We start from the raw sequence: 69,877 nt of genomic DNA, 5'->3' as shown, positions 1-69,877 counted from the left end.
TATCAGCTCTGCCTTTTGGGCTGAAGTCCCTGCAGGCAAGGGGTTCGACTCAATTACCCTTTCTGTAGTAGTGACTGCATAGCCAGCCATTCTTACTCCTCGCTTCACGAAGCTGCTGCCATCTGAGAACCAGTTGTCCGCATTTTCGAGCGGCTCTTCTTTGAGATCTGGGCGACTGGAGTAGACGGCTTCAATTGTTTCCAGGCAGTCGTGTTCGATGGGTTCTGCTGGGGCTTTCCCTTCTAGCGAGTATACTGGTAGATCCATGGCCGACACCAACCTGTCATCCCCAGAAAGGCGCGCAGATCTCTCACCGTCTCTGGTTTAGACATCTGGCAGATGGCCTCTTTCCTAGCTACTCCCAGGGATCGCTGTCCTCTGGAGACTTCGTATCCCAGGTACACCACTTCTTTTTGCACCAGCTGTGCTTTCTGTTGAGAGACTCGATATCCACTTAAACCCAGGAAATTTAACAAGGAAATAGTCCATTCAATGCATTCTTCCTCTGTCACTGTTGCTATTAGGAGGTCGTCTACGTACTGCAGAAGGGTGCCATCTCCCAGCGGCCTTTCCCACTGTTCTAAGGCAAAAATCTTTTGACTCTCAGGAGCTAAGGGAAGGCAGAAGAATGCGTCTTTCAAATCTAATACGGTGAACCAGGCCAAGTTGTCCTTCAGTCTAGTTAAAAGCGTGTATGGATTAGCAACTACCGGATGTAATGTCTTGGTTATTTCGTTTACTGCTCTCAGATCCTGAACTAGTCTATAAGCTCCATTAGGTTTCTTTACTGGCAGGATTGGTGTATTAAAATCCGATTTGCATTCTATCAATAACCCCAGTTCCAAAAACCTTTTGATTATGGGCTCAATCCCCTTCCTTTCTTCTATCCTCAGAGGGTATTGTTTTCTTACCACCGGTCTTGCCCCAATTTTAAGTTCAACAACAATCGGTGCTGCTTGTTTTGATTTCAGGGGGAATTGTGGAAGGGGCTAGCAGCGGGCCTGTTAGCTAAAGGAGCGAGAAGAAGAAGAAGCTGATAAGGAGCTTTCTCCAAGGCCTTGGCAGCTTTCCCAGAAGCTCTGGTCGCATGCCAGGTAACTCCCATGGCATCCGAACTTTCTTCACCAAGTTCCCCATCAGAGCCCCCTTCTACCTCAGCCCCCCCCCCCGTCAGGTATCAGCCCCGACTCTTCGTCCGCATCTTGCTCTGTTTCTCTCTCTATTCTCCATTCCTTTAAAGCCTCAAAGAGCGAGTTCCAGGTTACTGCTAAATCAACAGCTGTTTTATCTCCCGCTCGAGCAGTAGCCCAGACTAATGGGTGAGTCTCGCTCAGGATTCGCTCGAAATTGTGATTCTCAGGTTAAGGTTCCACACAACTGATTGTTAGGCTTAGAGCTGTAATCAGTTGTTCCTCATTTACTTGAAATTCCAATTTGTCCTTGTTGAACTTTATTATGGCTCCCAAGTTCTCCAATAGGTCTCTTCCCAATAAGGGGAATTTAGTAAATACAAGAACTGATGAATTCCCATTTGTTTCCCAATTTTGTATTTAATGGGTTTCAAAAAGTAAGCCTTTTCTGGTTGGCCTGTTGTTCCCACAACTTGTACAGATTCATCTCTTTTAGATACCAATTCCTGATTTAAAACCAAAGAAGTTGCTCCCGTATCAATCAAAAAGTACTGTTTGAACTGCAGTCCAAGCCGCTGGAAATGCTTTAACCCACTGAGTTAATTGATCTATTATAATTAACAAATATTTCTACCGACCTACTTTAAACAAATCTACAAAATCAACCTGGATCTTTTGAAATAGCCACTAGGCTATTTTGCATCTTCCAGAGGGAGGGCTTTTAAACACCTTCTTATTTACCTTTTAACAGGTGAGACACCCCTGGGAAATTTGCTTTCTAATTTCAAATATCCTCATACACCAAAAAAAAATTTTAAGAAGTGATCACAAAAGGGTCTTGTTTCCCAGTATGTCCATCTATACGAGTTATCTAAGATCTAATGTGCCAATGGTTTTGGCATCATAATTCTATCATCAGGAAAAACTCACTTTTCCTCCTTAAATGTTGCTCCTAATTTCCTTATAGCTGCCAATTCTACTAGCGGAAGGGAAAGAGTCTCCTGCTGAATTTCTATTTTTTTTTTTTTTTGTAAGGTCATGATTTCAGTATCTCCCTTTCTTAAGGTCACTCTTTTTGCTTCTTTACCAGCCAAATTATTTCTCTGACTCTAATATCCCTCCCCCTCTGGTGTTCCTTTATATGAACTATTGCTATTTTTTTTTCTTTTTTTTTCTTTTTTTTTTCTTTTTTTTTTTTTTAATTATCAATCCCCCATATATTAACCCCTTCCTTTGAGTGTTTATAAGTCCCCTTTCCTTCCAAATTTCTCTAAAAGTATGTACTACACTAAAAACATATTTGGAGTCTGTATAAATAGTCCCTTCTTGCCTTTTTAAAATTCACAGGCTTGCGCTGACCAGGAGGGACTAAAGGCACCAGACTCCTTCACCCTAAACTTTTTCCCACTTCACCTGAATGCCAACCCGTGTCATTATTTTCTAGATTATCTTCTTCAGGTAAAGAATGAATTTCAAGTTTTCCTTCACAGGGTTTTATCTGTAAATTTAGGGCTATTATTAGATCTCTGCCTAACAGATTCTCCTTGGCCTCTGGTATTAACAATAAATCATTTACTCCAAATTTGTCATTTGTTTCAATTTTCACTCCTTTTATTGCAGGAACAGGGAAAGCTTCTCCTGTAATTCCCATTACTGAAACTCGCTCACAACTTATCTCACATCCCTGGGGTAATTTTGTCACTGTTGACCGAGAAACTCCTGTATTTACTAAAAATACAAATTCTTCACTCTGAGGACCTACTCTTAGCTTCATTATCAAGGGCTCTTCTGGGTGTAATTCGGTCCTCTTCGTTAAACAAAACTCTTGCCCTCTCTGATTCTCCTGAAAAGTCTTCTCATCTTGCGGTTTCTTTTTGCAATTTTTCTGCGGGTGCCCCTTTTTATGACAATAAAAACAGGTAGGTCCCGCACCCTTCTTTTTCTCATTTCTACTACATGCATCACAGCAACGTTCCTTAGGCTTTGGACCCTTCTTATCCCTCTTCAGGGCTAGTACTAGGGGATCCTGAGGGGCTACATTAATTTCGCATTCTTTTTGCCACTCAGGTTTATTCCTTAGGGTGAAAAACATGTCTGCGTACATTATCTCATCCCATTTATTGAGCCGGCGGAGGAAGAGCATTAGTTGTAAAATAGTATTATAATTAGTTGTTCCCTCCGGCAGCCATCTCTCATTGTCATCTAACTTGTACAATGGCCACCACTGTGTACAATATTTAAGGAGTGTCTTTTTACTTATGCTTCCCCCTGAAATCCCTCCCAAGTCCTTCCAGTGCTTTAAGATACATCCTAAGGGGGTTTTCATATTTGCGTCCTTACTCTGTTGACCTCCCATGGCTATTCCCTATGTCTGTTTAACCAGATCAGTCTCTTTCTCGCAAGTACTGTATGCCAATTTATTTTAACACTTCATACACACAATTTTCAAGCGTTTTGTCTTTTTCCGACCTGGTTTCTCGCAAAGAACAGGAAATGCGGAGTGGGACTCCCTCTCGCTTCGTAGCGATGCTGCGTCTCATTCACTCTCACCCATACCCACACACCTTTATGAAATAGTTCCTACCTTATGGTCTATATCAGAACAGACTGTTTTACCAGGTTTGGTCACGAGAGGTCACCTACAGACCGTGAGATACCGGTTTGCCAGATTCATGCAATCGCAACCGTAGACAGTATAACAATTGCAGGGGGTGACAAATTTCTTCCCGGGCGTCTATCAACTTATTCTCTTCTAAAAGATTACAGAGAGAGCGGCAAGATGTTTCCTGTAAGATTTTGCAACAGACACATAGAACAGACACAAGAAGATCACCGGCTAACAGACCTTTCAGAGAGCAATCTTAGTTCTTGACCCTTAATTCACAGTATTATAACATTAAACACAATGTTAAAACAGTTTCCCACACAGTAAAAACGAACCAAAGATACCAAGATAAACAAATACCCCTTCCAGCAGGACTTTAACCTGCGTTTTCTCTTTTTTTTTTTTTTTTTTTGCGTTCACAAAACCAATGCTGGGACTTTAACCCTAGCAAAACCAATGCTGGGAATTTAACCCTAGCAAAACCAATGCTGGGACTTTAACCCTAGCAAAACCAATGCTGGGACTCTAACCCAGCTAGGATTCTTTACCGGGGCGTCCCCCAGCTTTCCCTTCAGGCGGTCACGTCTGACCCCTGTTTCCCAACAAAGCGCTTTATCCCAAAACCAATAAACAATTAAAATACCTCTTAACTGGAGCAGGAGATGCAGGGAACCCTTCGTCCACCGAAAAGCGCTGGTCCAGGGGGGAGTCTCTTCTGACAAAAATTCGTCAGGGGCGCCCAGAGGGTCCCGACCCCGGACTCGGCTCGGGAGGACCCCTCAAGGCCTGGATCTCCTGTCTGGTCCCATCTGGGGTGCCAGAAAATGATGATGCCGAATTTTGCCCCAAAAGGCGAGAATAACTGCTTAAGAGACTCAGCCTAAGTCAGATAAGCAGGAGGTATTTTATTGCGACGCGTCAGAGAAATCACAAAATGGATTTCTGAGTTTCCCGTAACAAAAGCAAGCTTTTTATACAGTTTTGATTACATCAGATCATATACATAATCATATCTTTGCATGAATATTCATATGGGGCGTGGTGTAGGCGGAGCGTGGGCGGGGACACCTCTTTTGAGGATCATCTTGGTGGTCATTCCGGTTGCCTTCATCATGGGCTGGGGTCTCCTGATGAGTCTTCCTCTTTACACTTTTGAACTTCTTTCCTAATTTGGTCAATTCCCGGTGTACTTGGCTTGGTCTCTATGGCTTGGCAAAGTTCTTAGGGTCAGTTTGACATTGTTGGCTCTGAACATGCTTAGCCCATCAGTTCCCCTATTCCTATCTCTCTTTTCTGTCATTGTGTTCCATGCTTTAGCTGATTTATTGCTTTATGTGTTTCCTAATGCTATACTTTCTTCAAATGCCTCACATTCTATGTTTTAACTCATTATTTCTTAAAGGCTATCTGTTTTGGGGCTTCAGTGATAAATACTTCACTCTGTATCTAAGTCTAAACTCAGAGCAGCTAGTTAAGCATTTGTCACAGTATTTAGAATTCTTGGTGAGATTCATGGAATCTGTCTTGGACCAACACATATTTACATCCCCAGCCATTTCTTCTTTCTTACACAGTTGCATTTGTAATTTTTAGCATTTGACCCAGAGACTTTTGGGAGTTAAAATCATAGGCTTTCCCTTGGCACTTATATACCGGTCACATGATATGGAAGTGGTGCTGCATTAGCTGTGGTTACAGCAATAATCATAACTACCACAACTCTCTAAGCCACACCTCCTTGATTATCTATTTCAACGACAAGTCGTTCTGTTCTTTGGGGGATTATTACACTGTGCTTATCATTTTACTCACACTCTATTTATTTTCTCGAGAAAGTTTTAATTTCAGTTTGTTATTACCCATTGTAAGTTTCTAAAGTCCCTCAGGAGCCTTCTTCACTCGGGAATGATGGATCTAGGTGCTTTGTTCCTTAATCTTGATTGCAGTAAAGGTGGTGAGGAGCACTTGGGCGGTCACCAGATGTCGCTGTAGGAGACGAAAGAACACAAGCACACCACTGTTCTCAAGGTGAAGGAAAAAAGGGAAGTTTATTTTCTGACTCCAATATTTATAGTTTTACAAAAGTGACAGTGGATTGGAGGGTGACAGTGACACCTCTCCAATGACACTGGTTAAACCAACAGTCCATCAACTCTCTCCTCCTCCATCAAGGAATGCAAAACAATTAGTTATTTACAGAAAGTGTGTGAGAAAGTTCACTACAAGAATGTCAACATCAGAAGGCATAGAAAATCCTAAAAAACCAGGGTGACACACCCCTTGTAGTTGTATGTCTGTTTTGATTAGTATTATTGTATTATGGCTTACCTTCGAGGAAAATCTGTCCATAATTACCTCACTCTTTGCTGCTTTCTTTGCCTCTCCATCCACCAGCTCATTTCTTTCCTCCAATTTTAAGCTCACTCTCTGGTGTGCCTTAATATGCTTTTTCAGGTAGCTGAACTGCTTCCAGCAGCCGGTTTGTCTCTTCTTCCCTTGTGGGGTCAGCAGTCCCCTCTCCTTCCAGATGGCTCCATGCGCATGCACGACTCTGAATGCCTTTTGCTGTTTCTAAGGTCCATGCATTTATCTCAGCCTTCTTTGCAGAGGTACCTGTTGGTAAGGGTCCAGACTCTATTACCTCTCTGCAGGTAGTCACTGTGTACTTTGCATGTCGCTTTCCGCTGGCAGTGTAGCTGCTCCTGTAAGTGAACCAGGTCTCTGCATCGTCCAAAGGAGTGTCCTTTAAGTCTGGGCAGTGTTGCCTTCTGGATCAAGGCAGGCGACCTGGTTCTGAGGATCAGCACGGCGACCCAAACTCTCCAGGGTCGCTTGGGCCAATGACACACGCAGACACCAATATGGTGGACGGTCTAAAGGCATTTATTACTTCTTCTCGTGCTGCTTTATAGTCTAAGGGGTTCTCTACGTCAAAAGGGGGTTTGTCCTTCTTATCTATGGTTAGTAAGGAATGGAAAAGTACTGGGTAAGGAATGGAAAGTTACTAGCACTACTGTTAGTGGGGCCACACCCCTAGGGTAATCTCTTATCTTAGAGGAACAGGGGGTCCTGCCTTTCCGTGACATCGCGAGATCTTCCGGAGCGCCTTTTTCCTATCTACCACATCTCCCCCCCCTTTTTCACAAATGAATGAGGTAGTCATATACATAGGTACTAAAATGAGGTATAAGGTTGTAACTTGACAAGGGAAAGGGGTTTTGGAAAACCTGAGTAAGCTTTTGCCAGACAAGTTCGGAAAATCTTGTGACTGGCAGTGTTCCCTGGTTGAATTCACAGCAATTGTCGTCGGCCTAAGAACAGGATGTTGGTCCGTTCCAGGCGGCTCTGAACGAACGAGACCAGCTTGTTCAGCAGGCATGTTCCGAAGGTGACTGTTAGAAACAGCATCGCCAATGGACCTATCAGGGCAGAAATCAGAGTGGTTAGCCAAGGTGATTGATTGAACCAGGACTCGTACCAGCCCTGTTGGACTTCCCTGTCTTTCTGTCTCTGAGCCAGTCGGTTCCGGAGTTCTGCCATGGAGTCTCTCACTACTCCTGTGTGATCTGCATAGAAACAACACTCCTCTTTCAAGGCGGCACATAGGCCCCCTTGCTGCATGAACAGGAGGTCCAGGCCTCGCCTGTTCTGCAGGACCACTTCTGAGAGTGAGGAGACCGACTTCTCTAGAAAGGAGATGGATTTCTCCATCCTTTGCAGGTCCTCATCAATGGTCTGTTGCAGCTGGGACAGTCCTTGGTGCTGGGTCGCTAGGGCTGAGACACCCGTGGCCGTTCCGGCTGCTCCCAGGCCGAGCAGCATTGCGATAGTTATACCTGTCATTATTTCTCTTTTGTGGATCCGGCTGGGTGTCGCTCAAGAAGATGGTACGCTTCTTCGTCTGAGTGGTACAGGACCCTAGGAACAATCAGAACTTGGACACAGAAGTCGTTAGAGTAATTGAATTTGGGAAGGAACACACAAGGACTCACTCCGGATCGCTGGCAAACCCACATCCCAGATGCGGATGGGACTGCCCACTTATTGTTTTTCCTGTTAGGCTTGACAATTTTGGTGCAGACGTTGCCTTTCCGCCTAGCTAGGGTTGCGTTGCCAAAGCATCTGCCTCGGCCTGTGACTTGACTCAGGGTGATTCCTTTGCGAGGGGTATCCCATCTGCACTGTTTAGGGGCATCGGCTGTGGAGTAACTGAAGGGAGTGTTTAAGGCGACTCCTTTGTAAAAAGGGGGTTTCACATCGTAACAAAGCCAGCAGGATTCGGTTAGGTTAGGTTGGATTCATTCAGGGATACAAAGGTAGCTTCTAACATACGAAGGATTGGGTCTGCGTCTGACTCGGTTAAGCGGCTCATCTGAAAGGTTTCCGCTTGACCGGTTGGGACATTGCTGACCCCTGTGGGTAAGGTTTTGGGGTAGGTTACATTTCTCCCTTTTGGCAGACTTTTAATCGCTTTGTTGGGTCCGACCGCTCGGGGTGCCGACGGTTGGAGCCTGATAATTCGCACGTTCACCCTCTCTTTTGACCCTTGAAGGACCACTGTCCACATTCTGCCTGTGGCCCAGCTAGGGTGATCTGGCTGCAAGACAGTCATGTTGTAATCAGTGCATGCCCGAAATCTAGGGATTTTATGTTGGTTTCGATGGAAGTATCCGTGGGAGAAGAAGGGTGTTTTGCAGCCGCTGGGTGCCCAGGTGAACTGTAAGAATTTGTCTGGCTCTTGTGGATCCCACCCAGGCCCCGACGGTCTGGCATCTGTAACTATGGTTTCGCAGCCCCAGTGCCCACAATATCCCCACCCTGGGTGATTGCAGTAGCTTTTCCCAGGGTTTGAAGCTGGGCACCAGTAGGATAGGTACGAGTGCGTGACGTGTGGGGAATAAGGGTTTACCCTTGGCTGTCCTGGAAACAGGTCGGTGATGCGGAGCACGAAGGATGGGGTGTTTGGTGTGGTGATTTCTCTGAGTACTTTGCCACTACTAAGGTGCCGCATGACCCACCTGTAGGGCCGATGGGGGTAGTGGTCTGGGCTGGCTTGCCCTCTGGCGACAAGCCCCAACAGCAAAATCACACAGAAACACCCTTGGTGCTTGGGTCTCACCCGTGCGGGTCTCTCGGGTGCTGCCTGACGGCTTGGTGGTCTGTCGTTTTCGTCTGGAACCGGGATGTACGCATCACAAGGACGTCCCACAAGCATGTCCTGTAAACAGAAACTCGCAATTCTTGTCAGTCTCATTCTACTCGCTATGAAGGTTGGGCTTAATCGACTTAAGTGGACACCACCTGATTTTGCCGTCCTTTTTGACAGCTGCGTACCCTCGCCCCGTGAGCATCAGCCTCCAGCCCCATTCCCATTTGCCTAGCTCGTTTCTAATTACAACCTGCGGGCCCTCCTCTGGCGTTCGGGTGGCCCAGTGTTTTTGGATGGGACTGTTTGTTTCATCCCCCCTAGGGAATTGATTCAGTGCCAGCAAAGCGGTTGCCTGCATACGTGCCTGATCTCCTGGGGGAATGGCATTGGCAAAGCCCTCTGCTTTTGCCAACACTTCTAGCTTGGTTTTCAGGGTCTGGTTTGCTCTCTCAACTATGGCCTGCCCGGTACTGTTATATGGGATGCCTTGCACTAACGTGATGCCCCATTTTGAGGCGAATTCCTGTACTTGTTTGGAGGTGAAATTGGAGCCATTGTCCGTTTTGATCTGCTTGGGGATACCAAGCCAAGCCATGGCTGTCAACCAGTGCTGAACTGTGGGTTTGGATTTAGCTTTGGGGTGCTGTGTGGCTAGGATCATTCCGCTATAAGTGTCCACTGTCACTGCAAGCCATGCTCGGGGTTTCAGCAGTTCGCACCAGGTGAGGTCCGACTGCCAGATTTCTGAGGGCTTGAGACCTCTCGGGTTGACCCCGTAGGTCCAAAGGGGTGACTTATGGCAATGAGGGCAGGTGGCCACCACATGTTTTGCGTCCGCCGTCGAGATTTTGCATCTCTTTGCCAGTGCTTTGGCTCCGATGTGGAGCGACTCGTGTAGTTGACGAGCTCTTTGCAATGTCCAAATGCCTTTTGCTGCGGGGTCTGCTTTGTCATTGCCCATCTGGAAGTAACCTTTGACTGGGTCATGGCTGTTGATGTGGATGACTGACACGGTGCCCTGTCACGAGGAGAGTGCTTCTTCCAGCATTAGGGCTGCTGCTGATGTTGACACTCCTGGTCCTGCCATGGCTAGGCAAAGCCTTGCCACGAATATAGAGTCCGTTACGATGTTGAGGTGTTCGTCTTGGAAGAGTCCGCACGCCAAATCCACTGCTGCTGCCTCCAGTTGTTGCACTGACAGTGTGGGGTCACACGCTTTAACGCAATGCCATTGCTCTCCTGCCTGCCACACTGCTGCTGCGGTTGAAGTCGTGGAGGAAGCGTCTGTGAAGACCGTTGGTCCTGGCTGCGGTCTGTCCTTGACCTTCGGTGGCATGTCCATGTCGACTACAGTCAGCAGCTGAGTCCAGGGTGGTCTGGAAGAGTAGGAGATTTCTCCTCCGAAGCCGGAGAGAGCAAGGGCCAGGTATTCCGATATTGTGGCTGACTCCGAGGTCGGCTGCTTGTGAAACAGAAGATGGATGCTTGTTGGCTCGGTCCCTAGGTGTTTCAAGGCGAGTCTCCTGCCTTTCATGATGAGGCTGGCGATGCATTCGATTCCTGGGGAAAATGCACGAGCGGGTTTTCCGAGGACCACCCATTGGATCGGCCGGGCCTTTTCAGCAGGTCCTTGGGCCAGTGCTCCCACTCCCCCCTTCGGTGTAAAGTGGACGTACAGGTCCAGTGGCATGGCTGGGTTCCACCTGGCAAGTATGCCAGTGGACATCTGGCTTTCGATGAAGTCGAGGGAGCTCATTGCTTGCGGCGTCAGTTCCTTGGGTTCCCAGGGGTGCTTTCCTTTCAGGAGGTCGTACAGAGGGTCCATGACCTCGGGAGGAATCAGGACAATGTTGCGAAGCCACTGCAGCGATCCCACCAGGCGTTGCACGTCGTGGAGCGTCTTGACGTCTCGGTACGCCTTCATCTCAGGGGGTGTCACGTAGGAGCTTGTAATTCCTACTCCCAGGAAGGTCACGCAGGGTCCTCTCTTGATCTTTGCGCTCGTGATCTCGAAGCCGTTGGCCTGAAGGGTCTCCGTGATTGTGGACACCAGGTGATCTACTTGGCTTGTCGATGATGCTGCGACCAGGATGTCGTCCATGTACTGGATGATGGTTGCGGTGGGATAGGAGTGTCGGACTGGCATCAGTGCTTTGTCCACGGTGATTTGGCATATGACAGGGCTGTCAACAAGACCTTGTGGAAGTACTCTCCATTGGAAGCAAAGGTTGGGCCGCTCGCCGTTTCGAAATGCCACAGAAAAGGCGAATCGTTCTCTGTCCTCAGGGTGCAGGGGTATTGAAAAGAAACAGTCCTTGATATCCAGTACTGGGCATGGCTGCCCTGCGGGGATGGCTGAGTTCATGGGTAGCAGTGTCTGGACTGGACCCATGGGTCGGATTGTCCTGTTCACTTCTCTCAGGTCGTGGACGAGGCGATAGCCTTGTCCGGACCTTTTGGGGATCACAAATACAGGGGTGTTCCATGGGCTGGTGGAGGGTTCTACGTGACCCTTTTGCTGTTCGCGGTCAACCAGTTCCAGCAAAGCTGCCACTCGAGGCTCTGTCAGGGGCCGCTGCTCAACCCATACAGGGTCTGATGATTTCCAAGTCAATTTGATTGGCAGCGGAGGGTGTACGGCAGTGGCCCTCAGGATAAATTTGTAATCCGAAATCCGAGCATGGAAAGGACGTCCCGTTTCCCCGAGGCCGGGATGCTTGGAGTGAGGGTGCTGCCAGGGAAAGCTGTGCTGGCTGGGGACAGCTCGCTGAGTTGCTGCCCTTCCCCAGAAGCCTGGGCTAACGCGGTCGTCTTGCCATTCCTGCTTAAATACAATCCACCCCGCCCCATGAAAACGCATGCGGCTTATTTGCGTAATATCAAAAGTGAGCAGATCGTTATTGCTAGAAAGGTCGTCCTCAAGAGTGTGTACTACGGCTGAGTTGACCCCTTTTTCTGAAATCGCTTTGGCTTCTTTTGGGTTAACTGGGGTATATGCCCTTTGTTGGTTCCCCCGCGCTCCGGCAACCCCCACCAGGAAAGCATGCATGGAGGCTGCCGGTGCCCGGTCCCCACAAGCTGCTTTTATTTTTCCCCAATTGGTGAGTTTGTGTTGCGATTGTTTCCCGATATTGTTTAAAGCTTTATTCGGTTTTGCTTGAAACCGCATTAATTCTGCTGTCTCGGTTTCCGAGTCCCAGCCGGACTCTGTCGGCTCTTCCGAGCTGTCTGAGCAGCTGTTACTTGACTCTGAGCCGGAGCTGACTGCCGGTACACTTCCGGCGCTCCGTGCCGTTTTGTGTGGCTTCGACCCCACTCCTCCCTTTGGGGGTGGTGCTGCTCCCTCCCCCTGGGCTCCCCCTGCCTCCTGCCGGGGGAGGTCCTTGCCCTATAAGGACCTAATTTGGATAGAGCGCTCTGGTTGGTTTTGCACTCTACCGCGGGGGCTGCCCCCCCTCCCCGCTTGCCCACGCATGCGATGTTAAGCAGGCTGACTGCATTTCCGCCCTTTTCCCCCTCTTCTCTTCCGCCCTCGCCATGCGGTTCGGCGCCATTAAACACACATGGCGGGGGCGAGTTTTTACCGATCCTGGCAGGGTCCGAATATCCGGTCGCGTTCCGCGCCTTCTCCACGAGTCCCTGCCAGAAGCATAGCGCGCGCTGCTCTGCCCCCTGCGCCGGATCGGCGACCGGCGGGGAAGGGACAGATAGAGAAACCGCAATTTTTTCAGAGGGTTCCGCGGGGGGGCCGGGACCCAGCGGGCTCTGTGGAAAGGTCTGGGGGTCCCCTGGGTCTTCCAGGGGGTCCCCTGGGGGCTCTGGGGGGTCTGGGCTCGGGCTCGGGAAGGGGTGGAACGCGCCCGGCCCCCGCAAGTTCCCGCCTTCAATCTGATCGCTCTCAGAGGCGGTTTATGTCGCGGCCCCGACCCCCAGCTTTGGTGTAGCTAATAAACGTGTACGCGCGGCTTTCCGCGTCTCCTGTTCTTCTAACGTCTTGCGTAGGGCCTCTTCTACTTTCCCCCACGCTTTGAGGTTTTTACCACTGCCTGCAGACTTAGAGTCCTCTGCTGAGGCGGCAGTGCACTTCTCCCGCGCTTCCGAATATAATATATTTACCGGACATCCGATTGTCCCGAGCTCTAGGAGCCTAGCAATAGCAAGATCAGAATTCCTGAGCTCACCTTTAATTCCCCATTGCTCATGAGCCTGACTTATGACCTTTGCTATAGCTTCCATGATTCGAGGGCGTCCCCTCTGCTGCCCTAGACCAGCTCTGCAGCCGCCGTCCTCTGTCCAGGTGAATCCCCGTTCCCCGGGCGCTAATCGGCTTCCCGGGTTTCCAGCACCAGTTGTTGCCTTCTGATGCAAGGCAAGGCGACCTGGTTCCGAGGAAACGGCACGGCGACCCAAACTCTCCAGGGTCACTCTGGCCAAAGACGCACTCAGGCACCAGTATGGTGGACAGTCTAAAGGCCTTTATTGTCCCGTCTCGTCGGGTTTTATACTCGGGAAAGTTTTTTCTCTACGTCAGGGGGTCTTACCTTACTGTAATTGGTTAATAAGGAGTAGAAAGTTACTAATGTTAGGGGGGACTACATTCTTGGGTGATCCCTTATCACTAGGCGTTAGGGGGAGAGGAATCCTGCTACTTTCCGTGGCATCGCGAGATTTTCCGAGCACCTGACCCTATCTACCACACCTAACAAATCCAGACTTCTGCTTGGATACTTTGAAATGGCCAACCAGCTAAGTCATGACCTCCTAATGTTGTTTTTCTCATCACCTTTTTATTTATCCTTTGGCAAGTTACGGATACATCCTAAATCCAAGAATCCCAATGCACCCACAGTTCCTTAAAAAATGATCACACAAAGCTTGAGTACCCCAGTGGGTTTTCTAATGCATGTCTTCTAATATTTTCCTAGAAGTACATTTTATTAGGTAATTGTCTTCCATCATGAAGTTTCCATTTCCCTGATTTATCTTGTTTATTTCCTGTCTTGTTTAATTCTTTTTTCTCAGCTTCCCTAAACTTTGTAATTTCGAGTTTTTCCTTGTTTGGAGTTAATATTAACAAAACTCTTTCATCTCCATTTTCTGCTGCATCCTTAGCTTTGTGATCTGCCAAATTATTTCCTCCTCTTTCCGGGGTCTTTCCCTTTTGGAGTTCCCTAATATGTACTATAGCTATCTCTTTTAGGTGATTGTAATGCCTCTAAAACCTCTAAAATAAGTTCCTCATGTACTAGTCCTTTTCTTCTTGAAATAAGTAATCTTTTCCCTTTCCAAAATTTTTACAGGTATGTACTACTCTAAAGGCATACCTTGAATCAGTATATATAGTTCATTTATTTTGTGTTAAATATTCTAGTGCTCTTTTTAAAGTATATAATTCACAAGTTTGAGCTTACTAGTTTAAGGTTAATTTCTCTTTTTCCATAGTTTGCATGTTGTTCCCATCGACTACTACATAGCCTGTATTTTCTCCTTTTACAAGGAGATTTATCTCTGTTGGCTAACATAACTCCCAAAGGACTATTTTTTTTCCTTTTTTTCCCTGTATCCAACTTACTGGTTTTCTGTCTCATTTTTCAAGATTTTATCTATTCATCTTCTGCCTCTGTTTTTCACTTTCACTAACAACCTAAATACCACTTTTCTTTCAACTACACGCACAAAAATAAAAAACTTTTTTCTCACACTACTTTCAGTACAATACACCTCCATCCAAGGAAATATAGTGAAGGTTAAAATAGAGAATATACATTACCTATACTTTCATTCATCTACATTCACTCACTTTTATTTCTCACTCACTTCCACACATTCTGTCCCACCCTCAGGCCACAGAGTGGATCCCTGTTGACAGAGAATCGCGGGTCCCTGTGGCCCCCCCTCACCTTGGGGTGGCCTCTGGGTCTCAGTATCTCCGGGCCTCCTAGGAGGGCCCTGACTCTGCTGCCTCGGGTGTGGTTCACCTGTGAGGCTGATTTGTGTGTCACTCACACTCTTTAGCCATGGCCCCCTCACACGCCCTGGGGACAATGGCCCGTTTGCAGGTCACCTGTACCTTATGCCACAGCCCCCACACACCCAGGAGAACAATGGCTTATTTGTGGGTCACACACTCCTCTTTCCACAGACCCCCCCTTCCCACCCCCCGAGAAGCTGAGGCTGACTTTGTGTGTGACTCACTCTCACACACAACAAGACAACAATAAGGTACCTTTTGTTATATATGATCAAATCGAGAGCCAAACTTATAAGAAAATTTAGCAAAGATTTATTAATTTGTCTGTGTGACTGAAGTTCGGTCGTCAAAACCACCACAGCCAAGGGTCAGCGTCGAGCCCGGGTTCGGTGCTGGGTGAACAAGGATCTGAGCTCCGAATGTCAGAGTCTCCCCCTGTTCACAAATGCTGCCTGACGCACGAGTTCTTTTACAGTTTATTCTGCTCGAGGCAGAGATGACCGAATGTTCTTTGTGTCTCTTCCCATGCATAACCGTGTCTTTACCTGTACAGAGGTGGACAAAGACTCAGTCCAGGTGTCTGATGTTGTCAGTAGACCCTGGGGAAATCAGCATTCACATGCATCAGGGTGGGGCTGTGGATCATCTTGGTAGCTGTAATCGAGGAGGCAATAATCACTCTTGGGTGGACCTGGTGACCCGGGGAAGCAAGCGATTATTGCCCTGTGTCCTGGTTTAGGACAAATTAGGGGAAATCTCCAAAAGGGAGCCCCCCAAAACAAAACAAACCTCCAACCACCCCTCCCCCAATACCAGGTTCGGGAAGGAATTTCTCGGAGGAGCAAAGTGGAAAACAAAACCTATTTATTTACAAGTAACAAAAGAACACTCCCCAACACAAGAAAAGAAAGAAAACAGACTGTGTTGTGAGGGCGTCAAGCTTCTGTTGCAAGCTCCAGGTGTCCTGGACGTCTCAGGTCAGGTCCGGAGCCGGTCCAGTATCTTCAGGGGAGGGTAAGAAAGAGGGAGCAAGAGAAAAGAAAAAAAACAGCGCAAAAAGCAGAAAGCAAGCAAGCAAAGCGGCTAGCCAAGCCAAGCAGCAAAAGCCAAAAGCAAAAAGGCCTGGTCAAACACTCCCCCCTCTCTTCCCCGCCCCGCCGCAGCAAGACGGCCGGGGGGGGGCGGGGGAAGAGAGAAAAGGCACAGCTGCCAGACACAACACACGATATTGGGATAAAGGCTGTCAACCCACGACACTCCACCCCTTATCCCATATCGTGAATATACAATAAAAACTTTCATTTCACTTACTCACACCTTTGACACTTACGCATTCCTCTCATCTTACTTGCTCAGACCTTTGACACTTACAGTTTCCTTCTGTCTCACATTCAACAAACAATGACATTCATATATGAGTCTCATCCCACAATCAGGTCTCCCTGAGGCACACACCGTGTTGTTCCATCTTTCTGCATTATCCACCATGTATAACCTGGTCCTTGAGCAAAGACAATCCCACGGATGGGTTTGTCTGTACTCGAGGCAGGGTTGATCCATACTGTCTTTCCCAACAAACCTCTGACGTGGGCCACTGGGGCTTTATCCCCATCTACTATATTAAGGAGCTCACACTGAGCAGGACCCGCTCGGTTGGTGGAACCTCGAGTGTTAACTAACCAGGTAGCCTTTGCCAAATGCTGCTCCCAGTTTTTAAAAGACCCCCCACCCAATGCTTTTAAGGTGGTTTTTAACAATCCATTATACCTTTCCACTTTCCCTGCAGCTGGTGCATGATAGGGGATATGGTATATCCACTCGATGCCATGTTCCCTAGCCCAAGTATTAATAAGATTGTTTTTAAAATGAGTTCCATTATCCGACTCAATTCTCTCGGGAGTACCGTGCCTCCAAAGGACCTGCTTTTCAAGGCCCAAGATAGTGTTATGGGCTGTAGCATGAGACACAGGGTAGGTTTCCAACCATCCCGTGGTGGCTTCTACCATGGTTAGTACATAGCGCTTGCCCTGGCGGGTTTGAGGCAGTGTGATGTAATCGATCTGCCAGGCCTCCCCGTATTTGTACTTAGACCACCGCCCCCCATACCAGAGGGGCTTCACCCGCTTGGCCTGCTTGATGGCAGCGCACGTCTCACAGTCACGAATAACCTGAGAGATACTGTCCATGGTTAGATCCACCCCTCGGTCTCGTGCCCACTTATAGGTGGCATCTCTACCCTGGTGGCCTGAGGCATCATGGGCCCATCGTGCTAAGAATAACTCTCCCTTATGCTCCCAGTCGAGATCTATCTTCAACTCCCCTATCTTTGCAGCCTGATGTACTTGCTGGTTGTTTTGCTGCTCTTCATTAGCTCTACTTCTGGGGACATGGGCATCTACATGGCGAATCTTCACAGGTAACTTCTCTACCCGAGTAGCGATATCTTTCCACTCTTCCGCAGCCCAAATTGGTTTTCCTCTTCACTGCCAGTTCGCCTCTTTCCATCTCTTCAGCCATCCCCATAGAGCATTGGCTACCATCCAGGAATCGGTATACAAATAGAGCCTTGGCCACCTCTCTCTCTCTGCAATACCTAGGGCCAGTTGAATAGCTTTGATTTCAGCAAATTGACTGGATTCACCCTCTCCTTCAGTAGCCTCTGCAACCCGTCGAGTGGGACTCCACACAGCTGCTTTCCACCTCCGTTTCATCCCTATGACGCGACAAGAACCATCGGTGAATAGAGCATAACGTGTTTCTTCTGCTGGCAACTGATTGTGTGGCGGAGCTTCCTCAACCCAGGTCACTGGCTCTTGTTCCTCATCCGTGACACTAAAGCTTTCACCTTCAGGCCAATTTGTAATTATCTCCAGGATCCCAGGGCGATTTAACTTCCCAATTCGAGCGCGCTGCGTAATGAGGGCAATCCACTTACTCCAAGTAGCATTGGTGGCATGGTGGGTAGAGGGAACCTTTCCTTTGAACATCCATCCCAACACCGGTAGTCGGGGTGCCAGAAAGAGTTGTGCCTCTGTACCAATCACCTCCGAGGCGGCTTGGACTCCTTCATAGGCGGCCAAGATTTCCTTTTCTGTTGGAGTATAGTTATCTTCAGACCCCCTGTAGCTCCGACTCCAAAATCCCAATGGTCGGCCTCGGGTCTCGCCAGGTACCTTCTGCCAAAGGCTCCAGGACAGACCATGGCTCCCGGCTGCAGAGTAGAGCACGTTCTTCACATCTGGTCCCGTCCTGACTGGACCAAGGGCTACAGCATGAGCGATCTCCTGCTTGATTTGGACAAAAGCTTGCTGCTGCTCAGGGCCCCAATGGAAGTCGTTCTTCTTGCGGGTAACCAGATAAAGGGGTCTCACAATCTGACTATACTCAGGGATGTGCATCCTCCAGAAACCTATAGCGCCTAAGAAAGCTTGTGTTTCCTTTTTATCAGTTGGTGGGGACATGGCAGTGATTTTATTAATAACATCCACAGGAATCTGACGCTGTCCATCTTGCCACTTCACCCCCAAGAACTGAATTTCTCGGGCAGGTCCCTTGACTTTGCTCTTCTTAATGGCAAATCCAGCTTCCAAGAGAATATGAATTATCTTCTCTCCTCTCTCGAACACTTCTATTGCCGTGCTCCCCCAAACAATGATATCATCAATATATTGCAGATGTTCTGGAGCCTCACCCTCTTCTAGTGCAGCCTGGATCAGTCCATGACAGATGGTAGGACTGTGTTTCCACCCCTGGGGCAGTCGGTTCCAGGTATACTGCACTCCCCTCCATGTAAAAGCAAACTGAGGCCTGCATTCTGCTGCCAGAGGGATGGAGAAAAACGCGTTAGCAATATCGATGGTCGCATACCACTTTGCTGCCTTAGACTCCAGCTCGTACTGCAGTTCCAGTATGTCCGGTACAGCCGCACTCAGTGGTGGAGTCACTTCATTCAAGGCACGATAGTCCACAGTCAGTCTCCATTCTCCGTCAGATTTTCGCACAGGCCAGATAGGGCTGTTAAAGGGTGAGTGGGTTTTACTGACCACCCTTGGCTCTCCAGCTCTCGGATCATTTTGTGGATGGGGATCACGGCATCTCGATTCGTCCGGTACTGCCTGCGGTGCACTGTTGAGGTGGCAATTGGCACTCGCTGCTCCTCTACCTTCAAGAGTCCTACTGCAGATGGGTTCTCTGATAGTCCAGACAAGGTGTTCAATTGTTTAATACCCTCTATCTCCACTGCAGCTATTCCAAAAGCCCACCTGAATCCCTTAGGATCTTTGTAATAGCCATTCCGGAGGAAGTCTATGCCCAAAATACACGGAGCCTCTGGACCAGTCACAATCGGGTGTTCCTGCCATTCCTTCCCAGTCAAGCTCACCTCAGCTTCCAACAAAGTCAACTGTTGTGATCCCCCCGTCACTCCAGCAATGGAAACAGGTTCTGTCCCCACGTGTTCCGATGGCATTAAGGTACACTGTGATCCAGTGTCAACCAATGCTTCATAGTCTTGTGGCTCTGATGTGCCAGGCCATCTGATCCACACCTTCCAAAAAACCCGGTTCTCCCGTGCCTCTTCCTGGCTGGAGGCAGGGCCCCTCTAAGCCAGATTGTCCTTCTTTCCTTGGGCATATGCCTTAGAAGTTCCTTCAAGGGGATCGGACATGTCATCGTCATCATTATACTTAACATCTCGGCTACGAGCGACCGGAGCTGCTATCCTTTTGGTGATACTTTCTCTTTTCTTCAAATCACGCACCCGTTGTGCCAAAGCAGCGGTGGGTTTTCCATCCCATCTCCTCATGTCTTCTCCAGACTCACGCAGAAAAGCCCATAACTCAGTCCGTGGGGTGTACCTTCTCTCCCCATCAAAGGAGCGCCAGCGTTGGACACCAGGACCTCTAATTTGTACAGCTGAGATTTGAAAAAGGTCCTCCTTAATCTCTTCCCGGAGTTTCTTATGATTCTCCTCAATTTTATCCTCTAGTTTCTGCAGTCGGGTTTCCACTGCTGCAATTCTGGCATGAGTTGGGCCATGCACAGCATCTGCATACGCTCAAAGCTTCTTTGCCATATCGAGCACAGTCTCATATGTATCATCCCGCTTCATTATTGCTAGGGCAGAAGCGTATTCAGGTGGCCCAAGTCGCATAAGTTTCCTCCACATTACAGGTGTGCATGGTACCAGGTCCGGATTTCTAGTTGTTGTATCATCTGAGAAAATGAGCTCTGCCACCGCCATCTCTCTCAGGCGTTGGATCCCCTATTCTATGGTCTTCCACCGTGTCTGCTGCATATAGAGATCATCCGTACATAGGTATCGTTCTGCTACGCTTCTTAGGACCCATTCCCAGAGGCTGTGAGGGTTAGCCCCCCTCATCATACCTTGATCGATGACAGGATCATGTGACAGGGATCCCAAATGCCTCGCTTCAGTACCATCCAAAATCGTAAGCTCCCCTGCAGCATCCCAAAGGCGGACTAACCAACTAATTATAGATTCGTCAGGTTGTCGTCTGTAATCCTTTCTTAGGCCTCTGAGGTCCTTCAGAGAAAAGGAGTCAATATTAGCTCCAGATTCTGTGCCCCTTGATGTGGCCTCTGATTTTGGTGAGGGTCCTTCTCCTGCATCATCATCCTCATCATCCTCCACCTTTCGATAGGTCTTGCCTTTACACTTTCCACCTCTTGTATTAGCTGCAACAGCCATGGTTTGGGGCCTACTGTCTGATGCAGCTGCTAGCCTGGAGCCTGGGATGTTAGCTGCAGCCTGGGTCACTGGGGTAGTAACTAACTTATCTCCCTGTTCCCTTTCTGCTATCTGCTGCTCCACAGTATCTAGCAGAGTACGGTAAACAAATGCCAAGGCCCAGCTCACTGCAGTAATCCTTTCTTCCTTAGTATTACCATGGCACTTCTCCCTCAAATACTTTGCCACCTCGACTGGATTCTGAATTTGATCAGATGGAAAGTCCCAGTCTATAGGATCAGAAAATCCCTTTAAAGTCTGGCCCATATCCTCCCATTTCCCACTCCAGTCAAGATTTTTCCTGCTTTGTTTTACTCCTGAGTCAGGAGTGTCTCTAACCCCTCTAGAAATTTCAGCTTTCATTTTATACACACTCCAGACAGTATAGAAAAGGCTTAATAAATTAAATGCCAGAAAGATGGTTTCTTTCAAACTCAGGGGAAATTCAGTATTTTCTAATAGAGATGTCAACAGTTTGGAGGAGAAGAAGGAAGACACAGGCTGAAAAACCCCTTCCCCTTCTTCTCCCCAAACAAACTGAGTACACAGCCATAACAACAGTCCATACATTCCTGACCGACACATCATCCCACATAAGACCAGCACAATGACTATTCTGGTTAGTGCCCCCCGCTTACAAAAGCTACTTATTAGGGACAACACCAGAGCTATTTTTGAGTAAGGAAATAACCCCAGGGACCATAAGGGTAGCAAAATTTCAAAAACCCCTAGAGACCAGAAATACCGGCAAACTTCCCCTCAAATGACATTATGAATCACCAATATGCCCACAAAATAACCAAAACAAAAATATTATTGTTATAGGGTTTTTTTTCCACTGTTTTTTTTTTTTTTGGCCTCGTTTCCCGGCCAACGCACCAAAAATATACTGTCCTGGTTTAGGACAAATTAGGGGAAATCTCCAAAAGGGAGCCCCCCAGAACAAAACAAACCTCCAACCACCCCTCCCCCAATACCGGGTTCGGGAAGGAATTTCTCGGAGGAGCAAAGTGGAAAACAAAACCTATTTATTTACAAGTAACAAAAGAACACTCCCCAACACAAGAAAAGAAAGAAAACAGACTGTGTTGTGAGGGCGTCAAGCTTCTGTTGCAAGCTCCAGGTGTCCTGGACGTCTCAGGTCAGGTCCGGAGCCAGTCCACTATCTTCAGGGGAGGGTAAGAAAGAGGGAGCAAGAGAAAAGAAAAAAAACAGTGCAAAAAGCAGAAAGCAAGCAAGCAAAGCGGCTAGCCAAGCCAAGCAGCAAAAGCCAAAAGCAAAAAGGCCTGGTCAAACACTCCCTCCTCTCTTCCCCGCCCCGCTGCAGCAAGACGGCCGGGGGGGGGGGTGGGGGGAAGAGAGAAAAGGCACAGCTGCCAGACACAACACACGATATTGGGATAAAGGCTGTCAACCCATGACACCCTGGAAGCTTCTATTCTTTCATTAAAAACCCCAATGTTTATCTCAACCAAGTCCAGGAACTAGATGTATATGAATAAGACACTGCTCCCTGCCAGGATGGTCAAGAGACTTAGTGTGGAGTTTACAATATTTTATACATTAATAGCATTAATTATCTCTACCATACACTTTCACTTCACTATTACAAGTTTAGGTGTTTCTGGCCAGTCCTGGTGCTCTTGGATATCCCTCAACCCAGCTGTGCTGTCCAACCCCAGATGCTCTTGAGCATATCCTCAATCCGGTAGAATTTTGCACAACATTGAATGCTCTTGGAATGTTAATTCCTCAACCCAGCAGGTTTTAATTCTGGATGCTCTTGGGCACTCTGATATTACTGCGCCTGAGTGGGTCGCTGCTGGTGAGAGAGAGACGGTGAATCTTGTTTCTTGAATCAGAAGGCTGAATTTATTGAGATATCATATATAATACATTAAGACTATGCTAAATAGAATATAGAGAGAGGTTTGCAGAGCAGCTAGGCTAGGCTAAGAATAGGTAGAATGAATGTACAACAAAGTTTAGCCCAAGGACTCAGTCCCCTATCTTGCACTGGTAATTGGCCCTTAATTATAAACATAGAAAATGAGCCAATCAAGAAACCCCTGTTACATTTCACAGCATCTGATAATAATTGTTTACCTTTTCTTCTGAGGCCTCTGGCCTCCAGAAGACACAGAAATCCGAAAGAAAGGATTTCTGTGAAGAAATGTCTGCGACACTCTTATCCCTCAACCCAGCAGGTTTTTAGGGGCCCATTTTGTCCCGTTTCCTAGTGGATTGGGCTCGGAAACTCCTCTGCTCCCTTCCTCCGAGGGGTTTAGCCCCTCTCTGAGACCCAGCCCCAGTTACCCCGGGGGATTCTCTCACTCCTGTTAACGTTCTCTTCATCTCTTTCCTGGCCACTTAGCGCAGAAAGTCGGAAACGCAGAGTGGGAGATTCCAGCACTCACTTGGCAGGTCTGGCACAACCAGCCCTCCTCTCATTCACACACATTAATCCCTCTGTACCTGCCCCCTGAGAAATACTTACCAATCCCTTTTCCCAGGGGTCTTCATGCACATTACTACTCTTAGGGGGCCAATTACCGCGGTTGTAGGGAGCCTTTTCCCTTCTCTTTGTTTTATTGTCTCCTTTTGTCCACCATAACCTGCGTCTGTCGGTCACCCCAGGGGAGACAGAGCAAGGCTGCCAATGGGGCAGGGCGCGCCTTCCCCACTCTGACTCTCCTAAAGTACTGGCAGCGAGGCGTCAGTAACCATCCTCTGCTACCAAATTGTGAAAAACGCCAATCACTTGCTTTTAAAATTTTAAAACCATAATAGTAATAAAATGGTTATGAAAAATAGTAATACAATTAGAGTAATCACAGTTTGGAGAAATCGAATTAGGACAATATGAGACAATAAATACAAAGAGTTACGGATGTCCGGGTACCTTTTTCTGGGCAGCACAAGCCTGAAAAACGACACCGGTTAACACAGGATTAACCATTAAGAACAATAGCCTGTTGCATATTCATACATTTCATACATGATGCATAAATCCAAACACAGGATTCTGTCTGGTCAGTGCCAGCTTCTGCCTCTGAATCCTAACAGCAGCTTCGAGGTGGGAAGAAGTTCATTTCTTCTGATAAGAGAGCAATAAATTCTTTTTCTCTGAAAGATTTAGGTATCCTGTGGCTGCTGTCTCGCTGCAAGTCCTTTCTTTAAAAAAAGTCTCTTACCAAGCATAGTTTATATGTTAACATTTTTTAATAACCTAAAACCATATTCAACTCAATACTTAAGAGAATTAATACAGCAGTACTTTCTAACACAAGACATATAATATTCATTTTAATATTTGGGATAACCCAATCACAAAATATGCATTTTTTACAAGTATAATCCCACCTACTTCCAGTCTCTCTCAGTATGGTCCCAGCTGCCACCAGCATGGTTCCAGTTGCTTCCTCAATCAACTCAGTGAGTCCCAGTATGATGCCATTTGCTCCCAGTTGCTCCCAGTCAGGCCCAGTATGGGGGATGATGTGCAGGGAGTGCTCACTGTGACACTCAGTTCCTCCCAGTATTAGTCCAGTCACTCCCAGTATGGCCCAAATATGAGCCCAGTGTGCTCCCAGTCTCTGCCAGAATAAACCAGTTTTGCTCTACATGGTTCCAGTTCCTCTCTTTCACCCTCACTTTCCTTCCAGTCACTCCCAGTATCTCCCAGGGTAGCCCAGTTCCCTCCACCATCTTTCTAGTTCCTTCCAGTATGATCCCATTTGCTCACAAGCACTCCCAGTCAGCGTCAGAGTAGTGGCACTCACTGCCAGTATGATCCCAGTCACCACCAGTATGATCCCAGTTCATCCCAGTACAAGCCCAGCGGTTTCCAATCGCCACCAGCATGCACCCAGTCACTCCCTGTTCTTCCCAGTTGCTCCCACCATGATCCCAGTTACTCACAGCTGCTCCCAGTCATCCTCAGCATAATCCCAGTCACTCCCAGTATATCCCATTTGCCCCTAACATGGTCTCAGTTACCTCCTGCAGGCCCCTGCTCACTCCCAGTATGATCCCAGTGTCCATCAGTGCGATCGCAGTCTGCCCTGGCATGGCAATATGATCCCAGTATGATGTCAGTACAAGCCCAGTACAGTCCCAGTCACTCCCAGTATGATCCCAGTATGATATCTGTACAAGCCCAGTACAGTCCCAGTCACTCCCAGTACGATCCCAGTCCAGCCCAGTCCCTGGCAGTGCTGCCACTGCTGGGATCCCCCAGCCCTGTGTGCGTTCCCCCCTGGCGGATGTGCCAAGAGGAGCCCCAAGGGCTGGCAGTGCCCAGGCAGGGTCCCCAGCAAGGCCCAGTTTGGATGTGCAGCCCCCAGTTTGCCCAGTTTGCCTCTCCTCTGGCCCGGGCCGGGTTCCCCCCGCCCGCAGTGTCTGGAGCAGCCGAGAGCCCCGCGCTGCCCATCCCGACCTGTCCCGGCTCCATCCCCGCTCCTGCCGCGGCTGCGAGGGCTGCGGGAACGGGGCACCGAGGGTGTGGCTGCTGCTGGGGGAGGAGGAGGAGGGAGGGAAGGGCAGGGATGAAGGGTGTTATAAATTGGAGTGGACAATCTGCTGAGTGAGTATAATCAGATTAAGAATTTTTATTGATTACAGCAAGCAAGGCAAAAAGCAAATCAGCGCTGGGCGACAGGGGAGTCTCTGCTCCGCCAACTGCCGCCCGCTTCTGGTATTTCGTGGGGTTTATATACAGTCCTGCTTCCGGGTTGGCGTGTCTGTCAGGGTAGTACTCTGTGCATTCTCCTCCTGTTGCTAGGCGGTCGTAGTCTGCCTCCCGGTGGACCGAGGATGAAGGCTGGTATTCTTTCACTTCTTGCCCCACGGTCAACCTTTCCTTAGTTGGTATGGTTGCGCTGGTTCCTGGAACTTTAAGCTTACTGAGCAGATAAGCAAATATTGTGCTATCAATCATAGCAGGCCCGCTACCCATGTCAAGGGCCTTGCCCCTTACTCCTCGGAAAGCAATAGGCACATAGCTACCTATAGTTACACATCGCTTATTTAGCCTTTCAACATATTAGCTTCTAACATTTTGCAGTTTAAGTCTTATGACATTTATTTTGCAGTATATTAGCCAGTTATATTCATCTTGCAACATACTAGCTTGTTACATCTTTCTTTGTGGTTTTTCTATTTTTGGCTTTTCCCCTTTTCATAGTCTTTAGCAACTTGATGAACAAACTAAGACATTAACTCATTACAAAGGGGGAGGAGGAGGTGGGGTTAGGGAGGAGGAGCAGGGGGAGGGATGGAAGAGGAGGGATGAAGGCAGAGAGCAGCAATGGAAGAAGGGGAAGGAGGTGGGGTTAGGGAGGAGGAGGAGATGGGATGGAAGGGGAGGGATGGAAGAGGAGAAGGAGGTGGGGATAAGACAGAGGGGGAGGAGGATGGGGGATGGAAGGGGAGGAGTGGGGAGGAAGGGACAAAGGCAGATGGAGGCTGAGCTGAGGGAACCATGCTGTTGATCCCTGCCTGAATTCGCAGCGCCCACCTGTGGGATCATCGCCCCCCCATCGTGCCGGTGAGCGGGGAGGGGGAGCTGGGCCTGGATATCACGGGTGGTCCCTGGGTTGGGGCTTTTTGGGGATGTTTGGAGACTGAAGAAGTCCAAGGCTGAGCAGAAAAGGCCCCCTGGGGGGACATCGGGGGTGGCGGTGGCGGCTACCGGCAGAGGCAGCCTGGAGGAGCAGAGCCCTGTGTCCCCCAGGAGCCCAAAGGGGGGAGCCCAGAGAGGGGGGAGCAGCGCCATTGGCAGGAGCCTCAAGAGCCTGGAGAGGGGCAGGGGGGACTCCTTGGAGCCGCTGCAGCCCAGAGCAGAGAATGAGGGGAGAAGGGAGCCCGGGAGCCCAAACAGCCCCGGCATCCCGAAATGGGGAGAGCGAAGCGGGGGGAGCTTTTGGCATTGCTGGGACTGCCAGCAGCCTGGGCAGGGCGGGCACCAGGCACAAGGGGGACCCTCAATCCAAGCGTGACCCCAGCAGCTGGGACGGGGGAATCCCTGAACAGCAAAGGGGAAGGACCAGGGATGGGGAACTCCTGGGAGGCTTTTTCAGGGCTGAATCTGGGTGTTTGGGAGGTTTTTCTGGAGCCCAGGTGGCCAGTGATTGTAGAGATGAACTCGGGCACAGGGACCTTCAAACTCAGTGTGTGCTGGGGAAGGTGAAACAGGAAAGCCTTATAAATATGATTGTCTTGAAAAAGATTTTGAGAATATAGAAAGTGTAAGGAAGACTGAAATGAAAGCAAGATCTGATATACCTTAGTTAGTGAACAATTGGAAAACAATGGTGTGGCCCAACTGAAGGTAATTCCCCTTTTGATGAAACAATTCCCTCTGCTTGATGACAGGTCCAAGGGTCAGAGCAGACCCCACTAGCTCAATAGAAGGGGTCCAAAGAGGAGTTTTTAGGGTGTAAAATGTAACAGAGTTTGGTGATGTAATGATTCTTACACACTGTATGTAAATTCTGTAGGATTTGTATCTTGTACTAGATTGGTTGGTGAGAAATAGGATATTCAACACAGAAGAAAATTTATTGTGTTATAATCGGAACGTTGCTCTCTTATGCTCTTGCCTGTCTTATTCTTTTACCCTCTCACCCTCTCTACCCCTCTCTTCTCTCGGGCCAGCTCAGAGCTGTGCCTGGCAGCTCCAAGCAGGGCCCTGCACCCAGGCCCTTTGCAATAAACCGCAAGTTCCACGACCTGGCTGCAGAGATCTCTCGTCTCCGTCCGTCCCAACCATCCTACCCCCGACACTCCTACAAACGCGCTCATCCCTTATTTTCCCCAAACCAGGATTTCCCATTGCCAAGGCCTGGGAGGCTGCGAGGAAGAGGAAGATGCCCCGGGACACTGAGGCAGGTGAGGAGGAAGTCAGTGCCCCTTTCCCCTCTGTGCTGCTCCATCTCCCAGCCCAGCCCAGCCCCGGCTGCAGCTCAGGCCTGGGGGGATCTCCTTGCCCTTGCCTGTGGCATGGAGGCAAATCGCACCCTGTCCTTGTCCTTCCTCCCCCAGAGCAGGAGCTGAGCATGGAGAGCAGGGAGGACAAATGCCCACGGCAGAACCTGGTGGAAGAGGCCGTTTTGAGTGGCTCCACGGCGCAGGAAGCCAACGGGGAGGAAAAGCCCCGGAGATGCCGCACGAGGAGGGGCTGCAAATGCAGCTGGCAGGAATCTGAAGGGGAAAGAGCCAGCCTGGGCCGGGAAGGCGGCTGGAGACGGAGCCAGAGCTCGGAGCTGGTGCTCCATGAGCAGCTCCATGATGGGGAGAAGCCCCACACGTGCGTGGAGTGTGGGAAGAGCTTCAGGCGGAACTGTGACCTGATTGTGCACCAGAGGATCCACACTGGGGAGAAGCCCTATGAGTGTGGGGAGTGTGGGAAGAGCTTCAGGGAGAGCTCCAGCCTGATCAAGCACCAGAGGATCCACACTGGAGAAAGGCCGTACAAGTGTTCTGAGTGTGGGATGTGCTTCAGCCAGAGCTCCAGCCTGGTCACCCACCAGAGGACCCACACTGGGGAGAGGCCCTACGAGTGTTCCAAGTGTGGGAAGAGGTTTCAGACCAGCTTCGTTCTCCTCCAGCACTATCGGATTCACAGAGAGGAGAGGCCCTTCCAATGCCCCGACTGCGGGAAGGGATTCAAGGACAATTCCGCCCTCATCACCCACCGGCGCATCCACACAGGGGAGAGGCTCTATGAGTGTGATAAATGCAGGAAAAGGTTTCCGACCAGCTCCAGACTCATCCGGCACTATCGGATTCACACAGAGGAGAGGCCCTTCCAGTGCCCCAACTGTGGGAAGGGATTCAAGCACAACTCCACCCTCATTACCCACCAGCGCATCCACACTGGGGAGAGGCCCTACGAGTGTCCCCAGTGTGGGAAGAGCTTCTCCAGCAGCTCTCACTTGACCCGGCACCAACAGAGGCACCGGTAAGGGAAGCCCTGTAAGTGCCCCAAGTGCGGGCAGAGCTTTGTGCACTGCTCCAGCTCCATCCCCCACTGGAGGAGGCACTTTGGGCACAGCCCTGGTCACTCACATTCCCTGTGATCCATGTTGGGAACACACCTGGCTGCTTCTCCTATTGGTTTGGCCTTAATTTTCCTCTGCTTCACCTTCATCCTTTAAAAACACCCAAAACTGGGTTAAATGAAGGAAATTCATCGTATATATCTGACGTTGCATAATTTCTCAGTTGTTTTAGAGGGAATTTAGGATTTGGGGACGCGTTCTGTGTCAAGTCCTGCTGTTGCCTAGAGGAAGGAATTTGATCTCACCCTCCTTATGTTGCTAAGAACTCCTCCCCTGACCCCAACCCCAACTCCACCCTTGGGATATCCTATAAAAACTCCACGGCTCTGCCTTTGCCCTGTCTTTGGGAGGTAAGGAATGGATTCCCAAAGGATCAGCCCTTTTCCCACTGTATTCCAAGCGGATGAACCTGTTTCACTGGATTCCCAGAGGATTCTGACTCTGTCACTGTTTTTTTTTTTCATTTGTACTACTGGAGTTCTATTTTTGATTTTTCCTAATAAAAAGCTGTTATTTCTACTCCCATATCTTTGCCTGTGAGCTCCTTAATTTCAAAAGTATTTAATATTTTTATAGTTTATAATAATAATAATAATAATAATAGTAATAATAATAGTAGTAGTAGTAGTAGTAGTAGTAGTAGTCGTAGTAAAAGGGAGGGAGTGTACATTTATAGTTCCTGAAATATATAAACTGGTTTTTGGATATACAACAGGCTGATGTAATTAAAATCAGATTAATTAGGGTGTCCCCGAAAATAACTAGGGCGGTCTTGGTGGCCAGAACAACTTTTGCTAAGTTGTCCTTGTCTCGCATGATATCAGCCTGTTGCCTATTCATCAACTTTTTGCATATCCATAAAGTACGTTACATATTCCAGGAACAAAATTGGCTTCATCCTGTTCGGGGGTCCCACCTCCCTCCCAGCTCAATTTGGGAAGTCCCATCTCCCTCCCAGCTCAGTTTTGGGATCCCATTCCCCGCTATCTCAATTTGGGGGTCCCTCTGATTGGCTGGAAATTACCCCGCGCGGTCTCTGAGTATTTACCGCAGTGAAAGGCCTTGGTCTGTGCCTGGCAAGTGATGAGTCAGAGTCGGGCCAGGCGCTGATTGGCTGAAAATCGCTGAGCGGGGCCAGTGCTCTGAGTTTCTGCCCAGCAACTGGATCGTCATCAGTGCCATGCGTTCTGACTGGTCGGGATCTGTTTTGGGGTGGGGATGGTAGGAACTGGGGTTACTTGGGGTTTCTTTGGGTTTAATTGGGGTTTGTTTGGGGTTTATTTGGGGTCGTTTATGGACTATTTAGGGTTTATCTTGGGTTTTACTTGGTTTATTTGGAAGTATTTGGGTTTATTTGAAAGTGTTTGGGTTTGTTTGGCTTCTTTGGAATTATTTGAGGTTCTTGGGGGTTATGTTGTTGTATATGAAATTATTTTTTAGTTGTATTTGAAATTATTTGGGGTTTTTTTGACTTAATTTGGAAGGCTTTTTTTGGTTTTTTGGGGTAATTTGTATTTGTTTGGGGTTATTTGGCGGACTTTTAGGTATTGTTTGGAGGTTTTTTGCGGTTTATTTCAAGTATTTGGGGGTTATTTGGGTTATTTGGGGTCATGTGGGTTCAAAAAACTGGGAATATTTCTCCTGCAAAAAATGTGAATTTTTCCTTAAAAATTCGAGACTTTTTCCCCAAAACACTGGGAATGTTCCCTTAAAAATCACCGGCTTCTCCCAGCCAATAGCGGCGCGTCCTGCCCCAAACCATCCAATCACTGCACTTCATCTCCCAAATTAACGAATCATGGCGCACCCCGCCCCAAACCATCCAATCACCGCGGGTCTTCCCTCAGGAACACCGTCCTCCCCATGCGCCGATCCAACCAATCACCACAGGTCTCCCATCAGCTACTCCTGCCTCTCTCAAGCTGAACCAACCAATCACTGGGCATCTCCCCTCAGCAGCGCCTGCCTCTCTTTCCTCAATCTAACCAATCACCGGGCGTCTTCCCGCAGCAACTCCCGCCCTCCTCGCGCCGCTCCAGCCAATCAGAGCCGAGTACGAAGCAGCGCCCCCTGACCCCGGGGCCGGGCATGGAGCGGGCGCCCCCTCCCCCCCCACCTCGTCCCCGGGACCCCCTCAGGGACCCCCGGGAGCCGCCCCGGGCTCGGGCGGGTCCTGCGGGAGGCGCTGGAGAGAGCGGGGGAGGCGCTGAGAGAGGACGGGGGGCTCCGGGAGCTGCTGAGGAGGCGCAGGGACAGGTGAGGGGTCCTGGAGGGGTCGTGAGGGGAATTTGGGGAGGGGTCTTGAGGAAGTTTGGGGGGTATTTGGGGAGGGTCTGGGGGGAACTTGAGGGTGTTTTAGCGGGGTCTGGGGGTGCTGGGGGGCTTTGGAGGGGAATTTGGGGAGGGGTCCTCGGGGGGTGTCACGATCCTCACGGACGGGTTTTGTGATGGTTCGTGGATTTGATCTCAGGGTGCAAAAAGAACCGACACGGTACAAGGGGGTTTGCAGTGATAATTGAAACAAGTGCACCTTTATTGAATGACCACAGCAAAATGCGACAGAGGGATTAAGGGAGAGAAAAAGATAGAGGAAGAGAGACAAAAGAGAGAGAGAGAGAAAGAGAGAGGGGATAGAGCTGCCAAACGTAGAGACGAAGTCCTTTGGTCCAGTCCAGTTGAGGATCCGCCTGTTGCGTTGGGGAGGTCGCAGAGGCCCAGTTCATCTGGACCCCAATTATACTCTTTTTCATTGGGGCAAGGGGGATGGATTTTGCAGCCGAAACAAAGGTAGTTTATTGTATCTTCGGGGGGGTGGGGGGGTGGGAAATAAGGGTACACACAGTCCAAGTTTGTCAGCAGGCGAGAGTCATTGTTTTCGTTGTCCACTGCCTACACCTGCAACTTCCACCTTCCTTTGGGCAGCTTTTCTTCCCCACCCTGTACACCTCCCCCGAGTTGGAGCTTTCAGTCCCAGTCTCTGGAAGAAGGTGAGAGGGGCCTTCTCACATAGGGATTTCATGTCTCAGTCTCTTGATGAACAGGTTTCTTTCATTTCTTTCCCTGGCAGGGAGAAAAAGGCACCATTGCTCCTGGGCCGGGCGGGCAAACCTCTCCCAGGGCTCACTGGCAGAGCTCTGCTCTGCTCCCGAGCAGCCCGGGGGCGCTTTGGGAGGCGGCTGTTCCCAGGCACCCTCCTCTGCCGGCCTTTTCCAGTCTGCTCATCCCTCCCTTGGTGACAAGGCCCTGCCGCCCATGAGCACGGGGACGGTGTGCGGTGTTGCGGGCACGAAGGAGAGGGGCGGTGGGGAGAACGAGGTCTCACCTGGCCAGCAGACCCACTGCACAGTGGTGGGTGTCGGCACGGAGCAGCGTGTCCCAGGCACGCTTGCGTTCCATGGACAGCACCACGTGCTCATAGCGCATTTGGCAGAGCAGGGCCTTCAGGGTCTGCAGCGCAAAGCTGTGTGCAGAGCAAAGGCCAGGTCATGCTGGGAGCCCTGGCTCCTGCCCTGGGGCATGGGAGGGATGGGGAGACTGGGAGGACTGGCACGGAGCACCTGTTGGGGTTGGTGGAGAGGCTGTGTTGCTCCTGGCATCCCTGCCAGAAGGTCTCAACCTCTTCTGGCATCTCCTGCGTGCTGATGTAAGCTTGGAAGAGCAGATGCAGAAAGAGACTGGGGAAATACTCCAGCACAACAGGCGAGCACCAGGCCAGATTGAAGATTTTCCACAGTGCCACGGTTGCCTGCAAGAAATAAAACAGCCAGAGACAACACTCAGTGGCCAAGACATCCACGTGGCAGGGCCCGAGCGTGCGAGGGAGAGGCTGGGGGAGACACGGGGGGAGCAGCCGGCCTGGTGCCCCTGAGCCCTGCCCCTAAGGCAGGATTCAGCTCAGTGCCTAAGGCAGGGAGATGCAGCTGGGGGGAGCACAGAGAGCTGGCTGCTGAAGAGGCGGCCTTGGGGCTGGCAAAGGCAGGCACCAGAAACTCACAGCCAGGGCAAAGACTCCTGCGTTGTCCCCATCGGAGGTGCACACGCTGTGCACTGGCCAGGCGCTCAGCACATGGAGGAGCAGCTGCAGCGCCGGCTCCGCAGTCCTGCTCGAGGACATGATGGTTCCCCACATGGTGGCGGCAGCTCTGTGGGCTCAGAGCTCTGTGTCAGGGCGGGCTCGGCCACAGCGCCGTGGCCTGGGCAGCTGCAGGGCCCCGCGCTGGCCCTCAGCCCTGCCTCTGCCCACTGCCCCTGGCCGGCAGCGGCCAGCCAGCCCACATGGGTACAGGCCCCGAGGGGCAGGGAGGGAGTGTGGCACCAGGCTCAGGAGCTGACATGGCAGCACTGGAAAACAGAGGAGCCAGAGGATCCTGGAACTGCCCGCCTGTCTGGCAGTCAGCAGGGACAGGCTCTACAGGGTGACGGGCCAGTGAAGCCTAAGACCTCAAGGCACATGGGGCTGCCCTACCTGTCACACGATGGGGCCCAGTGCAAGAGGGTGATCAGCACGTCACAGGGGTGTTCCTGGGTCAGCTCCAGAAGGGCCTTGTCCAGCCTGTGCCCAGCAGCCTCATTGGCCATGAGCCACTGGTGGATGTACCTCACCATGGCGGGCACCTGCAGAGGGCACGGGGAGACTCGCAGAGCTGCCAGAGCAGCAACTTCCCCTGAGAAGTGCTTCCCTTCCAACCGCATTGGGCCGGGCCTCAAAGGCCGAGGGAGCCCGGCAGAGCCAGCTGGAGGCGCCACACCACTGCTGGGGCCATGGAGCCCTTGCCCCAGGCTGCTTACTTGCGTTGGATTGGAGCCACCCTTCTCCACAAGCAAATCCAGCATGGCAGCACCGGTCTCGGCATCGAGGAACGGAAGGTTGGCCAAGACACCCGTGCCCACACCGGCGGTGTCTTCCTGCCAAAGGCACGTGTTGAATTCACATAGGGTCTTGCAGGAGAAGGGCAGCAAGGGAGGGAGAATCCATGGAGCGCTCCAAGCCTGGTGCTTGGCTGAGCAGTGCCAGCAGGCCCAGCCCAGGTGGGGATGGCCGCAGGTACCTGCGCCGTTCTGCCCAAGCGGCCACGGGCGGCTTCCTGTTCTTGTGTCCGGTCCTTGGCTGCATCTGGCAAAGAGCGAGCGCAGCCAGAGCTGAGGGGCTGCGGGAGAGGCCAGAGAACACAGCCCAGCCCTGAGCTCCCCAGGCAGGGAGAGCCTTGGGATGCCCCGGGGGATGGAGCACGGCTGCCAGGTGCTCCAGCCCAGCTTCTGTCCTATCCATGGATATGTCCACAGGGATGGGATGGGATGGGATGGGATGAGATGGGATGGGATGGGATGGGATGGGATGGGATGGGATGGGATGGGATGGGATGGGATGGGATGGGGCCAAGCTGGCTGCAGGCACCAGCCCTGTGGCCCAGCTCTGACACTCACGCTCCTGCAGCAGCTGGAACTGCTCCAGTTCTTCAGGCTGCTGTGCTGAGGTAGCTCCAGCCTCTTCCTCCTCCAGCCAGGCCAGCTTGGGCACACTGTGGGGTCTCTGCTCCATGTCACTCTTTGCAGTTAGGAGTGCTTGCTGAAGCAGAGAGGCCTCGGAAGGGCTGAAGATGATCAAGTGCTGCAGTTGTGCCCTGAAGGCACCTGCAACAGAGGAGCCTCAGGAAGGCTACAGGACAGGAAGTCCTGCAGTCTGTCCTCGAGGGCAGCAGCAAGAGAGAAGTCTCAGGAAGGAAATAGGACTGCAAGTCCCACAGTCTGTCCTCGAGGGCACCGGCCGCAGGGATGGCAGACGCTTGGGAAATGCTCCACGTCACCGAGTCCCGCAGCCTGGCCTCGAGGTCAGCTGCACAGGGAATGCCTGGGAAAAGCTCCGGGTCAGCAAGGAACGGGCTGGCTGTGTGGGGGCTCCTCACAGCACTGCTCTGTCCCGTCCTGTCCCGTCGCGTGCACCGAGCACTGTGGCGTGGCCATGGCGCCGCCAGCACCTACGTCACGGCGTGTCACAAAGGGTCACCCTTGCACACTCTGTCCCTTTCCATCCCACGGTGACCACGGTGCACTGTGTTACAGAGAGCCCCAGAACACACCTCCACGTGCCCTGGGGACACCCCCACCCCACCGAAACTGCCCCAGCTTGCAGGCAAGACCTTGCCCCAAGTGTTGAAGACACAGCCCAGCAGGAACTTTAGCAACAGCCCAAACAAGAAGCAGCTGCTCCTCTGCTCTGCCTGCCCACCGGTCCCCCTCATTCACTTTCTTGCTGTGTGGTGGTAGTGGTGACCATTAACCTTCTCTTTAACTGGGGGCATTCCTGTTTCCAGTGTCCCGTCTGTAGGCAGTATGCACATTGATCTGGCCCTACTCTAGCTGGGTGGGGTTGGAACCTTCCTCCCCCTCTCACCGGGTAGCCTCTACCCCTACCCCTGGTTCCAGGTTCCGAGTGACCTGTCTTCTGAGCTGCCACTGCCACAGCCACTACTCGAGCTATCCTCCTGTCCTCCCTTTTCTTCTCCTCAACTTCTCTATTATTATATACCTTCCATGCCTCATTCAACAAGGCCTCCAGGTTTTTATTTTCTGGATGTTCAAGCTTTTGCAATTTCTTTCTGATGTCTGGGTTACTCTGTCCCATCATTAATCCTAACAGGTGTTGTTTCCCTTCTTCCGTTGCTGGGTCCAGGGGTGTGTATTGTCTCATGGCTGCCCTAAGTCTATCCAAAAACTCTGACGGGGTCTCATCCTTTCCCTGCCTAATGTCATATAACATCGACCAATTGATAGCCTTAGGGATCGCATTACGCAAGCCCATCGCTATCAGCTTTCTGTACTGTACCAATCGTCGATAGTGCTCTTCGTTGCCCGGATCCCATTCTGGTTTACTGCTGGGGAAATTATCTTCTAGTCTCCCTGATAATACTTGAGCATGTCGTTTTCCTGTTTCCAATACGAGTTCCCTTTCTGTATCTGTCAATTCTGACAACATCACCTCTATATCTTCCCAATCAATATCTAAATTCTTTGCCATTAATTCAAACCTCTTCGCTACTCCCTCTGGATTCCTCCTGAAGTTCCTTGCCTCATCCCTCCAATTGTTCAGATCACTTGTGGAGAACGGTACCTTTACCCTGGTCCTTTCTCCTACCATTGGCATAAGTTGTCGGAGAGGAGCTATTGTATGGTTCCGTTCCTCTTCTTGCTTTGCTTCCCTCCGTGCCACAGATCTGGTATAATACGAATGACTAGTCCCTTCCCCAGGATCTTCCTGTGCCTCAATGTCTTCCCTATTCTTTCTCTTCTCTTTTCTCTTTCCCTTTCCCTGTTCTTCATCTTCACCTTCTATTTCTGTTAACTCTTTTCCTACTACCCCCCTGGCATGGTTTACACAGTCCAGCCGCGCCTCGCTCTGCATCTGTCGCCTTTCTTCCCGCATCTGCCGGCGCCTATCCTGTTCCGGGCTACTGTCCTCATCTTCTGTTCCCCTTCCATCTCTCTTATCCTCTATCTGAATTATTATATTCAGCTTCTGTGAGTTGTTCTCTGCCTCCCTTTCGCATGTCTCAGTGTCATTCTTCTCACTATACCTTAGCTTAGGGACGTTGCCTCCCAGTGAGTTATCCCCAGTCCTCGGTGTGCTAGTTTCTATTCTACAGGTACCTGATTTCCCAAAACCTCCACTTCTGGGTGTACTACCATCCCCATATGGACTTAGTTCGGGGAGGCTGCGTGTCTCCCCTCGACTCTCTGTTCCATATGGGCTGCCTTCTTCCCTCTCAACTTCTAATCTGGGTGGGCTGTCAGCATCCTTGTAGCTTCCCGACCCCTGTGGACTATCTGGTCCCTGCGGGCTGCTTTCCTTCTTGTCCATCCCCGATTTTAATGGACTATCCTCCTCCCAAGTGTTATCTAGTTTCTGAGGACTGTGCCCAAACTTAGATTTCCACCATCGTTCCAGCTCCTTTAAGGGGCTAGGATCCCCTTGTTCCTCCTTTGGCCTGGGAAGAGGCCCTTCCCGTCCTGGGGCGAATGGATGGTATTCCCACAGGCTTATTTCGCTCTCCTTTCCACTATCCCTTCTTGTCAATTTAAGACATTGTTGCCCAATGCTACATGCATCACAGCACCGTTCTTTAGGCTTTGAACCTTTCTTATCTTTTTCCAGGGCTAGCACTAGGGGGTCCTGAGGTGCTACATTTACCCCGCACTCTTTTTGCCACTCCGGTTTATTTCTTAGGGTAAAGAACATATCAGCATACATGACTTCGTCCCATTTGTTAAGTCGGCGAAGGAAAAGCATCAATTGCAAAATAGTATTATAATTAGTTGTTCCCTCCGGCGGCCATTTCTCATTGTCATCTAACTTGTACAATGGCCACCACTGCGTACAATATTTAAGGAGTGTCTTTTTACTTATGTTTCCCCCCGGGATCCCTCCCAAGTCCTTCCAGTGTTTTAGGATACATCCTAAGGGGGTTTTCATATTTACGTCCTTACTCTGTTGACTTCCCATAGTTATTCCCTGTGTTGGTTTAACACTTCACACACAATTTTCAGTCGCTTTTGTCCTGGCTTCTCGCGTCGCAGCGATGCTGCATCTTATTCACTCTCAACCATACACGCGCACCTTTATAAAGGAATTCCTACCTTATGGTCTATATCAGAACAGACTGTTACCGGGTTTGGTCACGCGAGGTCACCTACAGACCGTGAGACACCGGTTTGCCAGATTCGTGCAATCGCAACCGTAGACAGTGTAACAATTGCAGGAGGTCACAATTTTCTTCCGGATATCTATCAACTTATTCTCTTCTAAAAATTATAGAGAGAGCAGCAAAATATTTTTTGTAAGATTTTGCAACAAACACATAGAACAGACACAAAAGATCACCGGCTGACAGACCTCTTCAGATAGCAGTTTCAGTTCTTAACCCTTAATTCACAGTATTACAACATCAAGCACAATGTTAAAACAGTTTCCCATACAGACCAAAAAATACCAAGATAAACAAACACTTCTTTCAGCAGGACTTTTGTCCTTTTCTTTACAAAAACAATGCCGGGAATCTCCTGGCAAACCAATGCTAGCAACAACCCTGACAAACCAATGCTAGCAACCCAATGGGATTCGTTACCGGGGCGTCCCCCAGCTTTCCCTTCGGGCGGTCACGTCTGACCCCCGTTTCCTTACCAATAAAACCAATAAACAATTAAAATACCTCTTAATTGAAGCAGGAGATGCAGGGAACCCTCCGTCCACCAAGGCGCCAGTCCAGGGGGGGGTCTCTTCTTGACAAAAATTCGTCAGGGGCGCCCAGAGAATCCCGACCCCGGACCCGGCCCGGGAGGACCTCAGGGCCCGGATCTCCTGTCTGGTCCCACCTGGGTCGCCAGAAAATGCCGAATTTGCCCCAAAAGGCGAGAACAACTGCTTAAGAGACTCAGCCTAAGTCAGATAAGCAGGAGGTATTTTATTACGACGCGTCGGAGAAATCACGAAATGGATTTCTAAATTATGCACCGCAAAAGCGGGTTTTTATACAATTTTAAACAAGGATTACATCATTTATTACATGCATATTCATAGGCAGGCGGAGTCTTCTGGGAATTCTTGGTCTTCCTCAGTTAAATTTTAAGCTTTTCCTAATTTGGTCTTCTTCCTGTTATCCTTGGCATGTTTTTCCATGACTTAGCTGAAGTAACTGTTATACTTGGCTTGATCCTAACGGGTTGGCAGGTCACTTTAACTTATTGGCTTCCACTTCTTCTTCTTCAAATATTCTAATTCCAAAGTTTCTTCTGTGAGTGTATTTTAGATTACCTATCCAAATATTGTGAGTGTATTTTTACATTGCCTTACCTAAGTATCTGATCAAAGATCTTCCTGAAAGTGTATTTTAGGTTATTTATTAACTGCTGCAATTCCCTTAATATATTTTTGAGTGTCTTTAATTCTTTTATTTTTCAGAAGCTATTAACCATTATAATAAATGGCTTCATTTCCCCCCTTTTCTTATTACTTACGAATTCTTTCGTCAAATTCTAACCCTGTAGGGCGCTGATATGCTCGTACCATAGCCCAGATCATTTGGGTTCTTCTCATTATAATTCTCAGTCTCCACCACATGCAAATATTTGTAAGAGTTAATAGTAACAGAACTATGATTATTATTAGCGTTGGGTGCACCAGATAGTTAAAGACTTGTGTAGCTGTTGGGGAGTATCCTACAAAGATATCCCACCAATGATGCTGGCCTACTTGTTCTACTTTAGTCAGGACATTCTGTATTTTTCTGAATTATGTTCTACCTGCCATACCATTCGTTTGGTTGTTTGATTTACCTTTTGTATTAATTCCCTTACTTTAGGATGTGTGAGCATTGCTTTAAGGACTTCGACGTCCATCCCTATTTGTAATTTCGGTATCTCTTGATATAGGTCAAAATCTGCATTAATTAGCTGTTGAGTAGTTATTGGGACAGTATAATGAAAGTCACAACCTACTATCTTGGTGAAGTTGCATACACAAAAGTTAGTATTGTTAGTCTTTTCTTGGCAATTATCTATGGTGACGTTATCGCAAGCTGTCCTCACACAAGCGCACCCATTCCCTATATAATAAACTTGTGATCGTGTTCTATTATGCGGAAGCATTTCAAAGGTACATACACTATTTTCAGCATCTAAACATAGATCTTCCGCTTCTACTACAGCGTTTTCACAGACATAGCCTAATTGTCCTCTAGGAATACATGCTTCTGTGCTAACCGATTGCCACCTATTTTTGGTATTATCATAACTAGCCCAGACATTATGGTCTATGGGCTTGACAATAACATCTTGATGTATTGTCCCTAGAGTGAGGATAGGAAAGATAGCTCTTTCCTCTGCTGCACTAATGGTGAGGACATAGGCTTCAATGTGTTCTTGTTGAGGCTCATAAGTGAAATTTACTAATTGCCACCAGGCTTGGTGGTCCTTCTCAAATTGTGTAGTATGATTGTCCTTTAGTATTGTTTCTCTTATCTCTTGAGGTAATATACCTGACGTTCCTTCTCTCATTATTCCTGCCGCTACTGATTGTACCCATTGTTGTGTCTGAGGGCACTGGATAGCTAGTGCAATTTCTCTGCTAAGTTCCCCTGTATAGTTAGCGAACTTCAAAAAATCCTCTTCAGTATGGTTTGCTACCATGGTTAGTAATTTTACTACAAGTGATTATGTTTCTGCTAATGTGAGCATGGATGAACTGAGGGGCATTTTTAGCTTTCCTAAGTTCGACGTGACGGTACTTAATTTATTCACTAATACTTCTTGATCTATCGTGTTTAATATACCAAATCCAGTGCCAATCCATCCACCTAGATCTCTTTGTGCTCTTCTATGATGAGACCTTGTTGCTAGCCATGCATTCCATCCCTTAAGGCTTTGCTGTATCAATGGTTGGCAACCCTTTTGCAAATACGTAATATCGGTGTGAAGGTTAGTGCCCTATCACCACAGTAGCATTCTTATCAAACTGTTTCCCCACCGTAATTACATAATCATAAATATACTGATTACCGATTTGGTCTATAGCGTCCCCATTTACAACTTGCATAGCATAAGGTCTACCATACAAAATTTCAAATGGGCTTAACTTTTCTTTTGATCTTGGTTTGACTCTCAGCCTAAGCAGAGCAATAGGCAAAGCCTGATACCACTGCAAATTAGTCTCCTGGCATATTTTGGCAATTTGCTGTTTGATGAGATGATTCATCTTTTCCACTTGCCCACTGGCCTGTGGACGATAAGGTGTGTGTAGTTGCCATTTGATTTGTAATGCTTTGCTTATTGCTCTCACCACTTTTGCACAGAAGTGTGTACCTCTATCCGAAGAAATGCTCTTTGGTACCCCAAACCGTGGAATAATTTCATTCAACAGTACTTTAGTCACTTCTCTTTCCTTATTTGTCCTACAAGGGAATACCCAGAAAATGTATCAGTTATTACCAACAAATACCGAAACCCCCCTTTTCTTGGGAGTTCAGAAAAATCAATTTGCCATACTTCACCTGGGAATTTACCTCGATTTATGGCTCCTTGATGTACTTTGGTTCCTGTGTTCGGGTTATTTTTCAGACACCGCTCGCACTGGGACGTAACGTGTTTTATAGTAGTAAATAATTTTGGTCCTGCTATTCTGGTCTGCAAATATTGGTAAAGCGAATCTAGGCCCCAATGGGCCTTCTCATGTTCTGCCTTCACAAACTGCCACATCACGTTTCCTGGTATCACTAACTGTCCTGTTTCTAATCGACCCCAACCATTTTCTAGTATTTTGCCCTTATTCCTTTGAATCCATCTATGATCTGACTCTTGGTAATCTGGCTGGATATTGATATCCAGCTCCCCTGGTATTAGGGCCGCTATTTCCGCTTCCCTATTTCTTGTGGCCGCCAATTTAGCTTCTGTGTCTGCCTTCCTGTTCCCTATCTCTGGTATAGTGTTACCTTTCAGATGTCCCTTACAATGCATTATGGCCACTTGTGCTGGGAGTTGGACCGCCTCTAGCAATCGCAGAATCTCTTCTGCATGTTTGACTGTTTTTCCTTGTGTAGTCAATAGTCCTCTTTCTTTCCAGATGGCCCCATGAGCATGTACAACAGAGAAGGCATATTTAGAGTCTGTCCATATATTAATTTGCATGTTTTCTGCCAATTCCAAGGCTCGGGTCAGAGCTATCAGCTCTGCCTTTTGAGCTGAAGTCCCTGCAGGCAAGGGGTTTGACTCAATTACCCTTTCTGTAGTGGTGACTGCATAGCCAGCCATTCTTACTCCTTGCTTCACGAAGCTGCTGCCATCTGAGAACCAGTTGTCCGCACCTTCGAGCGGCTCTTCTTTGAGATCTGGGCGACTGGAATAGACGGCTTCAATTGTTTCCAGGCAGTCGTGTTCGATGGGTTCTGCTAGGGCTCTCCCTTCCAGAAATGAAGCTGGGTTCACAATGTTAGTTACCTGAATGGTTACGTCATCTGATTCAGCCAAGATGGCCTGGTATTTTAGGAATCTGGATGGGGACAACCAATGGTTGCCTTTCTGTTCCAGCACGGCTGACACAGTGTGAGATACTAACACAGTCATCTTTTGGCCCAGTGTGAGCTTTCTGGCCTCTTCTATGTTAATTATCACTGCAGCCACTGCCCTCAGACAGCCTGGCCATCCTTTACTTACTTCATCCAGTCGCTTGGAGAAGTAGGCCACAGCTCTCTTGTGTGTTCCCAACTGCTGTGCCAGGACTCCTAGGGCCATCCCTTGTCGTTCATGGGAGAACAGCCAGAATGGTTTTGATACATCTGGGAGACCTAAAGCCGGTGCCCTCATTAGCTCCAGCTTCAACTTCTTGAAGGCCTCTTCTGCCTCGGGAGTCCAAACTAGAACATCCTTGGTTTCTTTCAACAAATCGTACAGTGGTTTAGCAAGTATCCCGTACTGGTAGATCCACAGCCGACACCAACCTGTCATTCCCAGAAAGGCGCGCAGGTCTCTCACCGTCTCTGGTTTGGGCATTTGACAGATGGCCTCTTTCCTAGCTGCTCCCAGGGATCGCTGTCCTCTGGAGACTTCGTATCCCAGGTACACTACTTCTTTTTGCACCAGCTGTGCTTTCTGTTGAGAGACTCGGTATCCACTTAAACCCAGGAAATCAACAAGGAAATAGTCCATTCAATGCATTCTTCCTCTGTCACTGTTGCTATTAAAAGGTCATCTACGTATTGCAGAAGGGTGCCATCTCCCAGCGGCCTTTCCCACTGTTCTAATTCTTTGGCTAATTGATTCCCAAAAATCGTAGGGGAGTTTGTCCATCCTTGGGGCAATACCGTCCAGGTAAGTTGGGTCTTTCTTCCTTTATCTACAGATTCCCATTCAAAGGCAAAAATCTTTTGACTCTCGGGAGCTAAGGGAAGGCAGAAAAATGCATCTTTCAAGTCTAATACAGTGAACCAGGTCAAATTATCCTTGAGTCTAGTTAAAAGCGTGTATGGATTAGCAACTAAAGGATGTAATATCTTGGTTATTTCGTTTACTGCTCTCAAGTCCTGAACTAGTCTGTAAGCTCCATTAGGTTTCTTTACTGGCAAGATTGGTGTATTAAAATCCGATTCACATTCTACCAATAACCCCAGTTCCAAAAACCTTTTGATTATGGGCTCAATCCCCTTCCTGTCTTCTATTCTCAAAGGGTATTGTTTTCTTACCACCGGTCTTGCCCCATCTTTAAGTTCAACAACAATCGGTGCTGCTTGTTTTGATTTTCCAGGTATATCAGTAGCCCATACTAATGGGTATGCCTCGCTCAGGATTCGCTCAAAATTGTGATTCTCAGGTTTAGGTTTCACACAACTGATTGTTAGGCTTAGGGCTGTAATCAGTTGTTCTTCTTTTACTTGAAATTCAAATCTGTCCTTTTTGAACTTTATTATAGCTCCCAAGTTTTCTAATAAGTCTCTCCCTAGTAGAGGTTTTGGCGAATTTGGCAAATACAGAAACTGGTGTATTCCCATTTGTTTCCCAATTTTGTATTTGATAGGTTTCAAAAAGTAAGCCTTTTCTGGTTGGCCTGTTGCTCCCACAACTTGTACAAATTCATCACTTTTAGGTACCAATTCTTGATTTAAAACTGAAAAGGTTGCTCCCGTATCAATCAAAAAGTCCAATTCCTTTTTACCTTCCCCTAGCTCCATTTTAACCAGTGGGTCTGCTAGGGTATGGCCCACCGGTCCCCCTCATTCACTTTCTTGCTGTGTGGTGGTAGTGGTGACCATTAACCTTCTCTTTAACTGGGGGCATTCCTGTTTCCAGTGTCCCGTCTGTAGGCAGTATGCACATTGATCTGGCCCTACTCTAGCTGGGTGGGGTTGGAACCTTCCTCCCCCTCTCACCGGGTAGCCTCTTCCCCTACCCCTGGTTCCAGGTTCCGAGCAACCTGTCTTCTGAGCTGCCACTGCCACAGCCACTACTCGAGCTATCCTCCTGTCCTCCCTTTTCTTCTCCTCAACTTCTCTATTATTATATACCTTCCATGCCTCATTCAACAAGGCCTCCAGGTTTTTATTTTCTGGATGTTCAAGCTTTTGCAATTTCTTTCTGATGTCTGGGTTACTCTGTCCCATCATTAATCCTAACAGGTGTTGTTTCCCTTCTTCCGTTGCTGGGTCCAGGGGTGTGTATTGTCTCATGGCTGCCCTAAGTCTATCCAAAAACTCTGACGGGGTCTCATCCTTTCCCTGCCTAATGTCATATAACATCGACCAATTGATAGCCTTAGGGATCGCATTACGCAAGCCCATCGCTATCAGCTTTCTGTACTGTACCAATCGTCGATAGTGCTCTTCGTTGCCCGGATCCCATTCTGGTTTACTGCTGGGGAAATTATCTTCTAGTCTCCCTGATAATACTTGAGCATGTCGTTTTCCTGTTTCCAATACGAGTTCCCTTTCTGTATCTGTCAATTCTGACAACATCACCTCTATATCTTCCCAATCAATATCTAAATTCTTTGCCATTAATTCAAACCTCTTCGCTACTCCCTCTGGATTCCTCCTGAAGTTCCTTGCCTCATCCCTCCAATTGTTCAGATCACTTGTGGAGAACGGTACCTTTACCCTGGTCCTTTCTCCTACCATTGGCATAAGTTGTCGGAGAGGAGCTATTGTATGGTTCCGTTCCTCTTCTTGCTTTGCTTCCCTCCGTGCCACAGATCTGGTATAATACGAATGACTAGTCCCTTCCCCAGGATCTTCCTGTGCCTCAATGTCTTCCCTATTCTTTCTCTTCTCTTTTCTCTTTCCCTTTCCCTGTTCTTCATCTTCACCTTCTATTTCTGTTAACTCTTTTCCTACTACCCCCCTGGCATGGTTTACACAGTCCAGCCGCGCCTCGCTCTGCATCTGTCGCCTTTCTTCCCGCATCTGCCGGCGCCTATCCTGTTCCGGGCTACTGTCCTCATCTTCTGTTCCCCTTCCATCTCTCTTATCCTCTATCTGAATTATTATATTCAGCTTCTGTGAGTTGTTCTCTGCCTCCCTTTCGCATGTCTCAGTGTCATTCTTCTCACTATACCTTAGCTTAGAGACGTTGCCTCCCAGTGAGTTATCCCCAGTCCTCGGTGTGCTAGTTTCTATTCTACAGGTACCTGATTTCCCAAAACCTCCACTTCTGGGTGTACTACCATCCCCATATGGACTTAGTTCGGGGAGGCTGCGTGTCTCCCCTCGACTCTCTGTTCCATGTGGGCTGCCTTCTTCCCTCTCAACTTCTAATCTGGGTGGGTTGTCAGCATCCCTGTAGCTTCCCGACCCCTGTGGACTATCTGGTCCCTGCGGGCTGCTTTCCCTCTTGTCCATCCCCGATTTTAATGGACTATCCTCCTCCCAAGTGTTATCTAGTTTCTGAGGACTGTGCCCAAACTTAGATTTCCACCATCATTCCAGCTCCTTTAAGGGGCTAGGATCCCCTTGTTCCTCCTTTGGCCTGGGAAGAGGCCCTTCCCGTCCTGGGGCGAATGGATGGTATTCCCACAGGCTTATTTCGCTCTCCTTTCCACTATCCCTTGGGGTCCTGAGGTGCTACATTTACCCCGCACTCTTTTTGCCACTCCGGTTTATTTCTTAGGGTAAAGAACATGTCAGCATACATCACTTCGTCCCATTTGTTAAGTCGGCGAAGGAAAAGCATCAATTGCAAAATAGTATTATAATTAGTTGTTCCCTCCGGCGGCCATTTCTCATTGTCATCTAACTTGTACAACGGCCACCACTGCGTACAATATTTAAGGAGTGTCTTTTTACTTATGTTTCCCCCCGGGATCCCTCCCAAGTCCTTCCAGTGTTTTAGGATACATCCTAAGGGGGTTTTCATATTTACGTCCTTACTCTGTTGACTTCCCATAGTTATTCCCTGTGTTGGTTTAACACTTCACACACAATTTTCAGTCGCTTTTGTCCTGGCTTCTCGCGTCGCAGCGATGCTGCGTCTTATTCACTCTCAACCATACACGCGCACCTTTATAAAGGAATTCCTACCTTATGGTCTATATCAGAACAGACTGTTACCGGGTTTGGTCACGCGAGGTCACCTACAGACCGTGAGACACCGGTTAGCCAGATTCGTGCAATCACAACCGTAGACAGTGTAACAATTGCAGGAGGTCACAATTTTCTTCCGGATATCTATCAACTTATTCTCTTCTAAAAATTATAGAGAGAGCAGCAAAATATTTTTTTTTGTAAGATTTTGCAACAAACACATAGAACAGACACAAAAGATCACCGGCTGACAGACCTCTTCAGATAGCAGTTTCAGTTCTTAACCCTTAATTCACAGTATTACAACATCAAGCACAATGTTAAAACAGTTTCCCATACAGACCAAAAAATACCAAGATAAACAAACACTTCTTTCAGCAGGACTTTTGTCCTTTTCTTTACAAAAACAATGCCGGGAATCTCCTGGCAAACCAATGCTAGCAACAACCCTGGCAAACCAATGCTAGCAACCCAATGGGATTCGTTACCGGGGCGTCCCCCAGCTTTCCCTTCGGGCGGTCACGTCTGACCCCCGTTTCCTTACCAATAAAACCAATAAACAATTAAAATACCTCTTAATTGAAGCAGGAGATGCAGGGAACCCTCCGTCCACCAAGGCGCCAGTCCAGGGGGGGTCTCTTCTTGACAAAAATTCGTCAGGGGCGCCCAGAGAATCCCGACCCCGGACCCGGCCCGGGAGGACCTCAGGGCCCGGATCTCCTGTCTGGTCCCACCTGGGTCGCCAGAAAATGATGCCGAATTTGCCCCAAAAGGCGAGAACAACTGCTTAAGAGACTCAGCCTAAGTCAGATAAGCAGGAGGTATTTTATTACGACGCGTCGGAGAAATCACGAAGTGGATTTCTAAGTTCACATAGCAAAAGCAAGCCTTATATACAATTTTGTGTATAGGATTACATCATTTATTACATGCATATTCATAGGCAGGCGGAGTCTTCCGGGAATTCTTGGTCTTCCTTAGTTAAATTTTAAGCTTTTCCTAATTTGGTCTTCTTCCTGTTATCCTTGGCATGTTTTTCCATGACTTAGCTGAAGTAACTGTTGTACTTGGCTTGATCCTAACGGCTTGGCAGGTCACTTTAACTTATTGGCTTCCACTTCTTCTTCTTCAAATATTCTAATTCCAAAGTTTCTTCTGTGAGTGTATTTTAGATTACCTATCCAAATATTGTGAGTGTATTTTTACATTGCCTTACCTAAGTATCTGATCAAAGATCTTCCTGAAAGTGTATTTTAGGTTATTTATTAACTGCTGCAATTCCCTTAATATATTTTGAGTGTCTTTAATTCTTTTATTTTTCAGAAGCTATTAACCATTATAATAAATGGCTTCATTTCCCCCCTTTTCTTATTACTTACGAATTCTTTCGTCAAATTCTAACCCTGTAGGGCGCTGATATGCTCGTACCATAGCCCAGATCATTTGGGTTCTTTTCATTATAATTCTCAGTCTCCACCACATGCAAATATTTGTAAGAGTTAATAGTAACAGAACTATGATTATTATTAGCGTTGGGTGCACCAGATAGTTAAAGACTTGTGTAGCTGTTGGGGAATATCCTACAAAGATATCCCACCAATGATGCTGGCCTACTTGTTCTACTTTAGTCAGGACATTCTGTATTTTTTCTGAATTATGTTCTACCTGCCATACCATTCGTTTGGTTGTTTGATTTACCTTTTGTATTAATTCCCTTACTTTAGGATGTGTGAGCATTGCTTTAAGGACTTCGACGTCCATCCCTATTTGTAATTTCGGTATCTCTTGATATAGGTCAAAATCTGCATTAATTAGCTGTTGAGTAGTTATTGGGACAGTATAATGAAAGTCACAACCTACTATCTTGGTGAAGTTGCATACACAAAAGTTAGTATTGTTAGTCTTTTCTTGGCAATTATCTATGGTGACGTTATCGCAAGCTGTCCTCACACAAGCGCACCCATTCCCTATATAATAAACTTGTGATTGTGTTCTATTATGCGGAAGCATTTCAAAAGTACATACACTGTTTTCAGCATCTAAACATAGATCTTCCGCTTCTACTACAGCGTTTTCACAGACATAGCCTAATTGTCCTCTAGGAATACATGCTTCTGTGTTAACCGATTGCCACCTATTTTTGGTATTATCATAACTAGCCCAGACATTATGGTCTATGGGCTTGACAATAACATTTTGATGTATTGTCCCTAGAGTGAGGATAGGAAAGATAGCTCTTTCCTCTGCTGCACTAATGGTGAGGACATAGGCTTCAATGTGTTCCTGTTGAGGGTCATAAGTGAAATTTACTAATTGCCACCAGGCTTGGTGGTCCTTCTCAAATTGTGTAGTATGATTGTTCTTTAGTATTGTTTCTCTTATCTCTTGAGGTAATATACCTGACATTCCTTCTCTCATTATTCCTGCAGCTACTGATTGTACCCATTGTTGTGTCTGAGGGCACTGGATAGCTAGTGCAATTTCTTTGCTAAGCTCCCCTGTATAGTTAGCGAACTTCAAAAAATCCTCTTCAGTATGGTTTGCTACCATGGTTAGTAGTTTTACTACTAGTGATTGTGTTTCTGCTAATGTGAGCATGGATGAACTGAGGGGCATTTTTAGCTTTCCTAAGTTCGAAGTAACGGTACTTAATTTATTCACTAATACTTCTTGATCTATCGTGTTTAATATACCAAATCCAGTGCCAATCCATCCACTTAGATCTCTTTGTATTCTTCTATGATGAGACCTTGTTGCTAGCCATGCATTCCATCCCTTAAGGCTTTGCTGTATAAATGGTTGGCAACCCTTTTGCAAATACGTAATATCGGTGTGAAGGTTCATCTGCACCTTTTTCAGGGAATAAGTGGGGTCTAACAATAATTTTTGTTCATTAGATTTTCTTATCACCTGAGGCCCTATAAAGGTTAGGTTATGTACTACTTTACATACCACTGGTAGGGTGGTTTCTTGAGGCAAGTCTAAATCTGGATACAATGGAATCACGTCTTCTGGTAATTGTATCTTATAATCGACAGCACGCCCGAGAGCACGCCCGAGGGAGCTAATATCCTGTCCCAGTGTTTTCAACTCCCTTTCACATGTGAACATCATTGACTGATCCAATCTAAATGCCATCTCACACAGTGCTTTCCCTCCCTCAGGACCACTAGATATTACAATTTCTCCTGGGGAATGGAGAAGAGGGTGAGGGTCATAGGTTATGTTTTGAGGGCGTAGCTCCCCAAGTGAATCTTCTCTATAAATCACCCCCTTTATCGGTTGTCGTGATCCGGGTGGATCCTCCCTGAAGTCGCTCCACTGACATGAAATTGGGCCTTTTTGCTGGATCCAAACTGTGGGCCTGCCCATTTTCACTGGACTAAAGGTAATTAGGTTATGTTTAAAGGCTGGCATCAAGGGTTTAATTGTTAATACTAGCCGCCTTGTTTTCCCTTCCTCTGGGTCGAGTTCTCGACACCCAATTTGGACTTGGTCTCCCTTGTATGCTACCATGGAGGGCTGATCCCACACCTCACTTGCATATGGCTGATTGTTTCGTAAGGCATAAACCTCGAAATAGGGCCCTCTCGTTCCCAACTCTGGGTGGATACACTGGTGCGCATGAGACCATGGGTCTATTGGGGCAGAGCCTTGGGGATGCACTATCGTTAGTCCAATGATTAGAGTTATAAAGGTTTGGGGTGGAGTCGGGGTCATAATGTCTGGCTGTCAATTTTGTTTTTTTTGGCGTTCTTGTTGCTTGGTGTGAATTTGCTTTACTCGTAAAATAATCTTTTCTAGTTCAGTGTCTAGATCTCTTTGTTTTTTAAAAGGTCCAATTTGGTCACTTATTAGTGGATGTCGTGGGACAGAAGAATAGCAACGGGTCGATAAAACCTTAGAACGACTAAGTTTCAAACAATATTGTAACCAGCGGTGTACTTTCCAATGGCACCACCCTAATACAATTTGTTCGGGTGCTTCAAACAATTCCCTAGCCTCTAAAATGGATCTGTTGGCGAATTTCTCTAAGGCCAAATAGTCGTCATTCTCCCTTGCTTCTTTGCAGCTACACTCATAACATTGGAGGTCCAGTAAACAACTTTGTACGTTCCAAAATTTTCTATCACAACCTCCACAAAGAAATCCAATTAGTCCCACACAATTTCTTTCCCCACACCCAAAACACGGCTGATCGTGAATAGGGTCCTGTGGGTCAGGTCCTTGTTGACTGTATGTTTCAACCCACCCTGTCCACTGTATTGGCGTGCTACGCAATGCAGCTCTAGCTTCGGCATTAAATTCTGCTATGAGGGATAAAGGTTTTGGCAGAGTCAATGTTAGTTTATGTTGAATTCTCACGTGATCCTGCGGAGACAGCTGACTCAGAAGTCTGTACATCTAGGGCAGGTTTGATCTCCTCTTGTTTGTTTTCCGGAGCTCTCTTGACCCGTGAATAGTGGATCCACGTAGGTCGCTCCTTGATCCGAACCGCGGTGAAGGTAGTCAGCAGCACTTGGAAAGGTCCCTCCCACTTTTCTTGTAGGGGTTTTCCTAAAAGATTCTTAACATATACCCAATCACCGGGGTTAAACGGATGCAATTTGCAATCAGGTTGCTTAGGTTGGTGTTCTATCACCACAGTAGCATTCTTATCAAACTGTTTCCCCACCGTAATTACATAATCATAAATATACTGATTACCGATTTGGTCTATAACGTCTCCATTTACAACTTGCATAGCATAAGGTCTACCATACAAAATTTCAAATGGGCTTAACTTCTCTCTTGATCTTGGTTTGACTCTCAGCCTGAGCAAAGCAATAGGCAAAGCCTGATACCACTGCAAATTAGTCTCCTGGCATATTTTGGCAATTTGCTGTTTGATGAGATGATTCATCTTTTCCACTTGCCCACTGGCCTGTGGGCGATAAGGTGTGTGTAGTTGCCATTTGATTTGTAATGCTTTGCTTATTGCTCTCACCACTTTTGCACAGAAGTGTGTACCTCTATCCGAGGAAATGCTCTTTGGTACCCCAAACCGTGGAATAATTTCATTCAACAGTACTTTGGTCACTTCTCTTTCCTTATTTGTCCTACAAGGGAATGCTTCAGGCCACCCAGAAAATGTATCAGTTATTACCAACAAATACCGAAACCCCCCTTTTCTTGGGAGTTCAGAAAAATCAATTTGCCATACTTCACCTGGGAATTTACCTCGATTTATGGCTCCTTGATGTACTTTGGTTCCTGTGTTCGGGTTATTTTTCAGACACCGCTCGCACTGGGACGTAACGTGTTTTATAGTAGTAAATAATTTTGGTCCTGCTATTCTGGTCTGCAAATATTGGTAAAGCGAATCTAGGCCCCAATGGGCCTTCTCATGTTCTGCCTTCACAAACTGCCACATCACGTTTCCTGGTATCACTAACTGTCCTGTTTCTAATCGACCCCAACCATTTTCTAGTATTTTGCCCTTATTCCTTTGAATCCATCTATGATCTGACTCTTGGTAATCTGGCTGGATATTGATATCCAGCTCCCCTGGTATTAGGGCCGCTATTTCCGCTTCCCTATTTCTTGTGGCCGCCAATTTAGCTTCTGTGTCTGCCTTCCTGTTCCCTATCTCTGGTATAGTGTTACCTTTCAGATGTCCCTTACAATGCATTATGGCCACTTGTGCTGGGAGTTGGACCGCCTCTAGCAATCGCAGAATCTCTTCTGCATGTTTGACTGTTTTTCCTTGTGTAGTCAATAGTCCTCTTTCTTTCCAGATGGCCCCATGAGCATGTACAACAGAGAAGGCATATTTAGAGTCTGTCCATATATTAATTTGCATGTTTTCTGCCAATTCCAAGGCTCGGGTCAGAGCTATCAGCTCTGCCTTTTGGGCTGAGGTCCCTGCAGGCAAGGGGTTTGACTCAATTACCCTTTCTGTAGTGGTGACTGCATAGCCAGCCATTCTTACTCCTTGCTTCACGAAGCTGCTGCCATCTGAGAACCAGTTGTCCGCACCTTCGAGCGGCTCTTCTTTGAGATCTGGGCGACTGGAATAGACGGCTTCAATTGTTTCCAGGCAGTCGTGTTCGATGGGTTCTGCTAGGGCTCTCCCTTCCAGAAATGAAGCTGGGTTCACAATGTTAGTTACCTGAATGGTTACGTCATCTGATTCAGCCAAGATGGCCTGGTATTTTAGGAATCTGGATGGGGACAACCAATGGTTGCCTTTCTGTTCCAGCACGGCTGACACAGTGTGAGATACTAACACAGTCATCTTTTGGCCCAGTGTGAGCTTTCTGGCCTCTTCTATGTTAATTATCACTGCAGCCACTGCCCTCAGACAGCCTGGCCATCCTTTACTTACTTCATCCAGTCGCTTGGAGAAGTAGGCCACAGCTCTCTTGTGTGTTCCCAACTGCTGTGCCAGGACTCCTAGGGCCATCCCTTGTCGTTCATGGGAGAACAGCCAGAATGGTTTTGATACATCTGGGAGACCTAAAGCCGGTGCCCTCATTAGCTCCAGCTTCAACTTCTTGAAGGCCTCTTCTGCCTCGGGAGTCCAAACTAGAACATCCTTGGTTTCTTTCAACAAATCGTACAGTGGTTTAGCAAGTATCCCGTACTGGTAGATCCACAGCCGACACCAACCTGTCATTCCCAGAAAGGCGCGCAGGTCTCTCACCGTCTCTGGTTTGGGCATTTGACAGATGGCCTCTTTCCTAGCTGCTCCCAGGGATCGCTGTCCTCTGGAGACTTCGTATCCCAGGTACACTACTTCTTTTTGCACCAGCTGTGCTTTCTGTTGAGAGACTCGGTATCCACTTAAACCCAGGAAATTTAACAAGGAAATAGTCCATTCAATGCATTCTTCCTCTGTCACTGTTGCTATTAAAAGGTCATCTACGTATTGCAGAAGGGTGCCATCTCCCAGCGGCCTTTCCCACTGTTCTAATTCTTTGGCTAATTGATTCCCAAAAATCGTAGGGGAGTTTGTCCATCCTTGGGGCAATACCGTCCAGGTAAGTTGGGTCTTTCTTCCTTTATCTACAGATTCCCATTCAAAGGCAAAAATCTTTTGACTCTCGGGAGCTAAGGGAAGGCAGAAAAATGCATCTTTCAAGTCTAATACAGTGAACCAGGTCAAATTATCCTTGAGTCTAGTTAAAAGCGTGTATGGATTAGCAACTAAAGGATGTAATATCTTGGTTATTTCGTTTACTGCTCTCAAGTCCTGAACTAGTCTGTAAGCTCCATTAGGTTTCTTTACTGGCAAGATTGGTGTATTAAAATCCGATTCACATTCTACCAATAACCCCAGTTCCAAAAACCTTTTGATTATGGGCTCAATCCCCTTCCTGTCTTCTATTCTCAAAGGGTATTGTTTTCTTACCACCGGTCTTGCCCCATCTTTGAGTTCAACAACAATCGGTGCTGCTTGTTTTGATTTTCCAGGTATATCAGTAGCCCATACTAATGGGTATGCCTCGCTCAGGATTCGCTCAAAATTGTGATTCTCAGGTTTAGGTTTCACACAACTGATTGTTAGGCTTAGGGCTGTAATCAGTTGTTCTTCTTTTACTTGAAATTCAAATCTGTCCTTTTTGAACTTTATTATAGCTCCCAAGTTTTCTAATAAGTCTCTCCCTAGTAGAGGTTTTGGCGAATTTGGCAAATACAGAAACTGGTGTATTCCCATTTGTTTCCCAATTTTGTATTTGATAGGTTTCAAAAAGTAAGCCTTTTCTGGTTGGCCTGTTGCTCCCACAACTTGTACAAATTCATCACTTTTAGGTACCAATTCTTGATTTAAAACTGAAAAGGTTGCTCCCGTATCAATCAAAAAGTCCAATTCCTTTTTACCTTCCCCTAGCTCCATTTTAACCAGTGGGTCTGCTAGGGTATGGCCCACCGGTCCCCCTCATTCACTTTCTTGCTGTGTGGTGGTAGTGGTGACCATTAACCTTCTCTTTAACTGGGGGCATTCCTGTTTCCAGTGTCCCGTCTGTAGGCAGTATGCACATTGATCTGGCCCTACTCTAGCTGGGTGGGGTTGGAACCTTCCTCCCCCTCTCACCGGGTAGCCTCTACCCCTACCCCTGGTTCCAGGTTCCGAGTGACCTGTCTTCTGAGCTGCCACTGCCACAGCCACTACTCGAGCTATCCTCCTGTCCTCCCTTTTCTTCTCCTCAACTTCTCTATTATTATATACCTTCCATGCCTCATTCAACAAGGCCTCCAGGTTTTTATTTTCTGGATGTTCAAGCTTTTGCAATTTCTTTCTGATGTCTGGGTTACTCTGTCCCATCATTAATCCTAACAGGTGTTGTTTCCCTTCTTCCGTTGCTGGGTCCAGGGGTGTGTATTGTCTCATGGCTGCCCTAAGTCTATCCAAAAACTCTGACGGGGTCTCATCCTTTCCCTGCCTAATGTCATATAACATCGACCAATTGATAGCCTTAGGGATCGCATTACGCAAGCCCATCGCTATCAGCTTTCTGTACTGTACCAATCGTCGATAGTGCTCTTCGTTGCCCGGATCCCATTCTGGTTTACTGCTGGGGAAATTATCTTCTAGTCTCCCTGATAATACTTGAGCATGTCGTTTTCCTGTTTCCAATACGAGTTCCCTTTCTGTATCTGTCAATTCTGACAACATCACCTCTATATCTTCCCAATCAATATCTAAATTCTTTGCCATTAATTCAAACCTCTTCGCTACTCCCTCTGGATTCCTCCTGAAGTTCCTTGCCTCATCCCTCCAATTGTTCAGATCACTTGTGGAGAACGGTACCTTTACCCTGGTCCTTTCTCCTACCATTGGCATAAGTTGTCGGAGAGGAGCTATTGTATGGTTCCGTTCCTCTTCTTGCTTTGCTTCCCTCCGTGCCACAGATCTGGTATAATACGAATGACTAGTCCCTTCCCCAGGATCTTCCTGTGCCTCAATGTCTTCCCTATTCTTTCTCTTCTCTTTTCTCTTTCCCTTTCCCTGTTCTTCATCTTCACCTTCTATTTCTGTTAACTCTTTTCCTACTACCCCCCTGGCATGGTTTACACAGTCCAGCCGCGCCTCGCTCTGCATCTGTCGCCTTTCTTCCCGCATCTGCCGGCGCCTATCCTGTTCCGGGCTACTGTCCTCATCTTCTGTTCCCCTTCCATCTCTCTTATCCTCTATCTGAATTATTATATTCAGCTTCTGTGAGTTGTTCTCTGCCTCCCTTTCGCATGTCTCAGTGTCATTCTTCTCACTATACCTTAGCTTAGGGACGTTGCCTCCCAGTGAGTTATCCCCAGTCCTCGGTGTGCTAGTTTCTATTCTACAGGTACCTGATTTCCCAAAACCTCCACTTCTGGGTGTACTACCATCCCCATATGGACTTAGTTCGGGGAGGCTGCGTGTCTCCCCTCGACTCTCTGTTCCATATGGGCTGCCTTCTTCCCTCTCAACTTCTAATCTGGGTGGGCTGTCAGCATCCTTGTAGCTTCCCGACCCCTGTGGACTATCTGGTCCCTGCGGGCTGCTTTCCTTCTTGTCCATCCCCGATTTTAATGGACTATCCTCCTCCCAAGTGTTATCTAGTTTCTGAGGACTGTGCCCAAACTTAGATTTCCACCATCGTTCCAGCTCCTTTAAGGGGCTAGGATCCCCTTGTTCCTCCTTTGGCCTGGGAAGAGGCCCTTCCCGTCCTGGGGCGAATGGATGGTATTCCCACAGGCTTATTTCGCTCTCCTTTCCACTATCCCTTCTTGTCAATTTAAGACATTGTTGCCCAATGCTACATGCATCACAGCACCGTTCTTTAGGCTTTGAACCTTTCTTATCTTTTTCCAGGGCTAGCACTAGGGGGTCCTGAGGTGCTACATTTACCCCGCACTCTTTTTGCCACTCCGGTTTATTTCTTAGGGTAAAGAACATATCAGCATACATGACTTCGTCCCATTTGTTAAGTCGGCGAAGGAAAAGCATCAATTGCAAAATAGTATTATAATTAGTTGTTCCCTCCGGCGGCCATTTCTCATTGTCATCTAACTTGTACAATGGCCACCACTGCGTACAATATTTAAGGAGTGTCTTTTTACTTATGTTTCCCCCCGGGATCCCTCCCAAGTCCTTCCAGTGTTTTAGGATACATCCTAAGGGGGTTTTCATATTTACGTCCTTACTCTGTTGACTTCCCATAGTTATTCCCTGTGTTGGTTTAACACTTCACACACAATTTTCAGTCGCTTTTGTCCTGGCTTCTCGCGTCGCAGCGATGCTGCATCTTATTCACTCTCAACCATACACGCGCACCTTTATAAAGGAATTCCTACCTTATGGTCTATATCAGAACAGACTGTTACCGGGTTTGGTCACGCGAGGTCACCTACAGACCGTGAGACACCGGTTTGCCAGATTCGTGCAATCGCAACCGTAGACAGTGTAACAATTGCAGGAGGTCACAATTTTCTTCCGGATATCTATCAACTTATTCTCTTCTAAAAATTATAGAGAGAGCAGCAAAATATTTTTTGTAAGATTTTGCAACAAACACATAGAACAGACACAAAAGATCACCGGCTGACAGACCTCTTCAGATAGCAGTTTCAGTTCTTAACCCTTAATTCACAGTATTACAACATCAAGCACAATGTTAAAACAGTTTCCCATACAGACCAAAAAATACCAAGATAAACAAACACTTCTTTCAGCAGGACTTTTGTCCTTTTCTTTACAAAAACAATGCCGGGAATCTCCTGGCAAACCAATGCTAGCAACAACCCTGACAAACCAATGCTAGCAACCCAATGGGATTCGTTACCGGGGCGTCCCCCAGCTTTCCCTTCGGGCGGTCACGTCTGACCCCCGTTTCCTTACCAATAAAACCAATAAACAATTAAAATACCTCTTAATTGAAGCAGGAGATGCAGGGAACCCTCCGTCCACCAAGGCGCCAGTCCAGGGGGGGGTCTCTTCTTGACAAAAATTCGTCAGGGGCGCCCAGAGAATCCCGACCCCGGACCCGGCCCGGGAGGACCTCAGGGCCCGGATCTCCTGTCTGGTCCCACCTGGGTCGCCAGAAAATGCCGAATTTGCCCCAAAAGGCGAGAACAACTGCTTAAGAGACTCAGCCTAAGTCAGATAAGCAGGAGGTATTTTATTACGACGCGTCGGAGAAATCACGAAATGGATTTCTAAATTATGCACCGCAAAAGCGGGTTTTTATACAATTTTAAACAAGGATTACATCATTTATTACATGCATATTCATAGGCAGGCGGAGTCTTCTGGGAATTCTTGGTCTTCCTCAGTTAAATTTTAAGCTTTTCCTAATTTGGTCTTCTTCCTGTTATCCTTGGCATGTTTTTCCATGACTTAGCTGAAGTAACTGTTATACTTGGCTTGATCCTAACGGGTTGGCAGGTCACTTTAACTTATTGGCTTCCACTTCTTCTTCTTCAAATATTCTAATTCCAAAGTTTCTTCTGTGAGTGTATTTTAGATTACCTATCCAAATATTGTGAGTGTATTTTTACATTGCCTTACCTAAGTATCTGATCAAAGATCTTCCTGAAAGTGTATTTTAGGTTATTTATTAACTGCTGCAATTCCCTTAATATATTTTTGAGTGTCTTTAATTCTTTTATTTTTCAGAAGCTATTAACCATTATAATAAATGGCTTCATTTCCCCCCTTTTCTTATTACTTACGAATTCTTTCGTCAAATTCTAACCCTGTAGGGCGCTGATATGCTCGTACCATAGCCCAGATCATTTGGGTTCTTCTCATTATAATTCTCAGTCTCCACCACATGCAAATATTTGTAAGAGTTAATAGTAACAGAACTATGATTATTATTAGCGTTGGGTGCACCAGATAGTTAAAGACTTGTGTAGCTGTTGGGGAGTATCCTACAAAGATATCCCACCAATGATGCTGGCCTACTTGTTCTACTTTAGTCAGGACATTCTGTATTTTTCTGAATTATGTTCTACCTGCCATACCATTCGTTTGGTTGTTTGATTTACCTTTTGTATTAATTCCCTTACTTTAGGATGTGTGAGCATTGCTTTAAGGACTTCGACGTCCATCCCTATTTGTAATTTCGGTATCTCTTGATATAGGTCAAAATCTGCATTAATTAGCTGTTGAGTAGTTATTGGGACAGTATAATGAAAGTCACAACCTACTATCTTGGTGAAGTTGCATACACAAAAGTTAGTATTGTTAGTCTTTTCTTGGCAATTATCTATGGTGATGTTATCGCAAGCTGTCCTCACACATGCGCACCCATTCCCTATATAATAAACTTGTGATCGTGTTCTATTATGCGGAAGCATTTCAAAGGTACATACACTATTTTCAGCATCTAAACATAGATCTTCCGCTTCTACTACAGCGTTTTCACAGACATAGCCTAATTGTCCTCTAGGAATACATGCTTCTGTGCTAACCGATTGCCACCTATTTTTGGTATTATCATAACTAGCCCAGACATTATGGTCTATGGGCTTGACAATAACATCTTGATGTATTGTCCCTAGAGTGAGGATAGGAAAGATAGCTCTTTCCTCTGCTGCACTAATGGTGAGGACATAGGCTTCAATGTGTTCTTGTTGAGGCTCATAAGTGAAATTTACTAATTGCCACCAGGCTTGGTGGTCCTTCTCAAATTGTGTAGTATGATTGTCCTTTAGTATTGTTTCTCTTATCTCTTGAGGTAATATACCTGACGTTCCTTCTCTCATTATTCCTGCCGCTACTGATTGTACCCATTGTTGTGTCTGAGGGCACTGGATAGCTAGTGCAATTTCTCTGCTAAGTTCCCCTGTATAGTTAGCGAACTTCAAAAAATCCTCTTCAGTATGGTTTGCTACCATGGTTAGTAATTTTACTACAAGTGATTATGTTTCTGCTAATGTGAGCATGGATGAACTGAGGGGCATTTTTAGCTTTCCTAAGTTCGACGTGACGGTACTTAATTTATTCACTAATACTTCTTGATCTATCGTGTTTAATATACCAAATCCAGTGCCAATCCATCCACCTAGATCTCTTTGTGCTCTTCTATGATGAGACCTTGTTGCTAGCCATGCATTCCATCCCTTAAGGCTTTGCTGTATCAATGGTTGGCAACCCTTTTGCAAATACGTAATATCGGTGTGAAGGTTAGTGCCCTATCACCACAGTAGCATTCTTATCAAACTGTTTCCCCACCGTAATTACATAATCATAAATATACTGATTACCGATTTGGTCTATAGCGTCCCCATTTACAACTTGCATAGCATAAGGTCTACCATACAAAATTTCAAATGGGCTTAACTTTTCTTTTGATCTTGGTTTGACTCTCAGCCTAAGCAGAGCAATAGGCAAAGCCTGATACCACTGCAAATTAGTCTCCTGGCATATTTTGGCAATTTGCTGTTTGATGAGATGATTCATCTTTTCCACTTGCCCACTGGCCTGTGGACGATAAGGTGTGTGTAGTTGCCATTTGATTTGTAATGCTTTGCTTATTGCTCTCACCACTTTTGCACAGAAGTGTGTACCTCTATCCGAAGAAATGCTCTTTGGTACCCCAAACCGTGGAATAATTTCATTCAACAGTACTTTAGTCACTTCTCTTTCCTTATTTGTCCTACAAGGGAATACCCAGAAAATGTATCAGTTATTACCAACAAATACCGAAACCCCCCTTTTCTTGGGAGTTCAGAAAAATCAATTTGCCATACTTCACCTGGGAATTTACCTCGATTTATGGCTCCTTGATGTACTTTGGTTCCTGTGTTCGGGTTATTTTTCAGACACCGCTCGCACTGGGACGTAACGTGTTTTATAGTAGTAAATAATTTTGGTCCTGCTATTCTGGTCTGCAAATATTGGTAAAGCGAATCTAGGCCCCAATGGGCCTTCTCATGTTCTGCCTTCACAAACTGCCACATCACGTTTCCTGGTATCACTAACTGTCCTGTTTCTAATCGACCCCAACCATTTTCTAGTATTTTGCCCTTATTCCTTTGAATCCATCTATGATCTGACTCTTGGTAATCTGGCTGGATATTGATATCCAGCTCCCCTGGTATTAGGGCCGCTATTTCCGCTTCCCTATTTCTTGTGGCCGCCAATTTAGCTTCTGTGTCTGCCTTCCTGTTCCCTATCTCTGGTATAGTGTTACCTTTCAGATGTCCCTTACAATGCATTATGGCCACTTGTGCTGGGAGTTGGACCGCCTCTAGCAATCGCAGAATCTCTTCTGCATGTTTGACTGTTTTTCCTTGTGTAGTCAATAGTCCTCTTTCTTTCCAGATGGCCCCATGAGCATGTACAACAGAGAAGGCATATTTAGAGTCTGTCCATATATTAATTTGCATGTTTTCTGCCAATTCCAAGGCTCGGGTCAGAGCTATCAGCTCTGCCTTTTGAGCTGAAGTCCCTGCAGGCAAGGGGTTTGACTCAATTACCCTTTCTGTAGTGGTGACTGCATAGCCAGCCATTCTTACTCCTTGCTTCACGAAGCTGCTGCCATCTGAGAACCAGTTGTCCGCACCTTCGAGCGGCTCTTCTTTGAGATCTGGGCGACTGGAATAGACGGCTTCAATTGTTTCCAGGCAGTCGTGTTCGATGGGTTCTGCTAGGGCTCTCCCTTCCAGAAATGAAGCTGGGTTCACAATGTTAGTTACCTGAATGGTTACGTCATCTGATTCAGCCAAGATGGCCTGGTATTTTAGGAATCTGGATGGGGACAACCAATGGTTGCCTTTCTGTTCCAGCACGGCTGACACAGTGTGAGATACTAACACAGTCATCTTTTGGCCCAGTGTGAGCTTTCTGGCCTCTTCTATGTTAATTATCACTGCAGCCACTGCCCTCAGACAGCCTGGCCATCCTTTACTTACTTCATCCAGTCGCTTGGAGAAGTAGGCCACAGCTCTCTTGTGTGTTCCCAACTGCTGTGCCAGGACTCCTAGGGCCATCCCTTGTCGTTCATGGGAGAACAGCCAGAATGGTTTTGATACATCTGGGAGACCTAAAGCCGGTGCCCTCATTAGCTCCAGCTTCAACTTCTTGAAGGCCTCTTCTGCCTCGGGAGTCCAAACTAGAACATCCTTGGTTTCTTTCAACAAATCGTACAGTGGTTTAGCAAGTATCCCGTACTGGTAGATCCACAGCCGACACCAACCTGTCATTCCCAGAAAGGCGCGCAGGTCTCTCACCGTCTCTGGTTTGGGCATTTGACAGATGGCCTCTTTCCTAGCTGCTCCCAGGGATCGCTGTCCTCTGGAGACTTCGTATCCCAGGTACACTACTTCTTTTTGCACCAGCTGTGCTTTCTGTTGAGAGACTCGGTATCCACTTAAACCCAGGAAATCAACAAGGAAATAGTCCATTCAATGCATTCTTCCTCTGTCACTGTTGCTATTAAAAGGTCATCTACGTATTGCAGAAGGGTGCCATCTCCCAGCGGCCTTTCCCACTGTTCTAATTCTTTGGCTAATTGATTCCCAAAAATCGTAGGGGAGTTTGTCCATCCTTGGGGCAATACCGTCCAGGTAAGTTGGGTCTTTCTTCCTTTATCTACAGATTCCCATTCAAAGGCAAAAATCTTTTGACTCTCGGGAGCTAAGGGAAGGCAGAAAAATGCATCTTTCAAGTCTAATACAGTGAACCAGGTCAAATTATCCTTGAGTCTAGTTAAAAGCGTGTATGGATTAGCAACTAAAGGATGTAATATCTTGGTTATTTCGTTTACTGCTCTCAAGTCCTGAACTAGTCTGTAAGCTCCATTAGGTTTCTTTACTGGCAAGATTGGTGTATTAAAATCCGATTCACATTCTACCAATAACCCCAGTTCCAAAAACCTTTTGATTATGGGCTCAATCCCCTTCCTGTCTTCTATTCTCAAAGGGTATTGTTTTCTTACCACCGGTCTTGCCCCATCTTTAAGTTCAACAACAATCGGTGCTGCTTGTTTTGATTTTCCAGGTATATCAGTAGCCCATACTAATGGGTATGCCTCGCTCAGGATTCGCTCAAAATTGTGATTCTCAGGTTTAGGTTTCACACAACTGATTGTTAGGCTTAGGGCTGTAATCAGTTGTTCTTCTTTTACTTGAAATTCAAATCTGTCCTTTTTGAACTTTATTATAGCTCCCAAGTTTTCTAATAAGTCTCTCCCTAGTAGAGGTTTTGGCGAATTTGGCAAATACAGAAACTGGTGTATTCCCATTTGTTTCCCAATTTTGTATTTGATAGGTTTCAAAAAGTAAGCCTTTTCTGGTTGGCCTGTTGCTCCCACAACTTGTACAAATTCATCACTTTTAGGTACCAATTCTTGATTTAAAACTGAAAAGGTTGCTCCCGTATCAATCAAAAAGTCCAATTCCTTTTTACCTTCCCCTAGCTCCATTTTAACCAGTGGGTCTGCTAGGGTATGGCCCACCGGTCCCCCTCATTCACTTTCTTGCTGTGTGGTGGTAGTGGTGACCATTAACCTTCTCTTTAACTGGGGGCATTCCTGTTTCCAGTGTCCCGTCTGTAGGCAGTATGCACATTGATCTGGCCCTACTCTAGCTGGGTGGGGTTGGAACCTTCCTCCCCCTCTCACCGGGTAGCCTCTTCCCCTACCCCTGGTTCCAGGTTCCGAGCAACCTGTCTTCTGAGCTGCCACTGCCACAGCCACTACTCGAGCTATCCTCCTGTCCTCCCTTTTCTTCTCCTCAACTTCTCTATTATTATATACCTTCCATGCCTCATTCAACAAGGCCTCCAGGTTTTTATTTTCTGGATGTTCAAGCTTTTGCAATTTCTTTCTGATGTCTGGGTTACTCTGTCCCATCATTAATCCTAACAGGTGTTGTTTCCCTTCTTCCGTTGCTGGGTCCAGGGGTGTGTATTGTCTCATGGCTGCCCTAAGTCTATCCAAAAACTCTGACGGGGTCTCATCCTTTCCCTGCCTAATGTCATATAACATCGACCAATTGATAGCCTTAGGGATCGCATTACGCAAGCCCATCGCTATCAGCTTTCTGTACTGTACCAATCGTCGATAGTGCTCTTCGTTGCCCGGATCCCATTCTGGTTTACTGCTGGGGAAATTATCTTCTAGTCTCCCTGATAATACTTGAGCATGTCGTTTTCCTGTTTCCAATACGAGTTCCCTTTCTGTATCTGTCAATTCTGACAACATCACCTCTATATCTTCCCAATCAATATCTAAATTCTTTGCCATTAATTCAAACCTCTTCGCTACTCCCTCTGGATTCCTCCTGAAGTTCCTTGCCTCATCCCTCCAATTGTTCAGATCACTTGTGGAGAACGGTACCTTTACCCTGGTCCTTTCTCCTACCATTGGCATAAGTTGTCGGAGAGGAGCTATTGTATGGTTCCGTTCCTCTTCTTGCTTTGCTTCCCTCCGTGCCACAGATCTGGTATAATACGAATGACTAGTCCCTTCCCCAGGATCTTCCTGTGCCTCAATGTCTTCCCTATTCTTTCTCTTCTCTTTTCTCTTTCCCTTTCCCTGTTCTTCATCTTCACCTTCTATTTCTGTTAACTCTTTTCCTACTACCCCCCTGGCATGGTTTACACAGTCCAGCCGCGCCTCGCTCTGCATCTGTCGCCTTTCTTCCCGCATCTGCCGGCGCCTATCCTGTTCCGGGCTACTGTCCTCATCTTCTGTTCCCCTTCCATCTCTCTTATCCTCTATCTGAATTATTATATTCAGCTTCTGTGAGTTGTTCTCTGCCTCCCTTTCGCATGTCTCAGTGTCATTCTTCTCACTATACCTTAGCTTAGAGACGTTGCCTCCCAGTGAGTTATCCCCAGTCCTCGGTGTGCTAGTTTCTATTCTACAGGTACCTGATTTCCCAAAACCTCCACTTCTGGGTGTACTACCATCCCCATATGGACTTAGTTCGGGGAGGCTGCGTGTCTCCCCTCGACTCTCTGTTCCATGTGGGCTGCCTTCTTCCCTCTCAACTTCTAATCTGGGTGGGTTGTCAGCATCCCTGTAGCTTCCCGACCCCTGTGGACTATCTGGTCCCTGCGGGCTGCTTTCCCTCTTGTCCATCCCCGATTTTAATGGACTATCCTCCTCCCAAGTGTTATCTAGTTTCTGAGGACTGTGCCCAAACTTAGATTTCCACCATCATTCCAGCTCCTTTAAGGGGCTAGGATCCCCTTGTTCCTCCTTTGGCCTGGGAAGAGGCCCTTCCCGTCCTGGGGCGAATGGATGGTATTCCCACAGGCTTATTTCGCTCTCCTTTCCACTATCCCTTGGGGTCCTGAGGTGCTACATTTACCCCGCACTCTTTTTGCCACTCCGGTTTATTTCTTAGGGTAAAGAACATGTCAGCATACATCACTTCGTCCCATTTGTTAAGTCGGCGAAGGAAAAGCATCAATTGCAAAATAGTATTATAATTAGTTGTTCCCTCCGGCGGCCATTTCTCATTGTCATCTAACTTGTACAACGGCCACCACTGCGTACAATATTTAAGGAGTGTCTTTTTACTTATGTTTCCCCCCGGGATCCCTCCCAAGTCCTTCCAGTGTTTTAGGATACATCCTAAGGGGGTTTTCATATTTACGTCCTTACTCTGTTGACTTCCCATAGTTATTCCCTGTGTTGGTTTAACACTTCACACACAATTTTCAGTCGCTTTTGTCCTGGCTTCTCGCGTCGCAGCGATGCTGCGTCTTATTCACTCTCAACCATACACGCGCACCTTTATAAAGGAATTCCTACCTTATGGTCTATATCAGAACAGACTGTTACCGGGTTTGGTCACGCGAGGTCACCTACAGACCGTGAGACACCGGTTAGCCAGATTCGTGCAATCACAACCGTAGACAGTGTAACAATTGCAGGAGGTCACAATTTTCTTCCGGATATCTATCAACTTATTCTCTTCTAAAAATTATAGAGAGAGCAGCAAAATATTTTTTTTTGTAAGATTTTGCAACAAACACATAGAACAGACACAAAAGATCACCGGCTGACAGACCTCTTCAGATAGCAGTTTCAGTTCTTAACCCTTAATTCACAGTATTACAACATCAAGCACAATGTTAAAACAGTTTCCCATACAGACCAAAAAATACCAAGATAAACAAACACTTCTTTCAGCAGGACTTTTGTCCTTTTCTTTACAAAAACAATGCCGGGAATCTCCTGGCAAACCAATGCTAGCAACAACCCTGGCAAACCAATGCTAGCAACCCAATGGGATTCGTTACCGGGGCGTCCCCCAGCTTTCCCTTCGGGCGGTCACGTCTGACCCCCGTTTCCTTACCAATAAAACCAATAAACAATTAAAATACCTCTTAATTGAAGCAGGAGATGCAGGGAACCCTCCGTCCACCAAGGCGCCAGTCCAGGGGGGGTCTCTTCTTGACAAAAATTCGTCAGGGGCGCCCAGAGAATCCCGACCCCGGACCCGGCCCGGGAGGACCTCAGGGCCCGGATCTCCTGTCTGGTCCCACCTGGGTCGCCAGAAAATGATGCCGAATTTGCCCCAAAAGGCGAGAACAACTGCTTAAGAGACTCAGCCTAAGTCAGATAAGCAGGAGGTATTTTATTACGACGCGTCGGAGAAATCACGAAGTGGATTTCTAAGTTCACATAGCAAAAGCAAGCCTTATATACAATTTTGTGTATAGGATTACATCATTTATTACATGCATATTCATAGGCAGGCGGAGTCTTCCGGGAATTCTTGGTCTTCCTTAGTTAAATTTTAAGCTTTTCCTAATTTGGTCTTCTTCCTGTTATCCTTGGCATGTTTTTCCATGACTTAGCTGAAGTAACTGTTGTACTTGGCTTGATCCTAACGGCTTGGCAGGTCACTTTAACTTATTGGCTTCCACTTCTTCTTCTTCAAATATTCTAATTCCAAAGTTTCTTCTGTGAGTGTATTTTAGATTACCTATCCAAATATTGTGAGTGTATTTTTACATTGCCTTACCTAAGTATCTGATCAAAGATCTTCCTGAAAGTGTATTTTAGGTTATTTATTAACTGCTGCAATTCCCTTAATATATTTTGAGTGTCTTTAATTCTTTTATTTTTCAGAAGCTATTAACCATTATAATAAATGGCTTCATTTCCCCCCTTTTCTTATTACTTACGAATTCTTTCGTCAAATTCTAACCCTGTAGGGCGCTGATATGCTCGTACCATAGCCCAGATCATTTGGGTTCTTTTCATTATAATTCTCAGTCTCCACCACATGCAAATATTTGTAAGAGTTAATAGTAACAGAACTATGATTATTATTAGCGTTGGGTGCACCAGATAGTTAAAGACTTGTGTAGCTGTTGGGGAATATCCTACAAAGATATCCCACCAATGATGCTGGCCTACTTGTTCTACTTTAGTCAGGACATTCTGTATTTTTTCTGAATTATGTTCTACCTGCCATACCATTCGTTTGGTTGTTTGATTTACCTTTTGTATTAATTCCCTTACTTTAGGATGTGTGAGCATTGCTTTAAGGACTTCGACGTCCATCCCTATTTGTAATTTCGGTATCTCTTGATATAGGTCAAAATCTGCATTAATTAGCTGTTGAGTAGTTATTGGGACAGTATAATGAAAGTCACAACCTACTATCTTGGTGAAGTTGCATACACAAAAGTTAGTATTGTTAGTCTTTTCTTGGCAATTATCTATGGTGACGTTATCGCAAGCTGTCCTCACACAAGCGCACCCATTCCCTATATAATAAACTTGTGATTGTGTTCTATTATGCGGAAGCATTTCAAAAGTACATACACTGTTTTCAGCATCTAAACATAGATCTTCCGCTTCTACTACAGCGTTTTCACAGACATAGCCTAATTGTCCTCTAGGAATACATGCTTCTGTGTTAACCGATTGCCACCTATTTTTGGTATTATCATAACTAGCCCAGACATTATGGTCTATGGGCTTGACAATAACATTTTGATGTATTGTCCCTAGAGTGAGGATAGGAAAGATAGCTCTTTCCTCTGCTGCACTAATGGTGAGGACATAGGCTTCAATGTGTTCCTGTTGAGGGTCATAAGTGAAATTTACTAATTGCCACCAGGCTTGGTGGTCCTTCTCAAATTGTGTAGTATGATTGTTCTTTAGTATTGTTTCTCTTATCTCTTGAGGTAATATACCTGACATTCCTTCTCTCATTATTCCTGCAGCTACTGATTGTACCCATTGTTGTGTCTGAGGGCACTGGATAGCTAGTGCAATTTCTTTGCTAAGCTCCCCTGTATAGTTAGCGAACTTCAAAAAATCCTCTTCAGTATGGTTTGCTACCATGGTTAGTAGTTTTACTACTAGTGATTGTGTTTCTGCTAATGTGAGCATGGATGAACTGAGGGGCATTTTTAGCTTTCCTAAGTTCGAAGTAACGGTACTTAATTTATTCACTAATACTTCTTGATCTATCGTGTTTAATATACCAAATCCAGTGCCAATCCATCCACTTAGATCTCTTTGTATTCTTCTATGATGAGACCTTGTTGCTAGCCATGCATTCCATCCCTTAAGGCTTTGCTGTATAAATGGTTGGCAACCCTTTTGCAAATACGTAATATCGGTGTGAAGGTTCATCTGCACCTTTTTCAGGGAATAAGTGGGGTCTAACAATAATTTTTGTTCATTAGATTTTCTTATCACCTGAGGCCCTATAAAGGTTAGGTTATGTACTACTTTACATACCACTGGTAGGGTGGTTTCTTGAGGCAAGTCTAAATCTGGATACAATGGAATCACGTCTTCTGGTAATTGTATCTTATAATCGACAGCACGCCCGAGAGCACGCCCGAGGGAGCTAATATCCTGTCCCAGTGTTTTCAACTCCCTTTCACATGTGAACATCATTGACTGATCCAATCTAAATGCCATCTCACACAGTGCTTTCCCTCCCTCAGGACCACTAGATATTACAATTTCTCCTGGGGAATGGAGAAGAGGGTGAGGGTCATAGGTTATGTTTTGAGGGCGTAGCTCCCCAAGTGAATCTTCTCTATAAATCACCCCCTTTATCGGTTGTCGTGATCCGGGTGGATCCTCCCTGAAGTCGCTCCACTGACATGAAATTGGGCCTTTTTGCTGGATCCAAACTGTGGGCCTGCCCATTTTCACTGGACTAAAGGTAATTAGGTTATGTTTAAAGGCTGGCATCAAGGGTTTAATTGTTAATACTAGCCGCCTTGTTTTCCCTTCCTCTGGGTCGAGTTCTCGACACCCAATTTGGACTTGGTCTCCCTTGTATGCTACCATGGAGGGCTGATCCCACACCTCACTTGCATATGGCTGATTGTTTCGTAAGGCATAAACCTCGAAATAGGGCCCTCTCGTTCCCAACTCTGGGTGGATACACTGGTGCGCATGAGACCATGGGTCTATTGGGGCAGAGCCTTGGGGATGCACTATCGTTAGTCCAATGATTAGAGTTATAAAGGTTTGGGGTGGAGTCGGGGTCATAATGTCTGGCTGTCAATTTTGTTTTTTTTGGCGTTCTTGTTGCTTGGTGTGAATTTGCTTTACTCGTAAAATAATCTTTTCTAGTTCAGTGTCTAGATCTCTTTGTTTTTTAAAAGGTCCAATTTGGTCACTTATTAGTGGATGTCGTGGGACAGAAGAATAGCAACGGGTCGATAAAACCTTAGAACGACTAAGTTTCAAACAATATTGTAACCAGCGGTGTACTTTCCAATGGCACCACCCTAATACAATTTGTTCGGGTGCTTCAAACAATTCCCTAGCCTCTAAAATGGATCTGTTGGCGAATTTCTCTAAGGCCAAATAGTCGTCATTCTCCCTTGCTTCTTTGCAGCTACACTCATAACATTGGAGGTCCAGTAAACAACTTTGTACGTTCCAAAATTTTCTATCACAACCTCCACAAAGAAATCCAATTAGTCCCACACAATTTCTTTCCCCACACCCAAAACACGGCTGATCGTGAATAGGGTCCTGTGGGTCAGGTCCTTGTTGACTGTATGTTTCAACCCACCCTGTCCACTGTATTGGCGTGCTACGCAATGCAGCTCTAGCTTCGGCATTAAATTCTGCTATGAGGGATAAAGGTTTTGGCAGAGTCAATGTTAGTTTATGTTGAATTCTCACGTGATCCTGCGGAGACAGCTGACTCAGAAGTCTGTACATCTAGGGCAGGTTTGATCTCCTCTTGTTTGTTTTCCGGAGCTCTCTTGACCCGTGAATAGTGGATCCACGTAGGTCGCTCCTTGATCCGAACCGCGGTGAAGGTAGTCAGCAGCACTTGGAAAGGTCCCTCCCACTTTTCTTGTAGGGGTTTTCCTAAAAGATTCTTAACATATACCCAATCACCGGGGTTAAACGGATGCAATTTGCAATCAGGTTGCTTAGGTTGGTGTTCTATCACCACAGTAGCATTCTTATCAAACTGTTTCCCCACCGTAATTACATAATCATAAATATACTGATTACCGATTTGGTCTATAACGTCTCCATTTACAACTTGCATAGCATAAGGTCTACCATACAAAATTTCAAATGGGCTTAACTTCTCTCTTGATCTTGGTTTGACTCTCAGCCTGAGCAAAGCAATAGGCAAAGCCTGATACCACTGCAAATTAGTCTCCTGGCATATTTTGGCAATTTGCTGTTTGATGAGATGATTCATCTTTTCCACTTGCCCACTGGCCTGTGGGCGATAAGGTGTGTGTAGTTGCCATTTGATTTGTAATGCTTTGCTTATTGCTCTCACCACTTTTGCACAGAAGTGTGTACCTCTATCCGAGGAAATGCTCTTTGGTACCCCAAACCGTGGAATAATTTCATTCAACAGTACTTTGGTCACTTCTCTTTCCTTATTTGTCCTACAAGGGAATGCTTCAGGCCACCCAGAAAATGTATCAGTTATTACCAACAAATACCGAAACCCCCCTTTTCTTGGGAGTTCAGAAAAATCAATTTGCCATACTTCACCTGGGAATTTACCTCGATTTATGGCTCCTTGATGTACTTTGGTTCCTGTGTTCGGGTTATTTTTCAGACACCGCTCGCACTGGGACGTAACGTGTTTTATAGTAGTAAATAATTTTGGTCCTGCTATTCTGGTCTGCAAATATTGGTAAAGCGAATCTAGGCCCCAATGGGCCTTCTCATGTTCTGCCTTCACAAACTGCCACATCACGTTTCC

At 47.0% G+C, this 69,877-nt stretch overlaps 5 protein-coding genes and 1 pseudogene across 5 annotated transcripts; 1 reads left to right on the top strand and 5 right to left on the bottom strand.

Annotated features, from left to right (window-relative positions):
• The first annotated feature begins 26,500 nt into the window (after positions 1-26,500).
• Positions 26,501-28,571, top strand: LOC131570193 (zinc finger protein 239-like; annotated as a pseudogene).
• A 6,331-nt stretch (positions 28,572-34,902) lies between these two features.
• Positions 34,903-38,091, bottom strand: LOC131570239 (uncharacterized). The gene is made up of 2 exons (XM_058822598.1): positions 37,871-38,091; positions 34,903-37,463 (listed from the first exon to the last, which is right to left on the bottom strand). Exon 2 carries the CDS (start codon positions 37,162-37,164, stop codon positions 34,903-34,905), a length of 2,262 nt encoding a protein of 753 aa, XP_058678581.1. The 5' UTR covers positions 37,165-37,463; positions 37,871-38,091.
• Positions 38,092-38,125: 34 nt separating this feature from the next.
• On the bottom strand, positions 38,126-46,513 carry LOC131570192 (uncharacterized). Its single transcript, XM_058822537.1, has 4 exons — positions 46,291-46,513; positions 45,716-45,880; positions 40,621-42,588; positions 38,126-38,159 (listed from the first exon to the last, which is right to left on the bottom strand). Exons 3-4 carry the CDS (start codon positions 42,354-42,356, stop codon positions 38,126-38,128), a joined length of 1,770 nt encoding a protein of 589 aa, XP_058678520.1. The 5' UTR covers positions 42,357-42,588; positions 45,716-45,880; positions 46,291-46,513.
• LOC131570191 (uncharacterized) lies at positions 43,422-56,650 on the bottom strand. The gene is made up of 4 exons (XM_058822536.1): positions 56,036-56,650; positions 50,426-52,810; positions 50,084-50,275; positions 43,422-43,501 (listed from the first exon to the last, which is right to left on the bottom strand). The coding sequence occupies exons 2-4, from the start codon at positions 52,419-52,421 to the stop codon at positions 43,422-43,424; spliced, it is 2,268 nt and encodes a 755-aa protein (XP_058678519.1). The 5' UTR covers positions 52,422-52,810; positions 56,036-56,650.
• LOC131570238 (uncharacterized) lies at positions 53,404-56,828 on the bottom strand. The gene is made up of 2 exons (XM_058822597.1): positions 56,608-56,828; positions 53,404-56,200 (listed from the first exon to the last, which is right to left on the bottom strand). Exon 2 carries the CDS (start codon positions 55,899-55,901, stop codon positions 53,640-53,642), a length of 2,262 nt encoding a protein of 753 aa, XP_058678580.1. The 5' UTR covers positions 55,902-56,200; positions 56,608-56,828; the 3' UTR covers positions 53,404-53,639.
• Positions 56,829-56,862: 34 nt separating this feature from the next.
• Positions 56,863-65,277, bottom strand: LOC131570190 (uncharacterized). Its single transcript, XM_058822534.1, has 4 exons — positions 65,028-65,277; positions 64,453-64,617; positions 59,358-61,325; positions 56,863-56,896 (listed from the first exon to the last, which is right to left on the bottom strand). Exons 3-4 carry the CDS (start codon positions 61,091-61,093, stop codon positions 56,863-56,865), a joined length of 1,770 nt encoding a protein of 589 aa, XP_058678517.1. The 5' UTR covers positions 61,094-61,325; positions 64,453-64,617; positions 65,028-65,277.
• Positions 65,278-69,877: the final 4,600 nt, after the last annotated feature.

Source organism: Ammospiza caudacuta, chromosome 33 (genome assembly GCF_027887145.1).
Source record: "Ammospiza caudacuta isolate bAmmCau1 chromosome 33, bAmmCau1.pri, whole genome shotgun sequence".
NCBI lineage: Eukaryota > Metazoa > Chordata > Aves > Passeriformes > Passerellidae > Ammospiza > Ammospiza caudacuta.
This window is presented reverse-complemented; position numbering and strand designations above follow the sequence as displayed.

What these genes read in the sequence shown, in the direction of transcription:
- LOC131570190 (XM_058822534.1), bottom strand. Translation starts at nt 61,093, where the DNA reads ATGGACTATTTCCTTGTTGATTTCCTGGGTTTAAGTGGATACCGAGTC. An exon ending in ATAACTGATACATTTTCTGG is followed by an intron (nt 56,897 to 59,357) that starts GTATTCCCTTGT and finishes TGCATAATTTAG; the next exon opens with AAATCCATTTCGTGATTTCT.
- LOC131570239 (XM_058822598.1), bottom strand. Translation starts at nt 37,164, where the DNA reads ATGGGAAGTCAACAGAGTAAGGACGTAAATATGAAAACCCCCTTAGGA.
- LOC131570191 (XM_058822536.1), bottom strand. Translation starts at nt 52,421, where the DNA reads ATGCCCAAACCAGAGACGGTGAGAGACCTGCGCGCCTTTCTGGGAATG. An exon ending in AGACGTTATAGACCAAATCG is followed by an intron (nt 50,276 to 50,425) that starts GTAATCAGTATA and finishes AGAATCTTTTAG; the next exon opens with GAAAACCCCTACAAGAAAAG. An exon ending in AGCTGTCTCCGCAGGATCAC is followed by an intron (nt 43,502 to 50,083) that starts GTGAGAATTCAA and finishes TACTGCCTACAG; the next exon opens with ACGGGACACTGGAAACAGGA.
- LOC131570238 (XM_058822597.1), bottom strand. Translation starts at nt 55,901, where the DNA reads ATGGGAAGTCAACAGAGTAAGGACGTAAATATGAAAACCCCCTTAGGA.
- LOC131570192 (XM_058822537.1), bottom strand. Translation starts at nt 42,356, where the DNA reads ATGGACTATTTCCTTGTTGATTTCCTGGGTTTAAGTGGATACCGAGTC. An exon ending in ATAACTGATACATTTTCTGG is followed by an intron (nt 38,160 to 40,620) that starts GTATTCCCTTGT and finishes TGCATAATTTAG; the next exon opens with AAATCCATTTCGTGATTTCT.